At 32.8% G+C, this 72,089-nt stretch overlaps 5 protein-coding genes across 5 annotated transcripts in view; all 5 read right to left on the bottom strand.

Annotated features, from left to right (window-relative positions):
• LOC133300967 (uncharacterized) overlaps positions 1-2,245 on the bottom strand; it is a 3,693-nt gene extending 1,448 nt beyond the window's left edge. Inside the window, exons 1-6 of the mRNA XM_061500555.1 lie at positions 2,165-2,245; positions 2,003-2,075; positions 1,743-1,795; positions 1,488-1,630; positions 498-705; positions 91-263 (exon numbers count right to left, since the gene is read on the bottom strand). Coding sequence (XP_061356539.1) covers positions 96-263; positions 498-705; positions 1,488-1,630; positions 1,743-1,795; positions 2,003-2,075; positions 2,165-2,179 — 660 coding nt within the window. The 5' untranslated portion in view covers positions 2,180-2,245 and the 3' untranslated portion in view covers positions 91-95. The remainder of the gene's footprint in view (positions 1-90; positions 264-497; positions 706-1,487; positions 1,631-1,742; positions 1,796-2,002; positions 2,076-2,164) is intronic.
• Positions 2,246-10,385: 8,140 nt separating this feature from the next.
• Positions 10,386-15,502, bottom strand: LOC133300962 (amino-acid permease BAT1 homolog). Its single transcript, XM_061500547.1, has 8 exons — positions 15,316-15,502; positions 14,955-15,215; positions 13,409-13,427; positions 13,056-13,275; positions 12,782-12,963; positions 11,598-11,887; positions 11,384-11,513; positions 10,386-10,809 (listed from the first exon to the last, which is right to left on the bottom strand). The coding sequence occupies exons 1-8, from the start codon at positions 15,423-15,425 to the stop codon at positions 10,462-10,464; spliced, it is 1,560 nt and encodes a 519-aa protein (XP_061356531.1). The 5' UTR covers positions 15,426-15,502; the 3' UTR covers positions 10,386-10,461.
• A 21,986-nt stretch (positions 15,503-37,488) lies between these two features.
• LOC133300963 (amino-acid permease BAT1 homolog) lies at positions 37,489-41,755 on the bottom strand. The gene is made up of 8 exons (XM_061500548.1): positions 41,647-41,755; positions 41,290-41,550; positions 40,012-40,030; positions 39,660-39,879; positions 39,377-39,558; positions 38,811-39,100; positions 38,595-38,724; positions 37,489-37,851 (listed from the first exon to the last, which is right to left on the bottom strand). Exons 1-8 carry the CDS (start codon positions 41,751-41,753, stop codon positions 37,504-37,506), a joined length of 1,557 nt encoding a protein of 518 aa, XP_061356532.1. The 5' UTR covers positions 41,754-41,755; the 3' UTR covers positions 37,489-37,503.
• Positions 41,756-47,671: 5,916 nt separating this feature from the next.
• On the bottom strand, positions 47,672-53,490 carry LOC133300964 (lipid phosphate phosphatase 2-like). The gene is made up of 8 exons (XM_061500550.1): positions 53,427-53,490; positions 51,091-51,313; positions 50,877-50,964; positions 50,681-50,790; positions 50,468-50,561; positions 49,784-49,972; positions 49,644-49,703; positions 47,672-48,106 (listed from the first exon to the last, which is right to left on the bottom strand). Exons 2-8 carry the CDS (start codon positions 51,304-51,306, stop codon positions 47,895-47,897), a joined length of 969 nt encoding a protein of 322 aa, XP_061356534.1. The 5' UTR covers positions 51,307-51,313; positions 53,427-53,490; the 3' UTR covers positions 47,672-47,894.
• Positions 53,491-60,056: 6,566 nt separating this feature from the next.
• LOC133300953 (lipid phosphate phosphatase 2-like) lies at positions 60,057-71,616 on the bottom strand. Its single transcript, XM_061500537.1, has 9 exons — positions 71,480-71,616; positions 71,184-71,263; positions 65,584-65,805; positions 65,177-65,264; positions 64,384-64,493; positions 62,674-62,764; positions 62,067-62,255; positions 61,874-61,933; positions 60,057-60,691 (listed from the first exon to the last, which is right to left on the bottom strand). The coding sequence occupies exons 2-9, from the start codon at positions 71,226-71,228 to the stop codon at positions 60,498-60,500; spliced, it is 999 nt and encodes a 332-aa protein (XP_061356521.1). The 5' UTR covers positions 71,229-71,263; positions 71,480-71,616; the 3' UTR covers positions 60,057-60,497.
• Positions 71,617-72,089: the final 473 nt, after the last annotated feature.

Below are 72,089 nucleotides of genomic sequence, written 5' to 3'. Positions count from 1 at the left end.
GTTATAAGAACATAGCCAACTACAAAATATCATAATGATATAACCAGAAACATAGAATTCTTAGAAGCAGGAAGCTAGAACATTCCTCACCTAGATCAACTTGATTTCACGTGAACTTCAATAATATCGTTGTCTTCCATTCCAAGGCTAGCAGGGGTTTCAGACAAACTTACTTTATCACCATCAAAAGACAACACTATCTGTTTCAGGTCACAACTTATTTTCTCGGCATATATTTTGACAATCCTTTCAAACTTGTCATCCTACAGAGAATTAAAAAAGGAGAGCAAGACATTAGGCTAAAAAAAGTAATAGAACTTGTCGCCTGTTTTGGAAATATATTCCATCCAACCTAAAGAGAAATGCACCGAAGAAAGAAAAAATACGCCATATAAGAAACACAACTCTTGTAACATTTCCTACAAATTACACTAGATTTTGAATATTAATATTAAAAACACCACAAAATATAACCGTCAGCTGAAGGAATTATAAACCTTGAACATACGAATCTGCTTTGTTTCATCCTTGCCTTGAAAAGAGATGAGAATCTTTGCTCTTTCAGAAGGTTCTGATGTTTTTTCACTAACATCATCCATGGAAGACGGCAATGAATTACACATTTCCTTTTTTGTAGACTCCTCAACAGTTTTGAACAAATTTTTTGCTGATTCAGTGAATGAGACAAGCTCCTGCTTCTTTAATCTACACACATGAATAACACCTTATTAGAAACTGTAGAGAAAAGGGAGTTGGGGAGGCCGGCAGGGGGAAATTATATGGTAAGTAAAGAATATAAGTAATCGCAGCTGCATAATGCTAATAACAGAAAGCTAATATAACTTCAGATTGGCAAACCAAGAATAGCCTTAATTAGTTCTAATAGACCAAAATCATTTTCTTCCCCCACTGCATAATTTTTTTAATCGGAGCACTGAGCACATATATAAATGCATTAAAATCCTATGTGATGATGACACATTGGAGAATGCAGAAAATTTTTCTAGCTCCAGATGAAATCAAAGTTAATAATTAACTTATATAATTTCATGATCCATTACATATTTTCTTTTGTTTTTTTCATTCTTGGCCTTTTCCACTTTCACCCACAAGACAGAGGTATAGTGGAAGGAAAAAGGAACTAGTGTAAACAGTTACATTTTATCATTGCATTTTCCAGTAGGGCTAAATCAACCATTTATTTTTATTTTTTCAAGAACGAATAAAAGGCTAGCATTAAAACTTAAGTTCGATCATGTTAATGCTCAAGAGAATAATTCCCCATACATCGCCCTCAATACCAAGAAGAAATGGCGCATTTATATGCAATATGCTTATCCTGCTGTATGAGGGTTGGTGCAATCATTTCAAGCTGAGGATAATACAAATTTAAGGGTGGTAAAAAAATTACAATAAAATTTAAGCAACAGAAAACAGCTAGAATTTGGCACTTAAAATTTTCTATGATGAGTAAAAATGCGCGCAACCTCAATTTCTTCAAAGTTGAATCCTCATCAAGCATACTATGTGCATTACTGGAGGTTTTTGGTGGAGGAGGTAACCAATCATCATCCTGGTCCTCAATGTCCACCACTGTTACCGCTTTCACATTAGTCTTCGCATTCTCAACCTAAAACCCACATCGGTTTCAAAAGTTACAAAATCAAAAGCATAAATGTGGGTGCAAATACCAAATAATTTAAAAAAAAAAAAAAAAAAAATGGTGGCAAAACACTCATTACAGGCTGAGAAGTCTTCCTCTTCTTAGCAATGCAAACCACATCCTCATCATCATCTGCTACGATTCATCAACACCAATTAGACATTCAAATACTGCTTAAAACCCTCATCCCCCATAAAATGACAATCTCGATGGGTTAATAAAAGGAAAAAAAACCATTTTTGTAACAATTTGGCTTTCAAATCCTCGGATCTTCGATAAATTGTGGAGAAGATAAATAAAAATAAAAATAAAATAAAAATATAAATAAAAGAAACGAACCATCGAGGCACACGACGCTGGGAGGCTGAACGCGACTGTAATCGAACAAGGGTTCGAATTCTTCGGATTCATCCTGCAAAGAAATCACAGAGGTTTAGATGGCGATTTCGAAAGAAACCCTAATTAAGGTTTCTGATTTCAATTTGGGTCTGAGAGCCTCACCATAACCTTCTTCATCAACTGCCTTTCTCCTTTGAATTTCGATTTCACTGTACCGCTCGAAACTCGAAATTTTGAAGCAAAACTTATCTATTGCGAAACAAGTAATAAGTTTCTTTTTAATAATTCTTTCATCCTTAATATATAATGGGATAGGATACTGGGACACTCAAGTTATGTTACACCCAGTCAATTTCTCACCGTTAGATCGCTTATGTTGATCCAACGGTTATATTTATTTCCATCTTTGTATGGTCATGATTTCCTAAATTTAAAGTGAAAGCATCAAATATGAGAAATCATAACCATACAAAGGTAGAAATAAATATAAAATATTAAATTTGAGAAATCATGACCATACAAATATGGAAATAAATATAACCGTTGATCAACATAAGCGATCTAATGGTGAGATTGACTAGGTGTCACATGGGTGTAACATAACTTGGGTGTCACAATATCCTATCCCATATATAATAGGGGTTTGTATTTATCATGTCAATACACAAAATTTTTTTACACACATAACACCTGTGGCCCGCACTTTTTAAAGCAAAAAAAATAAAATTAAGGCACGTAAAACGAATCTCTATAATATTACACAATCATTTTTCCTACCACATAACTCTTATAAAACCCTATATAATAACTATTTTGCAACGGTAATTTTTTATATCAAATTGAAGAGAACTTTCTGCTCAAGCTAATGAAGGTGCATTTATAATTTGTTATATTTTATAGGGGATTGTTATATTTAACACCAGCTAAAGTTTATCGAAACAAGATCCGTTTACAAATTTTTTTTGCAATTACACTAATGTAGGATCGGTCGTACACTGTGTGATTAATGTAGGACCGATCCTAAATAGTATAATTTGTAAACAAAAAAGTTTGTAAATATAACTTTCTCCAAATTTATCACGGTTTATTAACTATTTGATATCGGTTAGATAATACGACATGACATGATAAAAAGGTAAAGATAGGGGACCCAAGTGTGGTGGCTGAGTTAGTAGCATGGGGACTGAGTGGTAGGAGAGGACCTCGGTTCGAATTCCACCAACACCATTTGGGGAGGGGCATAAGTACCGTAATCCTTGAACTCGCACCCGAACTCTGGATTAGTTCCATAGGCGGCTCAAAGAGTCGAACCCGTGAAGATACCGAGAGAGTTCTGATTCGCCTCAAAGAGGTAATTAGGATCAGTTACCAAAAAAAAGTAAAGATAGGGAGCTGAGGAAGTACTTGAAGTGAGAAATAAAATTTGTATTAAATGATAACGGTTGATTTGATTTTATCTAAAGGTTTTAAGAAAAATAATAAGAAATGTAAACTTAGTTGATACGTAAATATGACCTCTCCCTATTTCATATAGGAAAGAAAAAAAATTATTTGTCGGATCTTTATCATTTTAAATAAAATAATCGTGTTTTAGTACATATTGATTTGATTTTTATATTTTCTCTTTTATAATTTTTTTTTCTCTCTTCTTAATTTTATGGATGAGAAAAAAAAATAAAAAGTAAATAAATATGGGCTTATCTAATCTCATGTTGCATAAGAGAAGAAATCTTATGTTATAGACACATAGTGGTGGGACTGACCATAGTAGTTAAAATTCCGATTTAAATCTTAGATTTTACGATTTTTTTCAATCAAAACGATTGTACCAAAATTTCAAACACTTTTACGATTTTTCTTACGTTAGGATTTTACGTTTTACGATTTTTTATCCTCTTTTTGATTTTAGGTAAAATTTCGATTTTAACTACCATGGGACTGACCACCTAAAAAATAAAAAATATATTGCACGATTACCGAACGATGTGTAGAAAGAAAACTTACCTTATGTGACATGAGAATAAATTTTTCCAATAAATATATACCAAAATATGATTATTTTATTTCAAAATACAAATTGTATACTTTAAAATTATAAATACTTTTTTATTATTGTCTTTTTTTTTCATGCAGTAACTATATAAGTACAATTCTAAATTTATAATTGATATGTCTACCCAAAAAACAATTATAATTGATATGAATATTAGTACACATTGAAAATTAATTTTAAAAGAAGCTTATAATCAAAGAAATTATTTAATTGAAAAGTTCTTTAAATGTAAAATAAATTTTTAGATATATTTAGTAATTTAAAAAAATATAATAGATATATTTATATTCAAGTAATTTAAAAAAATCAAATTAATGGATGTGATTTGATATAAATTCTTTAATTTCTTTTTCCAATTACTTCCTCTGCTTCTTTTGTCCATCATGATGTGCTGGCTACTATCTAAGTATATCTAACTATAATAAAAGTGATAGTAAAAAATAATAAACTTAATTGGTAGTAGGTGAATTATTTTTTTATACTCAAATATCTTTATATGTTTTAAATATATAGTCTTCTCAAACTTAAAATAATATATTTAGATTTTTCTGACAAGGAATATACCTTCAACTAGAATGTTTTTCCTTTTCTGAGAGAAGAGTTCATTTATCACTTTGTTCACCTCCCTTATAGGCAGCATCCGTTAATTTTTTTTGGTGAACTTAAATTTTTTAACTACACACGAGGCATTCATCACTTCATATCATAAAACAGATTTCCTTTTATATCAATATATTTTAGTTTTTAAAGTACTGTACGTGCCTATATAATTTCTTTAAGATTCAGATCCACATCAAAATCACTGATAGGTCTTTTCAAATAAAATTATCACATGAATTTATTATCCTTAATTGCATATTCTGAGAGTCTTTAATGCATTTCGGTCATTTGTGTTCTCTTCAGAGACTTTTAATTACTTTAATACAGAGAATCCATGCAATAACTCTCAAGTCAAAGAGTCAAACTTGTACTTTTGACTCGTCATATAAAAACATATTTCCTCATAAATTAAGTTCAAATGCTTGGGCTCGTTATTATTGCAAAGACTTTAAAATATCCACAAAATAAACCAGGCAAAAGTTAAAAAAAAAAAAAAAAAAAAAAAAACAGTGGAGAATAGCATAACAATCACCATTTTTTTCTCTTTGTAATGTGAAAGTGTGGTTCTCTTTTAGTTTATTAGGTAAAATATAAATATTAAAGAAAAAACCATATATTATTTAAATTATTGAGTGTCATAGTATTTGTACATGTGTAGTGACAAAATTTGATTCGTGTAAAGTTATCCTAAGTACACTGTAAATAAATCAAAATTTGGCATTCTCTCTTGACAAATGGGAATCATGCATGCATTTTGTGAGTAACTTCTTTAAAAGTCTTAGGCTTTCACAATGGTCAACATGTTCAAAAGACTGAATAATTAATTTATTGTAGCATTCAAAAGTGAATAAATACCCTCAAAGTGCTTTTAAATTAATTTTATTTTATTTTATTTGGGGTGGGGGTCTTGGAACTTTAGGTGGTCACCTCAATTGTAACCATAGTTGATGACGCAGCTATTGCAAAATGTTAATACCATAGCCCCTCTTTTCAGAATCCTTAGGCACATTCCAAAAACTTCTTCCTCTGTCTCTTTTCTCTGCGGTCTAATCCTTTGATTGTGTTAATTTCTTTGAACATTTTCTTAGCTCATTCTCTTCAGTTCCTCAGGCTTCTTACCATATCCTGAAAATGGAAGATGAGTCAATGTCACTGATCAATTATGTTCCTAGCTTTGCACGAGGCTATGACCTTCTGCTAGTACATGATAACACAGTGTCTCTCACGTACATCTCATCACTGCTTGAGCAATTCTCATTCAAAGGTGTACTTTGAATTTTTTTTTATTTTTTATTTTTGTATTCTCTTTATGACTTTCCTTCCCCGTCCCCTCTCCTCTCATGTTTTCTGTCATGAACTCATACAAATAAAAAAAAAAAAAAAATTGAGATATAAATTAAAGGTCTAAACTTTAGGATCCAATGATTAAATCTTACTGCAGAAAGAAAAATAGATTCATTTGTAGTGAATTTAGAAATGGCTTTCAAATGATCAAAGTGTGAGACATGTGATGAGGGGGGTGGGTAGCAGGTAATAGGTGCGGTATTCGATTCCTAAGTGTGAGACATGTGATTCTTTAGCATTAGTTTTTCAGGTTTACTTATTAGTAAAAGTCCTTTAATTTTACATTTGTGCCCCTCACCTGTGAAATTCTTTTGGTCATGGCACTATAGCACTGTCAAATAATTAATGATTTACTAATTCTTGTACTGAATCTGATATGTCTTTGTTACTTTGTAGCTTATATGTATAACAGTATTAATTTCTGAAATCTTTGTTATTGACTCAGTAACAGTTTTTTTTCTTTTATTATGTATATTTTTTCATAGCATCTCTTCAATCTGAATGTTTCACTGTATTTGCATTTTCCTTATCTATTATTTATTCATTTAAAGCTCAGCAAAAATTAAAAAAACACCTTCCTCTAACAGTTTCTCTATGACTTTGTACCTATCTTGAGAGAAATTTGTCAATATTCAACGAAGAATCAGGACAAATTTATATTGATCTTAGGAAGCTTAGCCTGCAAGAGTTCATCTTTATAAAAATTTAAATTTAAAAAAGAAAAGAAAAAGAAGATCTGGTGCTATTCCCGTTATTTAATTAATGTAAATAATCGATAGCTGATAAAAAAAATTTGGTTATTCAGTTACTGCTACTTGTAAAGCATCGGAGGCTACATCTATGATTAGTGATTCTGAAGAAGACAGATTCAAACTAATCATAACAAAAGCAAATATGGATGGGAAAGATGCCCTTGCTTTTCTAAATTTAGTTCTTGAAAGGAACATTCCCGTAATCTGTAAGCTCTAGTTCAGATCTTTCAATGAACTTATAATTTTCTCCTAGATTTTTACTCTCACTTAATATATATATATACTTGATTCTATCATGTGCAGTCATCCACTCTGGAGAATTTAATTATGGAAATGAGAGAGCATTAGCACCAGGATCACTTTTTTTCCTTGAGGAACCAATCCGTTTAGAAGATCTCAAATATATATGGCAAAATGTGTATCCCTCAACAGACACAGAAACTCAAAATGCAAACATGCGCAGGAGAAAGAGATCAAGGCATACCAAGAACAAACAGGTGTATATATATATATATATATATATATATATATATATATATATATATATGACTTATCTATGACCATAAAACTCTAAATAAATTACTAAGCATTTGCATTCTAAACTAGTGCTTGCACTTAACAGTTGATAATTAACCACACAATGCCATGCCAGGTTGTTGCACCAAAAGAAAAGAGAAAAGAGAAGAGAAAAGAGAGAAGAAAAGTTGAAAACCACAAAATGCAAGGCACATCGAGTAGCACACAAAAGGTTAAAAGAGAAGAGAAGAAAACAGTTACGAATGAAGATTCATGTAGCTCAGCCCAGATGAACATTCACAACAGTGAGATTGCTGAGGAAAGACGTTCAAATATTTGGAGTCCTGAGCTGCGTCTGAAGTTTATAGAAGCCCTAAGTGAATTAGGAGAGAACGGTACCCTTACTTTTTTCTCTCTCTCTCTCTTCCCTTTTCTTTTATTTTCTTGAACAGCTAGCTATATCAATTATATATGGTATTAAGCTTCATTTTTCATAAGGTAGTTGCTAATTCAATGTAAGTGTACTTTGGTTTCTTTTTTTTTGCATTCAGATGCTCGTCCAAAAGCTATATTAAGGTGGATGAATGAACCTAACCTGACAACTCGCCAGGTTGCAAGTTATATGCAGGTTCTTTTTCTGTACCTTCAACTTAGACAAGCAATAGTTTCTCATAATTATGCTGTACAAATTAGTTTGTTGATTCCTGATGCTAATATATATATAAGGTGTTTGTTAACGTATGCATCGAATTTATCTCACTTAATGAATCTGAATTCTTCCCTTTATATTTGACGTTATTAGGACTGCATGTTCCATAAACACTTTGTTCAAAACCTCACAGGTTTGGTTAAGAATCTAGCTATTGGTGTTTGTGTGCAAATATTTTCATGGTAATACTTAAATGACGAGATCTATGAAAAATTCTTTCCACCTTTAATAACTCATACATTATTAAGAACATAGAAACTACTTATTATATGTATATTAAGCTAGTGGTGTGAAAAATAGACCTGATAGCAAAATCTTATGTTATAGCCTGCCTGTTACCTTTCATTGTCATGTATAATTTTTAGGGGTGTACGCACTAAGTAATAGTTTAAAGAGAACACCGCTATATAAAATTAGGTTGGATATGTGTTCGATTCCCGCTGAATGCATTCTTGGGGAGGGGGCTGAACCTTTAGCCATCACTGTTCCCCCGCACTCCGGATTAGTCCCATAGCCGGCTCAAAAGAGTCGAAGCTCGTGGGGATACCGGAGGGAGCCAACTCGTCTCAAAGAGATAATTAGGGTTGGGTAACTCAAAAAAAAAAAAAAAAGGCAAAAAAACCCAAAAGAAATTATCATCACGTCTCTTTTTCCCATTACTTTAGTTGCATTCTTGATTAATCTTATTTGAATTACATGCATTATTTCCCTTTTGCTTCTTTGTTTACCTTTTTGCTCCACCAATGTTTTTCCTACATATATAGAAATTCAAAGCTCGGCAGAATCGTATCATGAATGGCATCAATTCTGATTTGCCTCCAGAAACAGAAGGTAGTATAGTAGAAGATAAGCTTCCTTTGATTGCAAACTTGCATTTTTGTTAGTCATTACATTTAGAACATAAGAGATTGTTCCATGCAGATGCAGGTCTCCCAGCAACAACTGATTCCTTGAATGAGAGCCAGAATAAGGACCAGTTTCTAGTGAACTACCCTGAAACTGAAGAATCAGAGATTATGAAAATGCTGGAAACACCATGCAACCCAGACTTTATAACTGAATTCACCAACTGTGGAATCCAAGGTGATGGTTTTAAAGACCCTGCTGCTTCAATGAATCAAAACCAACCTGCAACTGAAGACGATGATCTCATAAACATGCTTAAGGAAGATTGCTGGGACAGTATTGATTGGTTTGGAAATGGAACTGATTCAGCTGATGTTTGATATATATGGACAACCCCAACAGATCATAAGGTTTGTCTCTTTATCATATTCCAAATAATATGAGACCTATGAAAGCAAAAATTGTGTACTTTCTCATCATCATAATTATTTCAATTGTTATTGAGACCCTGACATTAAAATTTCTCAATTTTTTTTTCAGGTTCTAAGTGTTTGAAGGATTGACTGGACCTTCACAACGGAAGCATATTTCTGTTATGTAATATTTCTGTTTAAAGTCCCTTAACAGTTGCTGTGCATCGACATTTGTTAAAGGGAATAAGTTCTAGGTTTCCTTTTCTTTTCAAGTAATAGACATTTATAAGTGCCCTATGTGCTTCTTATATTTACTAAATATATAAATAAGGTTTCCTTATATGCCGTTTTCTTTCTTGCTTGTAAACATAAAGACATAATCTTGCGTGAATATTTTATTAAAAGTGCTATGTAATTTCCTCCTATTAGATAAGAATCTGCTAGGTTTGACGTGGAATGATTTCTACGAGTAAAGAACTAAGCTTTGAAAATATATCTTCAAGAAAATTATTAGACCTAGTCACGAATGTGGACCCTGACCTTAAGCACGCCTAGTCCATGCTCTTCTAAGCTCAACAAATGATGCCAAGAAGTATTTATACATCAAACATAATCCCATATATATCGCTAATCATTTACTCTTACATGTAAGCTTTCTTAAAAGTAACTCAATCTTTTAGTCCTTTATTCCTTGAGGAAAAACATATATCATTCTTAACTCCTTTTTTTTTTAATTCTAAATTCAATTTTTTTAATTAATTATACATATCTTCTTAATAATTTTGTACATTTTTTCTTGCATATATTTTTCTTTTCATTTATACTTTTTAAATTTGTTATATGTGAAAATACACATGCAATCAAGAAATACTTTATGTAATCTAAGAGGATTTAAAGCTTCATATCAAATTTGACTCGGAGTTAATTGCAGATTCACGGAATCAAAACTACGCTTAAGCCCATATGATGCAAATTTCAACACGTCCAGCTTGAGTCTTTAGGAGCTCAAGCTGATCCCAAACTCAATTTAGGTAAAAAGAAAGACGAAATAGTGAAATCTTTAACACGTAGACAAGTAGTCTTTTACCAGCATATATAGACACACAATATGAGATGGATATTAAACATTGATAGAAAAAAGAAGAAGAAAAAATACCAAACAATATATGGTTCAAAAAAATAATCATATTTAGCACGAGTTCAATTCACTAAAGATGTACACAACTTCAATTTTTAATATTGGTTATAGGGCCTTTAAACCAATGCCGACCAGTGATTATCCAGTAAGAAACTATAAGAATGAGCAAACATCCAACAGCAACAGGGGTGTAGTTAAGTGTCTGAATGGTTATTGGGTATGAAACAGGCAATGAGAAGAGTATGGCGATGGTCACCACCCAAAGAACTGCAACCCATCCAACAATGACTCCGTAACGACCCAAGTTGAAAGGCCCTGGGACAAAACGCTTTCGTGCCAATGTCACCCTAAAGAAGATTGGTATGGCATAAGCAATGTAGAGGCCAATTGTTGCTATTGACACCATGGCCTCAAATGCCACTATGCTTCCAAGTGACTGCAATATAGAGTTAGAATTGAGTTAGGAACATGGCAAGAATAGAATGATAAGAACTATTGCTAGTGTTGATAACATTGAGCTATGAGCTTGTCTACATTTAAATCACAAATGACAACATAACTAGGGCCTTACTACGTATGTACTAAAAATGATAAAATTGTATTTTATCGGTTGCAAAAGTTTAGAGACCACAAAAAGTTTGCTAAGATCTAAAAAATTCCATTCTTGCAATTTTGGAAAATAATCTATACTTACAGCTTATGATGTAGAATTTGAACCTTGCCACCATATATACATAGTAAGTTCAGTGTAAAACGGTATTCCATTCCATTTCAAGCTTATAGTTATAAAAAAAAAAAAAATGGGCCCCTTACTTCACCACCTCAGACAGAGTTAGAAGATTCTCAAACAAGACATGGGCAGAGCTAAAATTAATAGAACACAAAGATATCTTAGTTACTTTTTGCTGTTGCCAAAGAACATATGAAACATGGTTTTCCACTTTTCAACAAAACAGAAAACACTTAATCTGAAGCTAAATAAAAATTAAATCTTATAATAAAATACATACCGTTAGGGCCATGCAAAATGATATAAAAACGGAAAGCCAAACTGCATATATGGGGACCTCCTGCTTGTTAACTTTATGCCACAATGATGATAATGGCATGGCCCCATCTCTTGAGAAAGCATAAGCCATCCTGTATCAATTTTAAGCCTCATAAGTAACTACAGAAATTAAACCCCTCTCATACGGAAAGCGCACTAAGAGCAGGTATAGTTACCTTGAATTGCTGGTAACTGAACTCATACCACAGAAAAATATGGTAATAGCAACAATTACCAAACAAATAATACCCCCAGTTCCATCGCCATATCTTCTCTTGAATGCAAGATAAAATATTTCAGCAATGGCATACCCACCAGCATCATTATTTTCACTCAAAAGGTAAGGGATGTCAGTGACTGCAAAGGTAATGCCTAGTATGTAACCCCATCCAACAATAATGGATATCCCAACAGCGCTGATAATTCCTTTTGGTCCATTTTTATCAGCATCCTTGGTTTCCTCTGTCTGAAAATAGAAGTATACAGTAAGCAAGCAGGAAGTCTTAGTCTAAACCATTTAGTAACTGTAATACATCAATGCAAAATAAATAGCACAAAATTTTCAAAGTACAAAAGCAAGAGCAACTGAGTAACTCCTAATACTTAAACTGAGCTTATTAACAGAGATTATATGAATTAATCACGAGCAAAATCAGTTCTATCACACCAATTTTGATGTTACTATCTCTAGATCAAGTCATAAGATGGGTCCTACAAGCTTGGGCAATGCTAGTGTTTGTAATTTCACAGAATGAGTTTAAACTGGGCCTAGACCGAGGGGCACAGATCCTGAATTCAAGATCCCCTGCTAGTAAAAGATTCAAAAAAAAAAAAAAAAAGTCAACCTCAACCCCTTGTGCAGTAAATGCAGTTTATTTTTCCTTTTCCTTGTATCTTAAAACAAAGTTCATCATACTTGTATAATTTTTCATTTTACTCCCCAAATTGCGAGGGTAAGGTCGATTGTATATAACCTTATCTTTGCATTTTTGCAAAGAGTTTGTTTCCCGAACTCTAACCTGTGACTTTTCGATTACAAGGAAAAACCTTATCGCTGCTCCAAGCCTCGCCCTCTATTTTACTTCAACAATTTGCTAAAAATTTACAAAAAACGTAACTCATCTGGAATTATCTAAACCTGGACTGGCAGATGAATCAGCAGGCTTTTGGAGCTATGCAAATTGCACCCAGTCCCAAGGTTTAAGCTGATAACAATAATTCACAGGATCAACAATGCATGATTCTTCTTGAGAATCATTCTAAAGGGATCGTGTAAAAGAAGTATATAGTTTATCAGACAAGGAAATTTCTAAAAGCTTTTGAAGGCAACAAATTCTGAGAAAAGGAAGAAAAGATTTACCATATGAGCTGATGCATCATACCCAGTTAGGGTATACTGACTCATTAGAAGTCCCAAGATAAATATATAGGGTTTGCTGCTGATTCCATCCGCATTGTCAGCATTGAAATGAGTGAAAACAAACTTGGCACTGGCCCTTTCCGTGGCAACAGATGGAATGACAATCATAAGCACAAAAACACCTAAAAATTTGTGCATTCTGATTAGAGATCCATAAAGGATTTACCCTGAGACTGAATTTAGAAATAAAATAAAATAGGAAACTTCTACATACCTAAAACATTCCAGATTGCAGCCAACTGTCCTAAGAATGATAACAATGAGATAGGAAGGCTGTTTATTATACCGTGTAGGAGCAAAAGTCCCCCATGAAAAGCAATAACTACATATTTAGATGCCTCATATCCACCACCATTTTTCCCACCAGTACTAAGGAGAATGATAACCTGAATCAGTTGTGCAAGTGAAAAATCTACACTTGTTGTCACTGCCCACTGCAAATATATAAGAAATCAAAAGTTAGAGCTCCAAATGGATTATTAGAAATCTACATCCCACACAAGTTTGACCTTGCAGTGAAAAGTGAAGGATGTTGAAATTCTAAAATATGAGTCTTCTTAAGAATACCTGGCCAACAATATTGAACCTGCAAAAAAAAGAGAAATCATCCAACGCGCATCAGAGAAATAAATGTAGGAAATCGAATATAACAGTGTATCTTATGATTAGATTTGACACGCTAATTAAGCAATAAACTTCATTTTCAAGCGATGTGGCATTAAGGAGAGCTACAAAATTAGATCTTTGTAGCCACTTTGTCCATATGAAATATTGCATCCTGGTTTAAGAGCATTAAATTTTCAAAAAGCTGTTTGAACATTTTACATTGTAAAATTTAGCAGTAAAGAAGGAGGGGAAGATATACTTTAGATTTATGTGCCATATCTTAAATTACAACTTACGTTCAATCTTGTCGTCAATTTTATGATCATAGTACTGAATATTAAATCTCTTAAACATAGTCCAAAATTTTTGTTCAAAATGTTATGTGCATGTTCGTGATTGATGTGGCTTTTTGACAGACACCAGTCTTGCTAAGTATAAATACAACTTGAAAAATGCTAATGGATAAAGTCTTGAGACTATGGGAGATCGAGTGAACAAGGAATTTATCATTAACTTTCTATGACGGATTCAGCTATCAAATATCAATTCTTAGTTAGCACAAGGACATATCTGCTGCACACAAAAATAGTGCGTATTACAATCTTCAAATGTCTCTCCTCTTGTCTGAAAGATCAGATGATGATCCTTCTTTGGCCTATCTTAAGCTTCAAAATAAAATCCTTAAAATACTGTAGTAAATCTGCTATCAATATATTTCCACTCCCTCTAACTTTCAAATCGCCCAAATCTCAACCATTAAAAAATGAAATATTCTGTTGCTCAGTTCACAAGATATGAATTTGTTTACCAGAATGCATGGCACACTCATCTCTAAGATTAATAATAACAAAGGGGAGAATGGCACTTCAAAAAATTTGAATCCAATATCGGGCCCACATATGATCTTTATATAAACTTCAATATTGCATGCTCATAAATAAACAATAGTTGCCAATCATGCAAATAAATACATGGCCTACAGACCTACACGTTATCAAAGATTTCACATGAAAAGTCTAAAGATATCCCTTCCCCTCTATGTGCAAAGTCCCCCCCGCATTTATAGCCACTTCTTAGCATATCTTGAATAATGCATACAAAAATCTTTTAGATGAAAATGTTAACCAGGGACCATAGCGTGATATGATAAGGTATAAAATAAAAAGGAAATAAGTAATAGAATTTTGTTTATCTCAATAAAATATTACAAATCTTATTTAAAGGACAGTGCATAGAATATTATTTATTTATATATTTAACCCCCCTTACAATCTTCCTAATTACTAAATTAATAAAGTATTACATGTTATTTTTTTTATGTTCCGAATATATGCATTTAATTTTTTCATTTAAGTATTTGAAAGATTCAGGCACCAATTAATGGTAGGTGAATACTGCCTGCCAAACACCAATTAATACATCAGATTCAGACACAAACACCAATTTTTTTCTTTCTAATATTAATCCTATAGAATCAAATAGGCCAGCAAGGAGTTGAATAGAGTACCAGCCAGTAATCCAGGAGGCAAAGGGTGCCCATCCCGGGCCAGCAAGCTTGGCACTCCAATAGTAAAGACCACCAGAAGTTGGGTAAGATGAACAAATTTCAGCCATTGACAGTGCAACAATCATGGTGAAAGCAGAAGCTATAAACCACCCATATACCATTGAAACCGGGCCACCATAGTTCAGCCCAGTGTTGTAAAGGGTGGTGACTCCAGTGACGACTGATATAATAGAAAATGAAAATGCAAAATTTGAGATTACCCTGCAATTGGCAAAAAGAGTAAGGAAACAAAAAGACAACGCCAACTCCAATGGAAAAGAGAAACCAACGACAGAAAAAGGAAAAAAGGAATGAACTTTACGAAAGATCACGCTTGAGCTCTTGTTTGTAACCGAGCTCGTGAAGACGGGCATGGCCAGAATCAAGTGGAGCGCCGTCATTAGTATCGACCACGTGAGATGAGAGTGTCATGTTTTGTTTGCCAGAACAGAACAGAACAGAACCAATGAATAAGAGAAACAGAGAAGCAATTAAATTAAAGGGATTCGACTTTTGTTATTGCAACCAAGAGAACGAATCCCAATGGAGAGAGAGAGAGAGAGATGAAGAAGAAGAATTGGACTTGCAAAATTTGAGTGATAATAATTGGATTCAACATAAATAACTTGTTGTCTTCCTCCTTTTCAGGAGTCCCCTGATTTTTTTTATTTATTATTTATTTATTTTTGTCTAACTCGTTGTTGAATGTTGATTCCAACGCTTTAACTAATTTTTTTAAAATGATGTGAGGTGTAAACACACACAGTAAGTCTGAACATGGGAATTGCTGGTTGAATCTATTCGATTTATATATATATATATATATATATATATGAAAAAACTTTTTTGATGTTATTTTAGATAACTTTATTTAAATTTTATCTAATGTTCATCGAAACGATGTCGTTTTGGGTTGAAAAGTTAAAAATTGAAAATGATAAAGACTATTATAATCCTGAAATAAATTAAAATTACAAAAATACCATGATTTCTGCCCCAAAATGAAGTCATTTTGATGAACATTAGATAAAGTAACTTTAGAAAAAATAAATCATATATATATATATATATATATATATATATATATATATATATAACAAAATGAGATATTGCAGATAGAGAAGGAGGGAGACTTTACTTGAAAACAAATTTTTAATTGATTAGATTTATAATCTGTGACATATTTATTTTTACAACCGTTTTTATTGTTTTAAGAGAAAAAATATAGGATAGATCAATGGATTTAAATGTAATATTACTTAATAAGTAATATAATTTTTTTTTTATTCTAATTGTATAGAATATTAATAAAATAGAACAAAATTGGTATATATATGTGTGTGTGTTACCCATATATTAATTCATAGGGAAATTTGTAAAGGTAAGAAAATTCCTGACTTATATAATGAAATGCAAATACCTGCGGCTTTAGTTTTTATTTTGAGACAGAGTTTAGAAGAATATTTAAAATGACTTTCGAAGCTCAAAACAAGGACATGAAACTTTGATGCTTAGTCAAAGAAGGCGGTGCAACTATCAACTTGACAAATGCTTTCCTCATGGCGAGGAATATTTATAAATTTTGATGCTTAGAATCTTGATAATCAACTAAAGAAATTAAAATAGCATGTAGCCGGAGAAGAAATTTTTTTCCATTTGACCCTTATTATATCTTTTTCTCTCTCTGTGGCGTAAGATAATATTTTTTTTTGTAATAGGAGAAGTATAGATCCTTTCATTTAAAGAGTGTGATTCTTTACTACTATCAACTAAAAGTTTACTATTGAATTCAAACGAAAAAATAGATAAATAAAAACCAGAAGAGTAGTGTTATGGACCCATTTAATGAGCCCATTAAGTGGTAAGTCCAACCAAAGACAATCTAAGATACGTATTGATATTAACAAATGATAGATATTCATCAAGGATACTAATCCTAATACGACAGCATAGCAAACAGGCCTAGACCCTCATCAGAGGTACCAAAGGCCCATTCACACTACCCATAGGTAACCTCTATAAATACAAGGTAAATCTTAAAGGTACGTTACGCTCTCTCTCTTACTATGCTGTCACTGTGCGCACACACACCTCATTGGCTAACGCCGTTATAATATTTTGTGCACAGTGATCTGCTTGACTCAAGGATATCTCATTCATAGATACCTTAGAGAAGACACTATCCAAAATCGACACACCAGCTTACTGGGCTGGACATCTCTGTAGTCTTTTCATCTCAGGACTCATTTACTTTTATTCAGTTTCCTTTTTACCTTTTCTAACTTCTTATCTTTAATTGACTATTATAGTTAGTGAACTGTTTGTGTACGAGATTAGATCTGTTTTTTCATAAAGGTAATAGTATATTAATATAATAACTAGTGAGGCAAAGGTATAAAATAACCTCAACTGGAAGTCACCTTAAGTGGCTCTTAGGCAAAGACTGAAAATTAGGTGAAATCTGAGGAATGTTAGATCGGTGGCAAAATTTTGTCATAGTTTTTCAGCAAGGAGAAGCAGTATGCAAAATAGGCACCTTCAATAGAGAAGATGAGTATTTATTTATAAGCGAGAGAATATTCCCTTAATAGGAGATAGAGAGCTTGACCGCTTCTGTCCCACTCCCAGTGGTTTCACTAGATGTGAGGTAAATATTCTCACCTAATAATAATATATATGAAGAACCGAAATCAATGGGTTAGGCGCGTTGCTGCACGCGCGCGAAATTTTCTGTTCTGATAGGGTTTCTTTTCTTGCTAATTTCCGTTTTGCTGGTGCGATGGGGGATCCGATGGAGAGTAGCTCGGAGTTGTTGACTATGCTTAGAAAGAGTACAAAGCGAACCAAAAGCGGTGTTGAAGTTTCGACGGAGGCTCGTATGAGAAATGTGATCAGAGAGTTTCAAGCTAGCGATGTTGTTCATGAGAAACAGCGAACGTTTGCTGATGTTATAGGGATGGAGAATGGTGTCTCGGGCGAGACCATTCCATGGCTGACCGAAGAAGAGGAACTTGATCCGGAGCTTCTTGACCCGAGTCTTGGTGAGATCTCAGAATGGGGCTTTCAAACTATCTTCAGGGAAGATGGAACTGTGGAGATCAGGAGTAACAAGGAGGCTCGAACCAGAATGAGGCAACGTTGGAAAAATGCCTTGATTGTAAAGCTTTTGGGGAAGAAAATTGGTGTGGGATTCATGAAGAAGAAGCTGGAGACGCTTTGGGCGAGAACTGGGAATGAGGCAACGTTGAATTAATAAAGTATTACATGTTATTTTTTTATGTTCCGAATATATGCATTTAATTTTTTTCATTTAAGTATTTGAAAGATTCAGGCACCAATTAATGGTAGGTGAATACTGCCTGCCAAACACCAATTAATACATCAGATTCAGACACAAACACCAATTTTTTTCTTTCTAATATTAATCCTAAAGAATCAAATAGGCCAGCAAGGAGTTGAATAGAGTACCAGCCAGTAATCCAGGAGGCAAAGGGTGCCCATCCCGGGCCAGCAAGCTTGGCGCTCCAATAGTAAAGACCACCAGAAGTTGGGTAAGATGAACAAATTTCAGCCATTGACAGTGCAACAATCATGGTGAAAGCAGAAGCTATAAACCACCCATATACCATTGAAACCGGGCCACCATAGTTCAGCCCAGTGTTGTAAAGGGTGGTGACTCCAGTGACGACTGATATAATAGAAAATGAAAATGCAAAATTTGAGATGACCCTGCAATTGACAAAGAGAGTAAGGAAACAAAAAGACAACACCAACTCCAATGGAAAAGAGAAACCAACAACAGAAAAAGGAAAAAAGGAATGAACTTTACGAAAGATCACGCTTGAGCTCTTGTTTGTAACCGAGCTCGTGAAGGCGGGCATGGCCAGAATCAAGTGGAGCGCCGTCATTAGTATCGACCAAGTGAGATGCGAGTGTCATGTTTTGTTTGACAGAACAGAACAGAACCAATGAATAAGAGAAACAGAGAAGCAATTAAATTAAAGGGATTCGACTTTGGTTATTGCAACCAAGAGAACGAATCCCTATGGAGAGACAGAGATGAAGAAGAAGAATTGGACTTGCGATATTTGAGTGATAATAATTGCCAACATAAATAACTTGTTGTCTTCCTCCTTTTCAGGAGTCCCCTGATTTTTTTATTTATTATTTATTTATTTTTGTCTAAGTCGTTGTTGAACGTTGATTCCAACGATTTAATTAATTTTAAAAATTATGTGAGGGATAAACAGTCTGAATGAACATGGGAATTGGGTTGACGAAGGTGTATTGTTGGCGAGTAGAAATTTAACGGGCATGTTTGAAGTTTTTTCGAAAATAACTTATTTTATAAAAATTTAATTTTTATTTTATTTTTAGAATCACATTTAGAAAATGTATCTAAATTATTTTTATTTTATGTTTTCACTTTTAACTTACAAAAATAAATATAGAAAACACATATTTAATTAATTATTCTACAAAATAGTTTTAAGAACAAAAAAACTAGAATACAATCAAACACAACCTACATTTTTAAGTCTTTGTGTGCTAATTTTTTTTTTTTAAAAGTCTTTTCTTTCTTAATTGTTTCCATCTTTTGCTATTTGAATCGACTCGATTTACGTCTGTGTGTGTATATATTAAGGAACGAAAAGAGAAATTGCAAATAGAGAAGGAGGGAGACTTGAATTGAAAAGAAAATTTTAATTGTTTATAATTAATTAATTTTGTAATCGGTGGAGGGATATGTATTTTATAACCCTTTATATCTTTTAAAAGATAAATGAAATTATTCAATAATAAAATTTAAAACAAGACAACTAATATAACTAATAAAATAACTCTACCTTAATTAATCCGAGTTATAACAACCGATAAGATAATAGATAATGCTTGATATATATGTAAAGGATTTCTCCGGTCAATAGAGATAAGTTATCTTCAGTGAGTGCAAAATGACTTCATTTTGGGATGAAAATCAATGTGTTTTTGTAATTCTAATATATTACAGGGTTATATTAGTCTTTATTATTATAATTTTTTTAATCTTATAACTCCAAAACGATATCGTTTTCAGCTAAGATAACTTTGACAATTTTATCTCCGGAGAAATACTTTTCTCATTGACTTCTTTTAAATTGAGATTTTGAAACAAATTGTTTTCATCTTTGTTGAATAAATCATCCCACAGAATGAAAATTTCATATATGTAAAAAATTAATTCAATATAAAAAGTAAATTATTAAATTAAAATAAATTAATAATTGTGTATTTTATATTTAAAAAAATTTGAGATTTTGAAACAAATTGTTTTCATCTTTGTTGATTGAATCGTACCACAGAATGAAAATTTCATATATGTAAAATATTAATTCAATATAAAAAGTAAATTATTAAATTAAAATAAATTAATAATTGTATATTTTATATTTAAAAAATTTGAGTTTTTGAAACAAATTGTTTTCATCTTTGTAGATTGAATCGTACCACAGAATGAAAATTTCATATATGTGAAAAATTAATTCAATCTAAAAGCTATATTATTAAATTAAAATAAATTAATAATTTTATATTTTATATTGTATTTTTCAAACACGTTGTTTCATATATATATATATATATATATATTGATTTATTAATGGTAAAAATAAATAGAAGTTTTATAAATTTTTGGTAATCAATAAATAACCATGACATCTTAATAAGATTCGAAAAAGCAGGAGTAACGTAATTTACCATTTTAAATAGAAGAAATTAAAAATAGATTGATGGATTTAATTGTAATACTGCGTAATAGGTCATATAAATTTTTTATTCTAATTATATATATTATAATCTTAGTATAATTTTATAGATATATTATATATACAACTTTTGTTTTCTTTTTAGAATATACAATTTATAATAGAAAATTATTTAAAAAATATGATATTAATAAAATAGAACAAAATTGTTATGTTTGTGTCTGCTACCAATATATTAATTCACAGGGAAATTTGTAAAGGTAAAAAAATTAAGGATTTATATAATGAAATGCAAATACCTGCTGCTTTTGTTTTCCGTTTGAGACAGAGTTTAGACTTTAGAAGACTATTTAAAAATGACTTTTGAAGCTCAGAACAACGACATGAAACATTGATCCCTTGGGCAAAGTCAAAGTCAAAGAAGGCGGTGCAACTAGCAACTAGCAACTTGACAAATGCTTTCCTCATGGCGAGGAATATTTATCAATTTTGATGCTTAAAATCTTGATAATCAACTAAAGAATGTAAAGTGGGAGATTCAAACACCGTGATTCTTCACTAATATCAACTAAAATTTTACGATTGAATTCAAACAAAAAAAGAAGAAGAAAAGATACAGAAGAGTAGTTTATTCACCCATTCAATATTCTTAGCGCGAGAAAAAAATGTCATCAAAAATTAAATATTTATTTTTATTCGATTTTCTTTTTACCCATTTTAACTCCTTATCTTTAATTGATTATTATAATTAGTGAACTTTTTATGTACGGGGTTAGATATATCTTTCACCTTAAGAAATATTTTCAGTGCTTCACGAACACAGAATACTCGATACTTCCTTTATCAAATATATAGTAAAAAGTAACATTTTCATACACTGTCTTTTGTCTTTATATTTATTTTCACTGAGAAAATTCCCTTAGTCAGAGATAGAGAGAGCCTAATCACTTTTGCCCCCGTAATCCTACATTGTGTGAGACAACCATCTTCATCTAATGCATGTACAGGGGAGTGAGATCAATTGAGCTCATGAGACATTTCTCCTCCGTCTAAGAATGTTGGGGTGTAATTTCAATGATGAGCCTTTCTATCGTGCCCAATGTACAAGATTTGTGTAATCGATTCAAAATAAAATATAATTTCGACGGGACACAATCAACCTACATTAATGTAAAAATAATAAATTTTACATTCAATTTGATTTCTATGCATCATACGAATATAATTTATTGAGTTACACTCATTAACTAATTATTAATTTCTAATAAATTATCATCGTAGATGTACAAAAATCAATAATTAAAATTCAGTATAAGATTTATTATTTTTACATCGGTGTAATCATATCCTAATTTCGATTTTGCAATATAATGATAGCTTACTCAACTTATAAATATATTTTTTTAGTTTTTTTAATGTATTTAAATATAACATTCATCATATAACATTCTCAATTATCGTAGAAAAAATCGAAATACTGAAATAAGAAATATTAAATTACACAAATGGACTAAATTTCAATTCTTATGGTTGAACATGATACCAAAATAATATTAGTTGCCAATGGACAAGGATATGAAATATCCGTCACAAGTTTCGGTATGTATTTAATATATAATATATATCCTTACATTATTTCCTTCCAGATTTTCTTATATGTATGGTATTATTTGCTTTATTTTTTAATAATATATTATGTAAATAAAAAAAACATAATATTATTCATTTAATTTAATTTTTTTTATAAATTTATAATTTTTAAAGCTAGGCTAGGTCAACTCTATCATTGGTTTCATTATCCCTATCACGATCACTATCAAAAAATATGTGCTACTACTATCCCGATGCAGCGAAGCTAGGTGGTGCTATTATGGCGGGGGAAGGGTCTACTTCTGCTCCATCGGAATGCTTTTGGTGGCAGGTCTTTCTATTACCGATATGGACCTCAGGGTCTCATTATGTACCTAGATAAACGATCTATATAACTAAGGTCAGTATAGTGAAAAGAAAAGTCAAAGAAAAAAAAACCATAATATTATTCATTTTATTTTAATTTTTTTTATAAATTTATAATTTTTAAATAATTAAATCAATGAATATATTAATTTTTTATTTTTATGTTTATAAAAGGGGATTTATTATAATTACATATAATATTTTGATATTTAGATAATTATTAATATATCGACATAAAATTTGAGCAATATTATAATTTTATATAAAAAATATATAATATATATTTCTATATATTTTAAATATCAAGTATTTTTTCATATATATAATTTAGAATATATTAATTTATCTTCATTACATAATATGATATTATTGTTGCGATAATATATAAAATATCATTCGTTCAATTATTGTTAAGTATGATTAATTTAATTTTTTACAATTTGAGTTTTTATTTGAATTTTTTTTTGTAAACTCGTTATTAGGAAAACTCTTAAAACTTTTTAATTCCAATTTTTTTATGTATTGAAAAGAAATAAAGAATACTTAAAATGATAAAATTTATTCTTACAAAAAAATCATACAGAAGAGGTGAAATTTAAACATGTTATTTGAGATTTATACATAATACATATCATTTCATTATTTTATAAATTTATTATTTTAAAATTGAATTTACGTACTATTTTAAAATTTATTATCAATGATATTTTGAAAATTTATATGATAAGGAAACTTTTTAGTATTTTGAAGTTGAATAATATATGTCGTAATCACAATCTAATAAGTTTAAAACTATGACTTTTATTAAAAAAAAAATTAAGATCATAAGCAATTAAGTGACACAATGAAAAAAGTGACTTTTTTAAAAAATAATAGTTAAATAATGTCGTAAATTTTATATCCCATACACATGTTTATGCTGTAGATGTTTAAAGTATACTTAAAAAATAGAAAAAACTTCAAAAATCTTCCTGAAAGTTTCATCAGAATCACTTACCCCTTCCCCGAAATTTTTAATCATTTACACTCCTACTTAAATTTTTTTTATCACTTACTTCCTAACTTGATTTTCCATCCAAAATTAAAGTTAAAGAGTTAACTTTTTTAAAAAATACCAACACTATTCTTAAAAAAAAAAAAAATTAACCCCTGCATTAACTGAACCTTACTGCTGGCAAGAGATAGTCATTAAGGAGTAGAGCCCCCGCTGCGAGCATGACCACCTTGACCGCATGGGTGACATGCCGATCACAAGAAGCTCTGGAGCCCTTTGCAAGTTGTGTTTCTGGTCTTCAGATAGAGAAAATATTCACTTTCATTGCAGAAAAGTAAACAGAATGCAAGATTTTAATTTACATGCCCCCGTTATTTGGTATTTACTGCATATAGGAGGAATCTTAAGATTAAATATTTCAATTCCCTTTTTTGTTTGCTATTCCAAAAGGATGATCCATATATTCATTTGCTTATTTATAGAGCCGTGCAAGAATGTGCTTTTTTTTCTTGACAATGAAATATAGGTGGTTTTACATTGCACTGGAACTTAATGGAATCGATTTGTATTTGTTAAAGAAAAAATGTCCCAAATATTAACCTTATTCAATTATACCAATGTATAATTCAATTGTACCTACGTTACGAGAGTGCACGAATGTCTCACTATATCTAACACTGCAAAGAGGCAGCTTGCCCTCGTTGGAAATTAAATTTTACAAACTTACTTAGATTTATTTATGGGCTTTGTTTTTCTCCTTTAACATGAGAGGAGAAATTTTCCTACAGACACATGTTTCAGGTGGGTCCCATCATCAAGAAATAAAAATTAAAAATAAAATCAAAGCACGTAAATCGATGTATGTGTGGTAGGAGAAATACTTTCTCCAACAACATGAGAAAGTGTTTAACAACATGAGAAAGTGTTTTTCCTTTATTTATTGGTGTAAATAGAATCAAATAGTACAAATTATAAAAAGTAAAACAATATTGGGTCCACACCCAAAAAAAAACAATAACAGGTAGTTACATTTGTCATCATTTTAAGCTTATCATTCTTATTACCTAATTAGTTATCGTTGAATCAGTTTAAAATTAATAATACCTATTTTTTTTCTTTTTCAACCGTTAATTTTAAATTGATTCAATGATACTAATTAAATAATAAAAACGTTAAAGTTAAAACGATAGGAAATATAACTTTTTTTTTCTTTTTGCTAGACAAGTATAACTTTTTTTTTTTTGGTAAGGAAAAGGCCTAAGCCCAAAAGAAACAAACCAGGAAACTAAAACCTACACACTACTGTCCTAGACTTACTGACAGCAGTTAAATCACCAAAAAACAGATACTGTATACCAGGCGGGGGATCTCGCCAGATTTGAAACAGAATATGGTCCTCCAAATTCAAGAGATAATTTGACATCCAATCAGCACAAACATTTCCTTCCCTGTACGTATGCATGAGAGTAACTGACCAGCTTCTGTTCAACCAGGTCCGTATGCGAGATATCAGATGACACTCACGGACTGCTTCACCACTCTTGGTAAGCACAATGATCACGCTAGATGAATCACTTTCGATAATAATGTTGTGATACCCTTCATTCCAGGCCAGCTCCAGACCCCGAAGAACACCCCAAAGCTCAGCCTTAAAGGAAGAGCAGGAACCCAATTTATAAGAGAAACCCCCCAACCACCTCCCTTGGGAATTACGCATCAAACCACCACAAGCAGCTAAATTGAAATTCCTTCTCACAGCTCCATCAGTGTTAACTTTCACTATATCAGCACTCGGAAACTGCCAAACAACCTCAATAGGCATCAAAGTTTTAACAGGCATTTTTCCAAGAACATGACACCAAGCATCATGGATATTGCGCAGTAGATCACTAATGGTTCCTTTCCGAACGCGCAGTGTTGGCAAGGCTGTACCATGCACCAATTCGTTCCTCAAAATCCATGCCTTCCAACAGATAACGAAGAACACGCTCAGCCAACCATTCCCAGCTCCATTCGCTGCCATGGCAATATTATATGAAATCCATTGATCCAGATCACCCATAAAAAAATTACGCAGACTATCTTGAGGCACAAAGTGACACCAAATAGATTTAACCTCGTGACAGTCCCTAAGAGCATGCATCAGAGACTCAATTTCCCTTAAACAAACGGGACAGATATCATTACCATTCCCTCACTGAGCAATATACTTTCTAGTGAGGATCCTACCATGAAAGACCTTCCACAAATTTTTTTTATTCTTTTGCGGTCCTCTCCACTTCCACAACCAACCCCATCTGTCCACCGTTGCATCATGGATGATATCCTGCTCAACAAGCACCTTATAAATAGTCTTAACCGAAACAGAACTAGCACCATCGAGGTCCCAAATCATAAAATCGGAACCATCCTCAGAAGCAGGCGGCAAAGTCCCACGAAATAAGTTAGTAACGTTCGTAGGAAACCAAACGTTTAACAAATCATAGTCCCACTCACCATCCTGCTTAACCAGATCAGCCACACAAAGCTCATTATCAAGGCTGGGCACCGTGCTACGATAGAAAAGAAGAGAGAGTGGACAACAAAAAGATAAAGGTGTGAGTTTCACTTCTTTGTGAAAGTGAAAATATGTAAGTTATGTCATTTAAAAAGACAAACATTTTTTTTTTTTTGATAACAAAAGACAAACATTTTTCTCTTACATCTAATGAGAGTTTTTTTTATTTGTTGTTGACTACACGCAGCAATATTATTCGGCAGACATGTTACTTTCACACTTTAGTCAACAACGTGGATTCAATTCCGCAAAATTATTATGTACGGTGTACCAATCTGTTTGCTTTGTCGGGTGCCAACAGATGGCTAGAGAAAACGAAAAATAAAAATAAAAGCCTAAAGAGAAAAAGTATTACATCTTTACCCGCTTTTTTTTATTTTGTTTAGTTGGATAAAAAATTAGAAAAAATACAATTTTTTAAAAAACACATATAAATATAATTCTTATGAGAAAATCACAAAATGGACTGTAAGTTCGTTGAATTTTGTTCTTTGGAGGTTAGACTGTACAATACATTTCAGCTCTTCAATTTTGGAAAAATATCTTGAGTATTCATATGATACGAAATGTTTATTACATCACTTAGTAAAAAAGTTAGAAAAAAGTAATTCACTAATTTATATTTATAACATTCATTTTTCATTATTATTTTATTTTATTTTATTTTTTTCAATAAAGGAGCACCTATTCCTTATGCTCCAATTTTGGAGAGAAAACATTTTGGTGGATGTGGACCGCACGCCGGTTTTTTTGGTCCCTATCTTCATTTTTTTGATTCTTTTACTCTTAATTAATTAATAATTATTTTGTCTCTTATTTAAAATTATCTATCAAACTGCCCCTCTTTAATCGATTAACTTGAAGATTTAATCAATTAAATGGTCAAAATTGACAAAAATGGTTGACTTGAAGATTTAATCGATTAAATCTTGAAGTTAATCGATTAAATCTCTCAACAGGCAATAAATATCAAATCTCCTCCACAAACAAAAGCATATTTCATGCAACAAGCATAGATAACCAAACAAACAAAGAAACCAACAAAAGAAAAACGATTATTGAAAACTGGATTGATTTACATGAACTGATTTTGTTACTTTCTTTTTGATATAGTATGCCAACCTATTAGGTTTTAAAATATGATAAGCAAATGCAAACACTGTTAATGGTTTGATTTAGCAATAGCACGAAAAGAAAAACGATTCTTGAAAACTGGATTGATTTACATGAACAAACCTGACTCCATTTCTACCTCTCACATGAAAACTTTGCTTATTACATGAAAAACGGCGCGAAGTGATCCTATTGTCAACCTCGGAACGATGACAACAATCAAGGCGAACAACGAATCATTACCGTCTTGCATATTCATCATAAAAATACTTAGCAAAATCTTCAATCAGTTTTCCGTGTATTGGAGGTTATTTGAATTTTGAATTTAATGTAATAGGAGTTGATTGCGATTTGTATTTAATAGGAGCTGATTGCGTTTTGTATTTAATATGACGTAATCAACTCCTATTACATTAAATTCAAAATTCAAAATTCAAATAACCTCCAATACCATGTTTGTCTCATTCAATCAATGCTTTCACGCTCATTTGGGATATTTAATTGATTAAATATAAATTTTAAACGATTAAATCAATTAAGAGGGATATTTAATCGATTAAGGAAAATATTTAATCGATTAAATCTTCAAGTCAACCATTTTTGTCAATTTTGACAATTTAATCGATTAATCTTCAAGTTAATAGATTAAAGAGGGGTAGATTGGTAGATAGTTTTGGGGGACAGTGACCATTTTGCCACTGTTCATCATAAAATTTACCAGAATGCCACGTGCACAGTAAAAATTCCCAAACTGCCACGCAGGCTAATTCGCTACACAGTGTAGCGAATTAGGCCTGCTGATGTGTCACCTCCCCACTGGTCCACATATTTCGCTACACAGTGTAGCGAAATACGTGGTCAAAAGGTCAGCCTGGTCAGTCCCTTTTGGACACGTGTCAAGCCACCCATATTTCGCTACACTGTGTAGCGAAATACGTGGCAACGGTCACCTGCTGCACTGCGCATGTCAGACACGTGGCAGCTTTGCACAAATTCGCTGCCCTGGGTACCGTGGGGGAGGGGTGGGGACCGTGGGGTTTATATAGGAAAAAACTTGCACATAATTCGCTACCCAGGGCAGCGAATTTGTGCAAAGCTGCCACGTGTCTGACATGCGCAGTGCAGCAGGTGGCCGTTGTCAAGTATTTCGCTACACAGTGTAGCGAAATATGGGTGTCTTGACACGTGTCCAAAAGGGACTGACCAGGATGACCTTTTGACCACGTATTTCGCTACACTGTGTAGCGAAATACGTGGACCAGTGGGGAGGTGACACATCAGCAGGCCTAATTCGCTACATTGTGTAGCGAATTAGCCTGCGTGGCAGTTTGGGAATTTTTACTGTGCGCGTGGTATTCTGGTAAATTTTATGATGAACAGTGGCAAAATAGTCATTGTTCCTAGTTTTGGATAAAAGACAAAATAATTATTAACTAATTAATGAAGGGCAAAAAGGTCAAAAAAAACCCCTAGGATTTTAATTTTGTAACATATGCAAACTCCAATCTTACCTCTATTTTATTTTATTTGATTTTCCATTCCTCCATTTTCTCAGATTACAAACAATGCACAAGTGCGCTGATTTAAGTTAGATTGCAAAATAATTTTCATATAAAAAATAATTGAATTAATCGAACTGATAGCAAAAATGGTCACACTAAAAAGAATAATATAAAAGGTCAAGTACATAAATCATTTTTTTAGCAAACCATATTTTTATAGTTGATAGAGTTTTATAAGAGTTATGTTGTAGTAAAAGTGAATGTGTAATGTTATAGAGATTCATTTTGCGTGCTGTAGTTTTTTTTTTGCTTCAAAAAGTATAGACCTCTAATGCATGGATATGTCAAATTTTTGAAAAAATACGTGTCGGACTCGGACACGTTTAGACACGCAGTCAATTTTAACTATTCCGACACGCGACTTTGACCGAGTCCGACCGCAGTTAATATTTTTGAACACATTTTTAGACACGTTTTGGAATTTTTATAAAAAAATAATAAACAAGTACAGGGAAGAGCCCTCGAGGAGGCTCACGTTGACTGAAGTGCAAAAATCGCTGGTGTTTCTGTTCCTGCACAAGGTGTTTCTGTTCTTGGAGAGTTGGGGTTCCTGAACTACGTCGCGTCTTCAGGTGAGAGGAGGAGGAGAGGTGCAAGGTTAGGGTTGAGGAAGGAGCCCCCAATGGGTTTTCTTTGTTTTCTCTTTGTCCTTTTCATTATTATTATTTTGATAGCTACAGCGTTATAGTACGTACGTGTATTAGGTAGAGATAGGCAGATGGCATTTTAGCCATTAAGTGGCTTTGAATTTGGAACTTGGTTTAACTTTGATGAATATCTGGTTATGTGTGTTCCTTTCTTTTTCATTGAAGTCTCCCATGTCATGAATAAATCTTTAGTATTACTGTTGTACTATAAATTTAGTGTATCCTACCAATAAAAATATTATGTCAGTTAAATTTTTTTTTTTTGTCAAATTTTTTCTTTCTCATATGATGTGTAATGCTGTCATTGATGAGATACACTGAATCTAGATACAACAATAGTACCAAAGATTTATTCTCATGTAACCTAGCTATCTAGCTTAACACTGTCTATTTGCAAAAATGATGATGCCTACTAACTAGATCAGCTATCTAAAGAGGGGGAAATATTTTTTATGCTCCAAGATCATACAATGATTTGGTGCTCTCTCTCATAACACTAATTTTTTCTTTCGTTTTTTACTCCTTCTATTTTTCTTCTTTTCTAATTTTATCCTCCTATTTACACTAAGGAACCACATAAAAAATGGGGGTCCCGGATCACAATAAATCCTCTCCTAAAGAGGTCAGTTTCAGATTTTAAATTTAAATATTAAAATAAATTGTGTTATATTATAAATAGTTAATAAGATCATATCATACACTTTGAAAAAATACTCTTGAAGATTTTTTTTAAAGAAACGAAAAAATACTGATTGGTATTATTATTTTTTATTTTTGTTGTAATTTCTTTATTATTTGTTTTATCTTATTGATGTTCCTTCTTACATATACTAACTCCTCGTGGTACATGTTGCGGTATTAACAAATCTGAAATATATGATTAGAGGTGCATTTTTTTTTTTTTTTGAATACAAGAGGTGCATTTTCCAACATTGAATGCAGGAGCTATTTTATATTTTTATTGTTTTTTTTTATATTTATATTATAGAAAATGAATATTTGATTGATTATGGAACTTTTTATAGACTGCTATATGTATTAAATATGAACTATATTATATATATTAAAAATATTATTTAATATCAAAATGTGTCCTAACGTGTCAGAATATGATATTTTTTGAAATTTATGTGTCGAAGTGTCGTGTCGTGTCCCGTGTCCCGATCCGTGCATCATAGTATAGACCCCACAAAATATTCTGTGTGTAGAAATTTTTTTGTGTCATGTGAAATGATAAATGCAAATCTCTAATTAATAATACAAAAAATATTGATTTATTTGATTAATACCCTAACAGGTGACATTTAAAGCAGATTATGCATGTGCATTATAGTTTCTGACTAAAGTTTGCTTGAATCTCATTCCTCTAATGAAGGATATCGTGTCGCTTTTATGTGCATGATTGCACCATCCAAAGGCGGCCTTGTAATTTTAACCGTTGATATAAAGGAATTCTGAATTAATGGCTTAAAACATTACGTGTAAGTAATCCTGTATAAAAATTCTTCTTCTTATTTCCAAAAAAAAAAAAAAAAAAAAAAATTCTTCTTCTTGCAGCTACTTTTAACTGTATATTTTTAGAAGTATATAATTAAAAACAACAATTTTAATATTACAACTAGAATGCATAGGCAGAATGTAAGTTAAAAACGGTAAGTTTAATATTAGAATTACGTACTCTCAGTACATAATTAAAAATGAGTTGCACGATGTCCTATAATAGTATCTTTGATGCACCCATAAAAGTTTTATTTGCAAATTAGTATGTTTTTAAAAAAAATTGTGTGAATGTTTCGTTTGGTAGAAGAGAAAAAAAATTCCTCAGAAAATTACAATTAGGGGGCGTTTGGTTGAGGAGAAATTTTTTGAATACTAGAGAAATGTAATTGATAGGGAAATGGTTGGAAAATGAGTTTAGTAGGAAAATGTAAAAAAAGTTGTTTGGTTGAGTAAAATTTTACCAGGAAAATTATGTGAAATTCCTGAATGTGTGTTTGGTTGAAGATAAAATATTGATGGGTAAATTTAGTAAAATTACAAAATAACCCTTTTAGAAATAACTTTTTTTTTATGACTGTGAATAGAGAAACAGTTGTCATTCATGCTTTTCTGCAACCCAAGACCCGTAGATGAGACGCAGGTTCAATTCTAAAACAACTTTACTTTGCGTAGTTCATCTTCCATATTAAAAGCACGCTGGATTGTTGATTGAAAATCAATGAAATGGTATGGTCTAGGGTCTGTGTCCTCATTCTGCTGGTTTTCCTTTTATTTAGTTAAGAGCAGTATTCGTTTTTGTTTTTCTTGCAAACTAAATGCATATTTGATTTTAATTTTACATTAAAATAAGCCTTTTTGGGCCAAAATATCTCAACAGATTTCATCTATAAGGTTTTCTTAAAAAAAATAAAAAATAATCATAAGGTACTGGTCATCTCTTATGGATCCACAAGCTATGTTTCCACCCCAAATCATGAAGCAAAATATTTAGAATTGCAGATGCGCTACTATAAAACAACTATGACTTAATAATTAAGAATTATGCAGTAATACTCATTCAGTCTTTGTAGTTATCAAATGCTCTAGTTATCACATTTAGGAATTAAAAGCAACAATATTATTTTTAACATATTTATAAAGGCAGGAGACAAAAACATCTGATAAAAAAAAGAATGAACACAAAAAGAAAGAGTACACATTTGAACTGAAATTTTTCATTCATTATATACATCTGGTTACAATCAAGATTTCTCTCTGTGAACACAATTGTCTCTGCACGAGCAACACAGTATGGGCTTGGCTTCAGCATCAGTCATCCAACAAAGTGCAAGAACACCCTATAACAAAAATAAAAAAATTTGATTGTGTGAATCACCTCACTCCATGACCATTATAAAAAATATCAGCTTTATTTCTCCAACAAATTGCTACAGTTATGTAATTTGTGCTATATATACTCTTTGGAATTGGTGATGAATTAATGTCAGTCCTAAATTGGCATCATGCTTTTCGTGCTCTATGATCACAACGTCTATGTCTTGAAGTTATTGCAATGCCACCTGACTGCGGAGAAGGCTTGGCACTGGCAAGTAGAGACTCCAGCAGAGAATCAAAACTACTGTTTGCAGAATAGACTAAAGCAGCAAAAAAGTTCATAAAACATAAAAATTAAAATAAATGACCCACTAAGAATTAAAATAAAAAAACATAAAAACAGAGGACTATAAACAATACGCCAATAAACATTTACAACTTGAGACAATATTATTTACATTTAATGCTTTTTCAATTCCTGGAATGAGTGACCCAATGTGATCTGCAACCTTTGCTTTAACACCTCACAGTTGTTCCTAAAAACGTGCTACAGAATGATGCTATCAATTGTACCTACATGAATGCTAATAAGTTAAGCTTATAGATTTTAGAGAAGTACCAACAAATCAGACCCCATTATTAACCACAATCAACCACAATGTAAGAATACACTTTTAAGGTCAATCAAAGTGCACAAATCCGTCAGTGTTAAAAAATTTAAATTGGTATTTCAAAATTATTAATCTATTAGGAATGAGGACCTTAATTTAAAACATTTGCATCATTTCATTAAGGGTTTTCTTAGGCTGTGCCCTTACATACAAATGAAAGAGCAATCATGTCAATATTGTTCCATCAGAGCACAGTATAGCACAAACCTTAAACCCAACTCTGCTGGGACAAGCATGAAGCTTCGTATGACAATATAAGCCAAACCCAGTTGCATAATTCCCAGTTAACTCTATGCGCATTGCAGGCCTGCAGTTATGTTGTAACATGTCAGCAAATATTTAGAGCTATAGAAGCAAGTTTAACAATATTAAAAATGGCCATGCCCATGTGGTGGTCAAGGATGCCTACCACATAACTGCCATCCTCATCCTCTTGAATGATACATTGCAAATATTCCTGCATTCAGTCACACTTTAACAGACATTTGAAAGTGAAGAAACACTAAATAGACAAAAATTGATAAGTGCTATTTATATAGAAACTGAACACATTGAGATTGTATTTTACTTCATAAGAATCTTATGAAGCCGTTCAGGAACAATTACATACTAATGAGAAAAAAAAGAAGCCGTTCAGAAACAATTACTTCATAACAGAGTAATCTTAGAAAAAAAAAAAGAAAAAAATTGAAAGTGGCAACTCCTAGGGAGGAAAAAAAGTCTCAAATCTAAAATTGAATTAGTTGAGCAAGTTAAGATTTCAATTAGTTGTTGATATTTACCAAATAAAAAAAAATAAACAAGCAAAATGGGGAGGAAAGTAAGTGAATTGAAAAGTTAGTGAATCCAATCTCAACATTTGTTTCTTCGTTAATTTTATGTAGAAAATATAACATTTAATGATGAAGTTTATTATTGCACTAATTAAAATACTTCTAATTACATACCTAGTAATTAGCTTATTAACAAATATAAATAGATATTGTTATAGGTTTAACTTCAATTTTTGAGTTGTATTGAAATAACTCTCAGGATTATGCACAACCATGGCAACCTTTTGGAGAACAATGCCCCAATTAGGAATTTCTAGAAAACATAGAGATTTTGAAAGATAACAGTATCAGCATCAAAAGCATCGTGCAGTGGAGTAGAAAAGAAAGGATCTATAAGTTTACTTTGAATAAAAAAAAAACAAGCACAATTTCAAATACCATTCCCAGAAGAGCACCAAGGAGTGGAATCAAAGGACATAGGGTGAGACTAGAGTTGTCACTGTACCTTAAAAAAATCCTATAGAAAGGAAAAAAATTAGCTCAACCTTATAGAAAGCTTAAGCGCAATGGCTCATGAAGTTAACCATTTTAGTCTTGTCTCATTTCTAACATATATTCCCACAGGCATACGATACTCATATTCCATATAACAGTGTATGGTTAATCAAGAAAAAGGTGCCATTGCCATAAAAAAATTATGGCAACTCCTAAGCAACAATCAATAAATTGAAAGAAAAAAATTATTAGTGAATCCAACCCTAAACCCCAAAAAAAACCCTCAAAAAATTTAAAGTTCTTTTTTGTGTGCAGAAGATAGAGGAATAGGGTAAGATGAAGAAGAATCGAACCTTTGTGGAGCTTGATTTGGAGCTTCTCAGCAGCGAAAGTGAAACAAATGATTTAGACTTCAGATGCTTTCTTCGCTCGGTCTTCTTCGCTCGGTTTCCAGTTTTGGATTTCTTCAGCTTTCACAACATATGCAAGCTGGATGAGTGATGTATAGTTTTGGGCAAACGTTGGTCACGTATGAGGGGTAAATTCGTCACCGAATTATATCACTTTTTGACTTCTCCGGATTTCAGACAAAATTCGACCTTCGAAGAAGCAATCCTCAACAGTGTTTTTACGAAAAATCACATGCAATTGTCGAAGCATGGGGAAGAACGAAAGATGGGGAAATTTCATGAATCTAGTGAACCAAACGTGGAGATGTAACAATCCACCAATCACTTCCCCAGCAAAGTTTACGAAACTCCCGAAACAAATGCCCCCTTGTTGGGAATATGGTGGATGGGAAAGTGAGTTTTCTAAGAAAATTAAAAAAAAAGTCATTTGATAGGCCGAAATATTATCGGAGAAAGAATTTTTTGATTTCTGTTCCCGGGAACAAAAATGGATAGCAAACTCGTTTGGTAAAACCGGTTTATTTTTTTGTTCCCAGGATGAATCGATTTAATTTTTGTGTTGGGGAACAGAAAAAAAAAATAATTTTTTTTTGCTTTTTTGTTCCTTGGCACAAAATGAGAAACAATTCTCTCTCTCAATTACTCTCCACCACTACCATCACCACCACCACCACCATCATCCCGACACGATCTCCACTACCATTGTCGTCGTTGTTGTCGTACCACCAGTGTCGTTGTCACCACCACCACCATTCCACCGCACCACCACCAACACCTCTACCCACCACCATATCACCACCACCACCACCACCATGCCACCACTACCACGCCACCATTGTTGCAGCTACTGCCTTCACCACCAATAACCACCACCATCGTCGCAGCCACTACTGTCTCCACTACCATGTCATTACCACCACCACTACCACCGCCGCCACCACCACCATCACCACAACCATTGTCGTCACCACCACCACCATGCCATTATCGCCGCCGCCACCACCACCAATACCACCACCATCGTCGCAGCCACTGTCGTCATCACCACCACCATTACCACCACCACCGCCACCAACTACCACCATCATCATTGCAGCCACTGCTGTCGCCACCACTACAATGCCACCGCCGCCACCAACTACCACTACCATGTCATTACCACCACCGCCACCATCACCATCATGCCATTATCGCCGCCGCCGCCGCCACCACCATCGTCGCAACCACTGCTGTCTCCAGTACTACCATGTCATTATCACCATCGACGTCGTCGACACCACTATCACTGCAGTCACTGCCGTCACCACTACCACATGCCATCGTCACCATCGTCACAATCACTGCCGTCACCACCACCAACATCGCCACAATTACCACCGCCATCATCTACCACCATCGTCGTCGCAGCCACTGCTGTCTCCATCACCACCATGTCATTACCACCACCACCGCCGCCACAATCACTGTTGTCACCACCACCACTACCACCGCCGCTCCCATCGCCACTATTACCACCACTACGCCGCCACCACCACACCATATGGAAAAAAAAGTGTAATCTGAAAAAAAATTATGCTTAATTGGAATTATATTTTATTATATTATTTGTTATCTTATCAAACACAATTTTCATTCTCGGAATAAAAATAGAACATATTATCAAACACATTTTTTTCCCAGAAATTGTTCCAGGGCACAGAAATAGAAAAGAATTGTTTCTTTTCAGAAATAGTGTCAGGGAACAGAATGGTTGTCATGCACACTCTAAGTCTAAAGATGCAATAATTTCTCCTTGTTCCTGGTCAGGTGGACTTCATGCCTTTTTCCGATTCACGCTTCCATTCTGTTGCATTGGCCGTTGATATGTCAGAGTAAGACACACTATTTAATTACTGACGTTAGGGCATATGTTGGGAAGTATTTGACAAGAATACGAAGAAAGTAAAATAAATTTAATTTTACATTAAAGTATAATTTTAAAAATTGAAAACTTATTAATTTCTTAAAAAAATTTGTTTTGAAATTTACAAATTAGGACACTAATCATGTCAAATTTTTATAAGATATTTATATATTGAAAAGTGAAGTTCAAAGTAACACAAGTAAAATACAATATGATTATTTCATCATTCTCAGTATCATCTTTGAGAAAGATTTAAAACCTTAATTTTGAACCCGCCCCGAATAAGATTGCATCCGTCAGAGCATACTTGTAGTTTATTCAAAAAAAAAAAAAATACAATATAATTATAATTTTATAGATTCACGTGAGGCCCAAATATTTCTTCAAGCATAGGCCTAACCAAAAGCCCAATGTGAATACATGCACCAAATTATAGACCCATATATGATAGGGCTAGGTTGACTTAGGCTTGGACAGGACTCAAACATAATCCAATATATCACCAATCATTGATTGATTCTGTATGTAATAATTTCAAGTTTCTCATCCAATTTGACTCTGACTTAGATGTAGAGATACACACAATCAAATCTAAGCTCAGAACAGATTATCCAAAGTTTTAACAAGTCCACCTTGAACTTTCAATTTGGGAACTCAAGCTGAGCGCAATCTTAAATATGAGTAAAGGGCAAAGCTGAAATGGCGAAATCTTTTAGAGATGGACACTTAAGCTTTAATCAGCATGGATCTCAAAAAGCCTGGGCTTCATCATATATTTATACGTAATATGAAGTATGGACATATTCACTAAATAAATTGCAAACAATGGTTTAAGAAATTAACATGTTGAACATGTGATTAATTCACAACTTCACTTTTCTACATTAGTTATAGGGCCTTTAAACCAATGCCGACCAGTGATTATCCAGTAAGAAACTACAAGAATAAACACACATCCAACAGCAACAGGGGTGTAGTTAAGTGTCTCAATGGTTATTGGATAGGAAACAGGCAATGAGAAGAGAATGGAGATGGTCACCACCCAAAGAACTGCAATCCATCCAACAATGATACCGTAACGGCCCAAGCTGAATGGCCCTGGGACAAAATGCTTTCGTGCCAAGGTCACCCTAAAGAAGATAGGAAGGGCATAAGCAATGTAGAGGTCTATCACTGCTATGGACACCATCGCTTCAAATGCCACTATGCTTCCAAGAGACTGCATTAGAGTTATAATTGAGTTAGAGATGTGACAGGAATATAATTAAAAGATCTAACACAAGATATAATATCCGTAAAGAATTATTTTAACCCAAAAGCTTAAGCTGTTGGGAGATATTATAATAATGATTTTATATCTATTTAACATGCCGTTGGATTTTATATTTATTTTTTTAATAGAATGGGGAGTAAGGATCGAACTCATAACCACTTAGTCAAGTCGGCTCTGATATGATATAAAGAATTATTTCAATCCAAAAGCTTAAGCTATTAGCATTTGATGAGATATATAAAATCATTAATGTAACTTCACCCATTAGCTTAAGCTTTTGGGTTGAATTGATTCTTTACATGGTATCAGAGCCTCGTGTCCCGAGTTCGATCTTCACCACCCCATTTTCTTTCTAGCGAAATTTCTTTCTTCGCACAGGTAGCTGAGGACTGATGCATCATCCACCTTTCAAGCCAAATGAGCTCTCTTGAGAGGAGATGTGTTGCGATATATAAAACCATTAATGTAGCCTCACCCAACAGCTTAAGCTTTTGAGTTGAATTGGTTCTTTACTGCATTAATTGATTATATATTTTTGCAACAATATCCTCAGCAGAGAATGAAATCTTAGTTCCTTTTCACAGTTGCCAAAGGACATAAGAAACATATCATTTTCCACTGTTACAACAAATCAGAGAAAACTTAATTTGCAGCATTTTATAAATGAAATCATATTATAATATACATACCGTTAGGGCCATGCAAAATGATATAAAAACGGAAAGCCAAACAGCATTAATGGGGACCTCCTGCTTGTTAACTTTATGCCACAATGATGATAATGGCATGGCTCCATCTCTTGAGAAAGCATAAGCCATCCTGCATCAATTTCAAACATCATAACTGACTACAGAAATTAAATCTCTCATATGGAAAGCGCAACAATTAAGAGCTGGTATAGTTACCTTGAATTGCTGGTAACTGAACTCATACCACAGAAAAATATGGCAACAGCAACAATTACCAAACAAGCAATACCCCCAAATCCATTGCCATATCTTTTCTTGAATGCAAGATAAAATATTTCAGCAATGGCATACCCACCAGCATCATTATTTTCATTCAAAAGGTAAGGGATATCAGTAACAGCAAAGGTAATGCCTAGTATGTAACCCCATCCAACAATAATAGATATCCCAACAGCGCTGATAATTCCTTTTGGTCCATTTCTATCAGCGCCTTTGGTTTCCTCTGTCTGAAAATGAAAGTTTGCAGTCTGAATCATTTAATGACTCCTCCATCAATGGAAATGAATAGCACAAAATTTACAAAGTGGAAAAGCAAGAGCTACTTAGAAACTCTTAAAAAGGTCAATTTAATTACTTGATTTAAGTAGAATCACTCTAAAGGGACTTCTTTTCCATGATCCCTTTAAGGGATCATGGAAAAGAAGTTTATAGTTTATATTAAAAGGAAATTTCTAGAAGCTTTTCAAGGCAACAAATTCTGAGAAAAGAAAGAAAAAATTTACCATATGAGCTGATGCATCATACCCAGTTAGGGTATACTGACTCATTAGAAGTCCCAAGAGAAAAATGTAGGGTCTGCTGTTGATTCCATCCCCATTATCAGTATTGAAATGAGTGAAAACAAACTTGGCACTGGCCCTTTCCGTTGCAACAGATGGAATGACAATCATAAGCACAAAAACGCCTAAAAATTTCCCCATTCCAATTAGATATTCACAAAGCCTTTTGCCGGAGAATGGAATTTAGAAAAATAAAATAAAAATAAAATAGGTAATTTCTTCATACCTATGACATTCCAGATAGCACCCAACTGTCCTAAGAATGATATCACAGAGATAGGAAGGCTGTTTATTATACCGTGTAGGAGCAAAATTCCACCATGGAAAGCAATAACCATATACTTAGATGCCTCATATCCACCACCATTTTTCCCACCAGTGCTAAGGAGAATGATAACCTGAATCATTTGTGCAAGTGAAAAATCTACGCTTGTAGTCCCTGCCCACTGCAAATGAAAAGGAATAAATAATTAGAGCTTCAAATGGATTATTAGAAATTTACATTCCGCAGAAGTTTGTCCTCGCAGTGAAAAGTTAAGGATGTTGAAATTCTAGAATATGTGGCTTCTCAAGAATACCTGGCCAACAATATTGAACCTACAATAAAAGAAAAACCATTCAAAACGCGTCAGAGAAATGAATGTAGGAAAGCAAGTAGGCAGTGTATCTTGTTATTGGTATTGACATGCTCATTAAGCAATAAACTTGAGTTTGATCTAGCCATACTGCATTAAGGGAGAGCTACAGAATTAGATATTTGTGACAACATTGTTCAAAGAAATATTGCATCCAGTCAAGAGCATTTTAAAAAACCAGCTTGAACATTTTTCATAATATAATTTAGTAAAGAAAAAAGGAAGAAATCCTTTGAAGTTATGTTGTATGTCAAAATGTTACATGCATGTCCATGATTAATGTGGCTATTTGACTCACAATTTCACTGAAGTACCAACGCAACTTGAAAATTGCTAATGGAAGATTTTAGGGAATAGGGAATTCATCTTTGACTTCATATGACAGATTCTAACTATCAATTAGTATTGATTATTAGCAGAGTGACATGTCAGCTGTTTACAATAATGGTGCATATTACAATTATCAAATGTCTCTTCTCTTGTCTGAAAGATCAGATGATGAATCTTCTTTTATCTATCCTAAAGTCCAAAGCGTAATTCTTCTATTACTACAGATAAATCTTCTATTAACGTATTTCCACTTCCCCTACCTTCCTCATCACCCAAATCTCAACCATTAAAGTATAAAATATTATGTTGTTCAAAGTTCCCAAAATTTGAGTTTGTTTACCCGAATGCGTGGCATGCTCATCTCAACTAAGATTACCAACAGAGAGTAGAATACCACTTTCAAAATTTTGAATCAAATCAGGTCCGCGTAAGATCTTATATAAATTTCAAAATTGCATGCTCATGTAGGTGGTCATGCAGATCAAGACATGGGCTACACAATATTAAAAAAATTATTCATCGAAAGCCTAATGATAACTCCTCCCCCATAAATGCGAAGTCCCCAAGCATTTATTGCCACTTTATATCATGTCTTAAATTATGCATACAAAAACTTTTAGATGAAAATGTGAACAAGAAACCAAAATGATCAGATATAAAAGATGAATAAAATTGCTGGTTATGTCGCCACTTTGTCATTTCATATCAGGCACATAGTAATGGCCTAATATATCTGTTGTTCATTGTGTTGAGAGGAAAAAGCTATACATATTGCATTGGGGCATCTTAGAAGAGAAACATTTTTCTTTTTCTTTTTCTGATATTGTTAGTATCATCAAATAGGCCTAATTCAAAAATATAAGGGGAAAAAAAAGGTGTTGGATACAATACCAGCCAGTAATCCAGGAAGCAAAGGGTGACCATCCCGGGCCAGCAAGCTTGGCACTCCAATAGTAAAGACCACCAGAAGTTGGATAAGATGAACAAATCTCAGCCATTGATAGTGCAACAAGCATGGTGAAAGCAGAAGCTACAAACCACCCATATTGCAATGAAATAGGTCCACCATAGTTCAACCCAGTGTTGTAAAGGGTAGTGATACCAGTGAGCACTGATATAACAGAAAACGAAAGGGCGAAATTTGAGATGAACCTGCAGTTTACAACAAAACAAAGGAAGGAACCCAGATTTGGAAATGAAAAAACAACAACACAAAATATATAAACGAAAGAAAGGACAGAACTTAACGAAAGATCACGCTTGAGCTCTTGTTTATAACCAAGTTCAAGAAGACGGGCATGCCCAGAATCTAGTGAAGCAACACCATTCGTATCCCCATGAGTTGGGAGTGTCATGTTTTCTGTAGCAGCAGTACCCATGATCTAACTTGCAGTAAAGAAACGGAGAATTATATGCAATTTTTGTTAAGTCAACATACATAACTTAGTATGATGTAGCGGTCTTTCCCTCATTTTTTATTTTTCTGTTCTTTTGTCCAATGAATTGTCTTTAGCCAAAATGACACACATATTCAACTAATCAACCATGAAATTCAGACCGTTTGCTTTTCATAATAGTCATTCAACTTGCTGTGGATCCATATGCAGAAAGTGGGTAAAAAAATAACATAACATGTCATTTTCGTCATTATTGATTATAATCTTTTTAATATTATTTTTTGGGATTTATTACTTTTATGTTGCATAAAATATAATTTATCTCCTACACACAAACTCAAAATATGTCTCACTTTACTTTTTCTCTCTCTTCCCCTAAAAATGGACCCCACCTGCATCAATGAGTGTGTAGGAGATAATACATATCTTCTACAACATAAGAAAACTATTACTCTTATTTTTTATTATTAGACTCTCGAAGTTCACGTTGAATTCAATTAATAATAAAATTTATCTTAAAAAATTTGTATTGAGAACATTTACTTTGAATATGAATTGAAGAGTATATTCCACGTGAATCTTTTTAGATTGTTTTACTTTGGGCCATGATCACTCTACTTTTTTATTCTAAGAATGCATCACACCAATAATTATTGGCTTAAATAATTAAACATTTATTTTTATGCTTAGATTTAATATATTATATTTTGTAATTATATATTTTTGCATTTGAAATCTATCGAGGGATCCGCTAAGGCCGGAATCATAGAGTATTTAATAAACAATATATATGGTCAAATCGAACTATACGATTAAGTTTGATACTTAATTGTAGACATTTTTAATTACTTTTTAAATTTTACCAAAAAAAAAAACACTACTTTAAACAATCAATTTTATATAATAGTAATTAGTTAATTACACTATAAAATTGATCATGGTATTATGCATTATCAATGTACTTATAAAACCCCATGTTTTTTTAATGAAATAATTACGATTTATAATAAAGCAATTTAATTTAATATTTAAGTTTTCGACGTTGTGAAGAATGGAAATAATTTTCATATATATAAGGAAAAAAAGTGCCGCTCCTATGCTTCCTCAACACTCTTTTGCATACTGCTGTTTCTATTTGTGGTGTTTTTTCATCTATTTGTGGACATGTGAGACTGTCCTGGTAAATTATAAAAATCATACTCTTTATTAAATTTAATTATAAGAGTTATACTTTTAAAATAGGGACAGGTTATATTTATAAACTTTTTTGTTTATAAACTCTTACAAATTACACTAAGTACGACCGGTCATACTTTAATCATGCAGTATACGACCGGTCGTACTTAGTATAATTTGCAAAAAAAAAAAGTTTGTAAACGGATCCTATCCCTTTAAAATATAAAGTATAGAGTTATAACAGTTAGTTAAAAAATTAATGACTGATATATGATAAATACATGTTCATACATAATGAATTATAAAGTTTTTAATATCTACTCTTAATTTTTTAATCAACCATTGTAATTCTACACTTTAGATAATAATATAAACTATTAACAATGTTATTATCCAATAGCTTAAATTTTTGAGTTGAATTGATTTTTTACATGAGTTCAATCTACATCTTTTCCACTTTTTAATAGAATTAAATAAGTATAAAGTAAATAAAAAATGAGTTTGTACAATATTCACGTTTCAACTGCAAAGGGCTCTCAAGTGTAAAGGGCTTTTACACCAGAGAGTATTAGAGAATAATATAAATCATTAAAAAGACCATCACTCAACAACTTAAGCTTTCGGGTTAAATTATTTCTTTACACTTTAAAATATGCCTCAGTTTAAAAGATACTCCATTTGAAATAGAATTTTTATTTTTCATAAAGATTAACTTCAAACTCATTAATAAAATAATCAACAACTTTTATAGCCTAATGTGAGTCTTTTTAATATTATTATTATAAACACGTCATGTATGCTTCGTTAAGTGCATCATGCTTGTTAGCCTTGCGTTACTCTTTTAATATTCTTCAAATTATAAACACCATTACGTACGTGTATGCAAAATTTCTCGGCCACTTCGTTTCTTTCCTTTTTTTTAATATGAGGAATTTAGTGAATTTTCTTGTGGGTTCATTTTTAATAATATCACATGAAAAAAAAAATTACCTTGCACACACAAATCAATCAAATGTAGATCCAAATCTGGATCTTCTCACGAAAAAATTCACATGACCATGTCATGTGGAGAATCATAACCATACAAAGGTGAATCAATGGTAATAAAAGAGGAGAGAAAAAATATATTAAAATAAGTAGTTACGAAATCATAAATTTACCTTCGTATGGTTGTGATCTTTTCACATTACCCTGTCATATTTTTTTCATATGAGAAGATCCATTTACATGTAGATCCCATACTTTAAAAAAAAAAATCAAGAACCGAGATAGGTTCATGTTAAAAAAGTAATCCTATTGCGTAATAAAACAATCGACATCACAAACTGATTTCTCTTCTTTTATAGGCCTTTTGATCTTGGTAGTGTTGTTTTTGTAATGTATGACCGGAATAATTTGTGGGTCAAAAGTTTTGCCAATATAATGCATAATAACGCGGTTGAAGAACTGACGTTTAAGGACGTGATAGAAAGAATACCGCGTCCTGTACAATTTTTTTGGCACGGTCATCAGAGCTCCTAAGACGTGATACCTTACCTACCACGTCCAGTACAGGCCTGTCAATGCTTTTAAGACATGGTACCTTACATGCCGCGTCCTGTGCAAAACATGATACATTGAATCGTTCCTTCTTCGCTTTTAAGATATATACAACGAGAATTGTTTATCTCATTTAACATGAGATAAACTTATTTACCTACACTTACATATATGGGAAAGAGGAGAGAGAATAGAAGAGAAAAAAATATAAATAGGTCCCACCACTCAATATGTGAGTGTAGAAAAATGAGTTTATCTTACGTTAAATGAGAAAACAAATCCCATATAGAATAATAAGAAGAAAAAGTCTTGCATCTTGTATATCGGGCCTTTTGACCTTGGTAGTGTTGTTTTTGTAATGTATGATCGGAATAATTTGTGGGTCAAAAGTTTTGCCAATATAATGCATAACAACGCGGTTGGAGAACTGACGTTTAAGGACGTGATACAAAGCATACAGCGTCCTGTACAATTTTTTTGGCATGGTCATCAGAGCTCCTAAGACGTGATACCTTACCTACCATGTCCAGTACAGGCCTGTCAGTGCTTTTAAGACATGATACCTTACCTGCCGCGTCCTGTGCAAAATCATATGTATAAGTTTAGGGTTTACCGTATTTCTGAAGAATCAAGATTTATAAGTTTTTATCTGATTCACGACAAAAAGAGAGGTTAACATTTATTACTTTTTCTTTTGTTTATTATTCTCTTTCAAAAAATATTTGTCTTTCTAAAGTATAAAAAATGTGTTATTTTAAGTAAAATAGTAGTATTTTATTTAATATTTAAATTTAAAAAATCTATCAATAACCTTTCACTCTCACACACCATGGTTTTTTATTGTGTAATTATTTCTCTCACTATATATAAAATATAATAATTTTAGTTAAAATAACCCAATATTATATTTTTTAAAAAAAATAAATATTTTTCCCATTCTGTTCAGCCTTCAAGATATTTATAGGTAAGTATTGGATAGTTAACAATTTTATATTTATTTTGACGTATTAAAAAGAAATTTAATTTGTAAAAAGTAATTAAATTTTTCAAAGGATAATATATATTTCTTAATTTATTTTTTGAATTTATTGTTAATTAATTATGCATATATTGTTTACAATTTTAATTTTTTTAATTTATATTTTTTAAAAATCTTCTTAAATTAATTATGCATATTCCATTATAATTTTAAAATTTTCAAATAATATTTTAATTTATATTTTACCTAAATTATATAAGCGTCTATTTTTATTTAATTATAAAATAGGCAAATAACACCCCTTTAATCATATTCTGTTTTTGGTACAATTAGACTACAAGAAATATAAATATTCAATAGTAATATTAATTCGATATACAGGGCGTTTGACCTTAGTAGTTTTATTTTTATAAATTTTAACCGGTATAGTTTCGAGGTGATTTGTATTACCTATCTAATGCATTAAAACACGGTATGGTCAGAATCACATTGAGAGGTGATTGCATATCAGCCGCGTTCTTTGCATTGGTGGAGGAGAATATTTGAAATGGAAAATGGTAGCACAAGACGTGACACACAGGAAGCCGCGTCTCAGGCCGGACAGCACCTGACACGGTTCTGGTTGTGCCGCGTCCAGGTAGATTTATCAACACAATTTTAAGGCCACGAATCCAAATAATGGTTACGTTCCAACTACGAATGCCAATAATTAAGAATAAAACTTAACGGGTCGTTACAATTATAAAAGAGAATAAAATGCAGATTTCTATATTAATTTATATGGGAAAATGATATATGGTTTTAATAAGCCATATGAACATAACAATATATGTGTTAATCGTAAAGGTACATAAAAAATAAATTTTTTCCAATTAAATATAAAACAGAAATAAAGTTTAATAATATTAATACCAATTAAATATACAACACTAATAACTTTTAATAATATTATTATAGCATATTTAACAAATTTAATAGATTGATTAATACTAATAATATAATAAGTTGTTTTTGAAATTAAATACAAAATAGTAATAATATTAATATCAAATTATAAAATCTAAATACACTAACTTAACATTTAACGCTAACAAATATCGGACCTTTAAACAACATAAATAAGACCACTAACCTCATATATTTAATAATACAGATATAGCATATTTAACTGCCTTTGCCAATAATAATAATAACATCTTATGCATTTACATTCAATCATAATAACATCTTATGTAATTAACTACAATCATAATGGTATAAAAAAAACTAATTATCAATTTTAAATTCACTAACCTAATATTTTTATACACAAACAAAACCTGGGCAGAAAACCTAATATCATTTACATTCCGATATTTGTTAGCGTTAAATGTTAAGTTAGTGTACTTAGATTTTATAATTTGATATTAATATTATTACTATTTCGTATTTAATTTCAAAATCAACTTATTATATTATTAGTATTAATTAATCTATTAAATTTGTTAAATATGCTATATTAATAATATTAAAATTTATTAGTGTTGTATATTTAATTGGTATTAATATTATTAAACTTTATTTCTGTTTTATATTTAATTGGAAAAAATTTATTTTTTATGTACCTTTACGATTAACACATATATTGTTATGTTCATATGGCATATTAAAACCATATATCATTGTCCCATGTAAATTAATATAGAAATCTGCATTTTATTCTCTTTTATAATTGTAACGACTGTTTTATTCTTTCTTAAGTTTTATTCTTATGCACTTAATTATTGGCATTCGTAGTTGGAACGTAATCATTATTTGGATTCGTGGCCTTAGAATTGTGTTGATAAATCTACCTGGACGCGGCACAGCCAGAACCGTGTCAGGTGCTGTCTGGCCTGACTGAGACGCGGTTTCCTATGTGTCACGTCTTGTGCTGCCATTTTCCATTTCAAATATTCTCCTCCACCAATGCAAAGAACGCGGCTGATATGCAATCACCTCTCAATATGATTCTGACCATACCGCGTTTTAATGCATTAGGTAGGTAATACAAATCACCACCAAACTTTACCGGTTAAAATTTATAAAAATAAAACTACTAAGGTCAAACGCCCTCTTTTATATGAATTTATCTTTTTTATTACTTTTCTCGGGATACAAAATCATGCATGCTTTGATCCTGTGGAGCCCATTAAATCCTCTCATTTTATAATGGCAAATGGACGTAAAAAAAGTGCCGAAACATAAAGACAAGTAAAAAGATATTCCAATCCAACAATAATCTCAGAACCAAAGCAGTAGACGTCCGCATTTTTAACAGCCAACGATGTTGAAGTGTCGATTATCTGCTACTGAAACTCACAAATGCCTATCATTTTTACAGACTATGGACATCTCGAGATATCATTCCTGTGTCTTTACTGCAGTCAGTGTGTCCTTACATTTTGTGATCCACCTAACATGGGACTTGAATCCCAGCTATTGCCTCGTGTATCTCCATCATGTTGAGGTGGGATGTACAAAGATACAGCCTGAAGCTCAGCAGATAGAGCACGATGAGTCTCGTTGTTGACGGATGGGGGCAGAGCACCATTTCGAGATTCAGCCAACATCTGGAAATATGCATGAGGTCCCCAACCTACATATATCATGAGTTATAAATATATACACATGAAAATTATGAATGGATATTTTTCTTCAAAAACTGAACTAGAAACCATATTAAGACTTAACTTCAATTTTAAAAAGCCCAAAAGCAAATTAGCAAGCTCAGAGATGGCAGGTAAGCATTGCAGCATAAACAAAGAATTCAATCTACAGCATACTCTGTTATCCAGTGACAAATTTTCACCCTGTTCCTTCAGTTTTACCGAAAGAAAGTTCTGTAATTACAATCTTTTTTTTTTTTTTTTTTTTTGAATACTTGTAATTACAAGCTTTGAAAACCATGTTATAATATGGAAAGAAAAGTAGAATGCCACTCTAAAAGAAAAATCCATAAGAACTTATTACAGGCTAGGCCTTTTGTTGAAAATTTACAGTGTCTACAAGAATGGGCCTAGCCCCTTTCTTTCAATTTGGGCCCAAGCTTGGCATTAAGGCCAAATCAAAAAATTACTTTAAAATAAATTTTTTAAAATTAAAAATTTGAAAATTTTTAGAATAAAAATGTATTTTTGAATTACAAATTAGGACACTAAACGTGGAAATCTTGTATGAATGATATAAGAGCTTTGTTTTATATTGAAAAGTTCAGTAAATTCACAGTAGTACAAGTAAAATATTATAATAGAGAGTATGTGCGATAGGATACCAGAAATAAGGGCGTACTATAGGAAAAGGCATAGACGATCATTCTCTAATGTTGAGTCAGCAAGGTTGTTAGAAAAGAATATTATGCAAGGTCTAAAGAAGGATTCTGTTAGCAACGTCAAGCATGAAGTGGGAATAAATAGAAAAAAAGGAGAGCAAGGAGATTAGAGAACTAGGACTAGACTTGGGTTTGGGAGAACTCAGATTGCTCTGAACTTTTTTCCTTGTGTAACTTTCTACCTCTGTTTGGAGGGCTTTGTAATGAACCTTGTTATATTCAGTTGAATCTGCCACAACCAATACAGAGATTTCCTTCTTTTGCTTCTAATTCCCTCATTCATGTCTGATGCTCATCAATGTGTTCTCTAGATTAAGATTGGGCCCAAATACTTTCGTCAAGCCTGAGCCTGGACAAAAGCCCAAAATGAATCCAGATCTCAAATTTCAGATCCACATAGGATAGGTCCTATCCGATAGGACTAGGCTAGGACAGGACTCAAAACAAATTGTCACAAACAACAACATCAAACACATTCTATAAAGGAATGTGTTGAAATTATAGGGATTTAGATATAGAAAGAAGAAAATAAATACTCAGAATAACAAAATTATATTGATATTGCTGTGAAGGATGTCTTATGACCTAATACCAATTACAAAGCACTAATCTCTATTTATATTAATATTAGACTCAAAAAATTTAATTAAATCAAGAAATAAATTATGAAGTATAAACAAATAAGAAAACCATTCCTATGAGATCATTTTAAATGCTTTAAACTATTCTAAGATACCATGAAGATATTATTAGATATTTTTTATATATTCGAACAAAATGAAAAGATGAAAGGAGCAACTCATACCATCTATGTCGTATGGAGGTGGAAAGAATTGTAAGTAACAAAAGGAAGCAACTGTCGTCCCTGATAAAAGTGGTTCATATAAGAAACTTTGCAGAAAGGTTTACTCAAATATTTAATCAATCTGGCTTCAATAAACAAACCTATAAGACCTCCTGCAAACACATCTTGCCAATGATGCCAATAATCATCAACACGAGAGACAGCAACCATAGCTGCCATGAGAATTGGTAAGAAAACAAGACAGAGCTTTGCAACGTGGCCCCTACGGTCAAATACCCTAACTTTTCCAGATAGATACCAAGCAAGGTAAACAAGACCTGCAAAGGACCCTGTATAACAAAAATTTAACCATTCTGAGCTGATATTGTGGTAGATCATATAGCTAGTGGTCAATTACAAAATGAAAACAAACGATAGGCCATTCCCAAGATACCAATGACACAAAAATGCAAATGCTACCCCAAGCATATTTTTTGGCAATGAAACAAGACCAATTGAAAAGGTTGAGAAACTAAATATTTCCAAAAATACCGAATACCTCAACCTTTTGAAAGTAGTATGATTAAATAAGGAGGTACAAAGATTCTTATACAATTTTTTTTTAATGTGAACCTATCTCGTCAACAACAATTTTTGACCTTGTAATTCTATTATAATCCAGAACAACATCCTCGAGATACTGTAAGATTGCCATGTGCATAGACATCAAGAGGCAGCAAGACCACTCAAAGGAAATGCAGATCCCTAAGGACATAAAGCATACATAAAAAAAATAAAAACTACGTGAGTTGCACACTGACCCTAAGATTGTGAAGTGTACTTACAAGAGGTATGTCCACTCGGGAAACTTTTGTGCCCTTCCTTTATAACACTCTTATCTCCAGTACACCTAACATCACTTGTTATTGGATCAAACACCTGAACATGTCATGCATCAAAGCCATGTTTATTGATCACATAACTACATTAAAGCAATATGTATCACATGGTAATGGTATTAATAAAACTATTAGTTGTTGATAAAATTGAAAACCCACCCCTTTTCCATCAGGGAAACAACGCCAGAAGAAATCTGGCCGTGGCCGTCCAACACCATCTTTGATAGCATCCGTTATCACCGCAGTAATGAGTACAGAAAATAGAAGACCTAATAACATTTGGCAATAGGTTATGATATGTCAAAGTGATGTGTAAATAAGGATAGGAGAAACTTTATAATGTTTAGAAATGTACCCAATATAGCATGGTGGAAGTCATAAACATCCTTTCGAATGAAATAGTAAACGAGAATGACAACCAGTGGCAACAATATTGCTATTATCTGTGCAGAAATTGAAACTCAAGAGTTTATATCTTGAATGTTGACCAAGTCAAGAGTAAACATAACATATAATGTCAGTAAGGGTATAAATTATTTTAATGCACAATTCTTGGAAGCAAAACATACTGGAACAGCCCAAAAAGGAATAGTGTTATCTTTCAATGGGTATCTAAGGTCTGCCATCATCCCCTCTCCAACAAAACGGTGAAATGGATCTATTATATTCAAGACAGCGTCAATGACCACAAGAAGCAAAAGAATCAACCAGTCATGCATATGTATCCTGGCCACTCTAGCTCCATGTGATCTGATAGTGTGTACACCCAACTGAATTTCTGGCATTTTTTTGCTTCAGATAGCAAAAAAAAAATGTTAGCAGGAATTATTTTAAATATCAAAGCACCAGAAATTCAAGGAAATACAGCAAGAACAAAAACAAAATGAAGTAAAAAAAAAAAAAAATGTCAGTGACAATTACATATGCTGTTATAAAATGACCCCAACAGAACTGAAAATTGGTGGGATTAGATCCAATTAATCCAATAAATGTGTACTTCTGAAGATGTTTTTCAAGGTGTTTTCCCCTGCTTTTGGGTGGGCGTACATACAGCCTTGGCCCAAGAATAAACAAAACTCCAAACCCAAATATTATGTAGAACCATGTAATTTGGAGGATGAGGAATTTTTCTCCATCGTTTCCCCCCACTAAGCTCCATTTTGAACCCTAAGTCATGTTTGCTGAAGGTTGCAGGATGAGAAAACCTGAATTTCACAAAGTGACAACTTCATTTTGTAGGGACCAGTGATGATTATACTTGAATGTATTACTCCGTTCTTCCATTTTACTAGCGTTTGCAATCTTGTGCCTTATACTGATGTATGAAAAATATGTAATTGTATATCATTGGCATTGTCATTAACATTATTCCCCAGGATCTCATTATGTACATAATTTCAGTAATGTACTATTTATCTGAGATTTCAGTTTTATATTTTTTATTATATTTTGCTAATATGTGATTTGTTTTTCTACAAGCATGAAGTATATGTGTATATAATGTTTTAACAGGTATTACCTTAAGGTCACTTTAATGGTGTTATATATAATTTCTTTACATACCCTCTCAAGCAAAAAGGTTTTGGGCTTGACGCGTGGGGATTTCACGAGCCTATTATTTTTATTCTACCTTATGCTAACTTAATTCCACTAGAAAGTGGTTCGAATTCATGATCTCATGGTCACTAAGACTCTGATAAGCAACCATCTCGTCTAATAGCTCAAGCTTTAAGCAATGCCTTCAATGATTTTATATCTATATCTCAATCATATCTTAATCCTGGATTCAATACTAAGAGCATCTTGATTAGTTATAGGTAAGATCTCTATTTTGATATAAGCAAACATAATCCATCCTTGACATATCCGAAAAGTATGTCACAAGTTCAAACTTCTCTTAAACCTCCTCAACGGCATAACAACACCTTTCCAAATCTAATTTATTAGCCAACCACAAGTCAGTGCACGATTTCTTAGCTCCTCAAATATGTATTCTCCCATACAAAATCCTACAATTATTTGACGAAGACAAATTCACTTCGGCCACAAAATTCGTAATGGTCATTTAAGTATGCTCTGCCCTACCTACTGAACAGGCAGCATGGACTATTAAAACTTTAGGCATGACGCATTTTCTTATCAAAATCATTAGATAAAAAAGACCACACTCTTATGTACCAAAAAAAGAAGAAAAAAAGAAAGAAAAAAGACCACACTCCTCTTCATCACTGAAAGAACTTAGAAGTATTAGTTATGGTTCCAGCAATAAAACATCACTACTGAAGCAAAAAAGTTAAAATAAAAAATTAAATCTGAAGCACTTTGCAGTCTCAATAACAAACATATAGTCATAGATGCATCTCTGGCAAGGGTTCTTCTTTTTTCTTTTCCTTCCAAATATACATAGAAAGAAAATCTGAACGGACCGCTTCTAATGTTGTGGCCACAACAACAATCATTGGAAAACAGTACAAATTGAATGTAACAGAAACTCAAAATCTCGGATCGGTAACTTGGAACGGAACTAATCTACTCGAACGAACACAAAGGAGGAGAAAAAGAAAGAAAAATGATAATGATCTCAAACAAAAGCAAAGCAACGAGTATTACAGTTCAACAACTAATAAAACCAAATAATCTCAAATCTAACTTCGACAAGTAAATCGTTGATTGGGGACGCTGTTTCTGCACACAAATCCGGCGCTGATTAGCGGATTTTTGAACTCAACTTATTCAACTATTGGCTTTAACTTATAGTAACAGAATATAAAGAAAAAAGAAAGAAAGAAAGGATGAGCAGTAGAGTACACACAGACGCACACACAGTGAATCTTGCAAAGAACAAAGAGGAACCATAATGCGATGAGAGAGAGAGAGAGAGAGAGAGAGAGAGAGAGAAACGCACCTGGAGCTGCACGTGCACAAGATTCGAGGTGACGAAGAGAGGGAGAAGACTGGTGATTGTGAGAGTGGTGAAGGAGGAATTCAAAATGACGAAGGAGAAGGCGCGTGAGGTTATTAAAGGGGACGTGGTTTGTTACTACGAAAGAAAAAGACTTACGAATGCTGAATACGGTTAAAATCAGAACAGCTTTAATGCTTTATTATCTTTTATTTATTATTTTGATCTTTGATAATAAATGCTTTTATATATAAAAAAACATTATAATGATTTCTTTCCAAAAAATGAAAATATTTACTTAAGAAAGAACATACATAGCTTACATAATTATTATTGGACCAAAAATTATCTTTGATAATGAGATTAAAAGAATTTCTTAACCCTTTATTAAAAACTGTCTTTGCTTTTTCTCCTTTTGACTGCTCATTCAGACTTTTTGCTTTAATTGGGGTAGACTGAGGAGCAGTGGCCCTAGCCAACACTGGTTTTGTTTTATTTTAAAATTTTCAGCACCTAGGCTAAAAGGCACCTTGTATTATTGGGGGCGGTAATAGTTCAGCCACCTTTTAATTGCTGAGAAATCGGTTACCAAAATTTTTATTACTTTTAAATTATTAAAAAATGTACATACTCGTTAGAAAAAGACCCTTTTTAATATAATTCCTGATTTTTAAAATATTTCGCTAAATAGCATCATGAAAAGTATATGTTATATTAGGCTTATAAAATAACCAAAAGGTCAAAAAGTTTAAGCTTATTTTTATGTTCACAACGGGCATAAGATTGTCTCATGCACAGCGTTCAGGGGTACAAAATGAGACAATCGAATTGCCACTTCGTTAAGAGTGAAGATGGATGGATGGATAAAATACTTTTAGGCAGCTTAAACGCCAGGCGTATATTGGGCTTTTTTAATGCAAGCAAGGAGACAAGGTACCCGTTTGGAGATTCACGATTTCAGAATCTGAAAGGGTGCATCACACCATCTAAAAACTTCAAATTTATTTTATTTGATTCTTGCTAAAGTTCCCTCCCAAATGTATTACGGGTAACTTGATATTGCCAATTACGTCTAGTGCACCATGAAATGACCCTCTCATTCCAATACCTTGCGTGTTTGGATAGATCTATCAAATGGAATAAAGAGGCAGTTGTAAAAACTAAAAAGGAAACAAAAAGTTTCTGGATTAGAAAGGAAGGGGATAAACTGAATAAAAAGAAACATAACATCCGCCACATGGCCTCGCGCCCGTACCATGTGATGTCAAGAGTAATTATGCTTCTTAAGCAATATATATATATATTATTGGATAAACATTTCTATATGTTATTTATAGCTACTCAAAAAATTACATTGTTTTGATTAATTAAGGGTGTTTTTGTAATTTTAGATGAATTAATGAAGGGTATTTCTTTAATTTTTTTTTTTTTTTTATCATATGAAAACACCCTTCATTAATTCACATAAAATCATAGAAATATCTTTCATTAATCAAAATGACATAGTTTTTGGGATAAATAATCTTATCTAAAGTGGTTGTAAAAATATTTTTTCATATCTTATAATGATAAGAGTTTAATTGATATATTAGTATAAAGTATGTTCTAAATCGATCATACTCACACAATCCAATAGGCGAGCCATTAAGATTCATTTAAGGGGGTTATTTTCTTACATTTCTTAAACCCTACCGTCGTGCATCAACACACCTCATGCCACTTATGATGGTGCACTTGCCTCATGCACATAATGGGGCCATCAGACAAAACAATTACTACTGAAAAGACACTTTGAAAGCACTCTTATGAGCCAAAGTATAAAGTCATTGTGCCTTTAATACCATCCCCTTCTATCATCCTTCGCCTCGGATAGTCACGTAGCCAGCCAAGCAACTAAGTCAGTGCCAAAGAAATTTAGACGGTGACAAACAACAAATTTTTGAATCATGGTATCCTACGGTTATTTAACTACTTGTAAATTGTGGCTAATTTTTAAAAATTAGACAATACTAACTGGAGCCCAGTGGCGGACCCAGGAAAATTTCTATGTGTCCGCACATTTAGTGGCGGGGGTTTGGGGGCGCGCCCCCGAATTTTTTGTTGTAAAAAAAGTTTAAATTAACGTTTGAACCCGCTCATAATCTAGTTGCTTCCATAACAAAAGATTTAGAAATCATGGGAATGAGAAATCATGGAAATGGGTACGTGACAAGGGAGGAAGAATAAGTTTTCTCTCTAATCAATTTGTGTTGCTACGTTGTTTTAATCATCTCTGTACGTTGCTAACTAATATAAGAATAAATATCATTTTTGGTCCCTAACAAAAAATTTGGTCTCCACTTTAGTCCATTATAAAAAAAAAAGTCACCTGGTCCCTATGAGATTTAAAGTGGATCTATTTTAGTCTTTTTGAGACTAATGTAGGTCTTTTTTGAATTTATGAAGGACCACAATTTTAATTAAATTGATCCACTTTGAATTTTATAGAGATCTCTTCGAGACTAATTTTTGATAAGGGACTAAAATGGAGACCATATTTTTTGTTAGGGACTTAAAATGATATGTATTCCTACTATAAATATTGAATCAAGAGACAAATAATAACCTATATAACTAAAAAAAAAAAAATTAAAATCCAAAATCACATGTCCGCACTTGCGGACATGTGACCCACCGTGGGTCCGCCAGTGCCGGAGCCTATGTGGCTCAACCACTAGTCATGATCACTTTTAGCATAGTAAAGATGACAATTCAGGTCGACACGACGTGACACAAATTTTAAATTAGATTAAAACCTTCAACACGAATATGACTCACTTATTTGTGGGTTGGCACGACACAATACAAATAGCCTGAAAAATCATAATGTGTCGCGACACGCATGACAAGACGCAAATAATCTGTTTATGACACAATACGATACAAATAACCTATAAAAAAATTAATGTAGATCAATTATAGGTTCGTGGGTTGACACGTGACATAAAATAAATTTTTTCGGATCAATATTTATCAACTCGAATACGACATGAATTTGAAAATGAATTGACCCGAATACGAATTTTTCGTGTTGTGTTAACGGATCGTGTTCAAAATTACCACCCCTACCATAGAGTTTTGTCTATACCACTACCTCTTTGAGTACAGTTACATCAAGATATTTTACTTTATCAAGGAAAACAAATCTAATCCCAGCACCAAACAATTCAAAGTAATCTTACACAAACATCTAGTATTTTAACACAAAATTATCTAATGGATGCTAGTATAAAACTGCTTATATAAACTTTATATACTAATTAAATTTATACGATGATACTAATTAAATGGTAAATGTAATACATTCTAAACTGTCGTTCTCAATACCTCAGCAAGGATTTGCACAACAAGTATCTCCAATGCGTTGACCCTGAATCATCTTGTTTTGCCAATAATAATAACAACGGAAAATAGTTTCTACTTTAACAGGGAAGTTGTTTTTTCATGTCAGTGAGAGTTCATTTTACGTGTAATATTTTTTTTATTTTTTATTTTTTATTTATGATGGAACCCATTAAAATTATGTGTGTAGGAGATTTTCTAACCTCATATTAAATGAGAGATGTAAAGCTCTAATAATAAATGTGACTCTATATGTAGATATTTAAATATACTCACGGGTAAAAGAGTTGTCACCAAATGTAAGCTTACTTACGCGAAAGAGATGCGAAAAGGTGTTGTTAAGTTGGTATATACGCTCACACTATATAACGCCTTCCCCAGACCAAAACATGGGTCAGCGTGTCTTAAGGAGGTTTGAATGTTCTTTTAAGGGCATAAAATTTTGGGAGATGATTTTCTTCTTTTATTGGAAAAAAATCATCTCTTGCTCTCTCATAATAATTTTTTTTTTTTTAGGTTTTTCGTTTTTGTTTTTTAAAAAAAAATGATGGAACCCAATATAGGATTATGTGTATGACATAAGAGAAGAAAATTCCAGTAGCTTAAGAAAAGATTTCTCCTATAATTTTTGGAAGGAAAGAAAACGAAAGTGAAGGGGGAATAATTGAAGGCTTTTTTTTCGATGCATTAATTGAAGGTTTTTATCAGCGTTATTAAAACCGGACCGACCCGGCCAGGTCGACCCGGGAATCGATAAACCGGTCATAGAACAGGTCCGGTTGAAGCAACGGACCGGTTATGCATCAGAACCAGTGCGATCTGGTCCGACCCGGCCGATTTTCATAAAAATCGGTGACCCGGTCGGTTAACCAGTGACCTGGTCCGGTCTCAAAAAAAATAATAATGGACATATTTGAATATTTTTTTACTTATTAACTTACATAAGTTATGTACCTACAATACTAATATTATCTCAATTATGTAATATGCATAAAATTTTGAATTAATTTATAGTTAGAGATGTCATTTTCTGAACCTAAAGTCCTGTATCACGATTATTATATTTTTATTTGATCTTTTATTGGATAATAATATGTGATTTATTATTTTTTATATTAAAATATTTGAAATTTTTATATTTTTTTAGATATTTAAGTATATTTATAATTTTTTAATATAAATTATAAAATTACATATAATTATCGAATTATGCGGTTGAACCAGTGACCCAGTACCTCGACCGGGTCAATGATCGGGCCGGTTTTAATAACATTAACTTTTATACTTCTATTTTGGTTGCAGAATTATTTTTTTTTTGCAGCATCACATAGAAAATTAAAATACATTGACTGAATCTTATTTAAAAAAAAAAAAAATCAGTGGGACATACTTTTTTATGTGTGTCTGTTGCATCGAAAAAAGTGGTGCAGCAACAGCAACAGTAGAAGTCGGGGACCCATAATTAAATCCTTTTATTGGTGTGAGTTTAATTAAATAACTAAAATTAGTTTTTAAAAATTTATCAGTCATATTAGTTATTAAAAAAAATTATAATATAGATATTTTAAATATGCATTCTGTCGGTTAAAGTACTTCATGAATTACTGATGCTATAAATTAATTTTACTGGCGAAATACATATTTTTAGAATATATATTGTAAAATTTTCTTTTCAGGAACCAAATTAAAAATTTACTGAATTTAACAAATGGGCAGAATGGAGTAAAAATAATCTTGCATCCAATGGCGTAGCCGGGGATGCGGAGGTGGCGGACCCCCAAATTTTGAAGAAATTTTTTTAGTATAGTTGAGTGTTTCTATTTCAATAAAAATAGAGTTCACGTTGAAGAATCGAAGAAAGAGGATACCAACAATCGATAAGAAAAGGAGAAAACTCAATGAAAAATCATCTACAAGATAGTTTCTTGCAGCTAAGTAAAAGGAGCAGTTTTACAAAAAATTTCGCCCCCTAAAATTTTCACCCCTGATATACATTCCTGGCTCCGCCCCTGATCCATGTGTGTCCAACATATATTGGATTCCTTGTTGGTAGGAGGAAAAACAATGAGAGAGAATTTTTTATTTTTTATTATAGCTCTTCGTTAAAATTCTCGTGCATATTTTATTGTTGATAAAATCAGACAAAATAAGAAAATTCAGATGATACCAAATAAGATGATAAATAGCTTCTGTACTCCTCTCCTTCTTTATTTTCCTTTTTTTTCTATTACATTTTTTTCTTTTTTCTTTTTTCTTTTCTTCGTTCTCTTTTATATCAAATAAAACATTAAGAATGGATAATTAAAACGCAAACTTTGATAGACAAAGCTTTCCGATTTGTAAGAATAAAGATAAAGCTTTCTTCTTACATTTTTTTGCAAAGAAGCTATTTTTTTTTTTTGGTACATTGCAAAGAAGTTATTTTATATACTCAAATATGTGATCTTTTGGTCACAAAAAACAATCTCGCTGTTGCTCTAAGGTTTGTTCTTGTAAGAATGGATATTTAGAAAGGAAATAAAATTAAGAATGGATCAATTCTCATTTTGGTACAAGCATAAGCGGTATTTTTACCGAGATTGATCTCATACAATCTACATAAAGTCCCCATTCATTGTTTACCAAAAAAAAAAAAGGTCAGACAAGAATTTCAATTTTAGACTTTTAAATTAAAATATCTAATACTTAACCATTTTTATTTTTTTTTATAATCTGAAAGTATCCCTATTTAATTTTTTTCAATCATCTTATCCTCAGAATACAGCTCCAAAGACTACCCCTCATTGGAACATTCTCATTGAGTATCTAATACTCAATCATTTAACCCTATCGCTTCAAAAACTTCAGTATTCGAATATGTAGTTTATTTGAATTATTAAAAGATACATTTTTTATTTTATCGGTGTAAAAAAGCATTCCCCTGTCTCTATGCCTCCCATTCTTATAAAGACGCGAGATTGATTATTTAATTTAAACTTTCCAATTTGTAAAGGAGATTAATGATAATAAATTTGAATTCCATCACTTCAATTATCCAAGAAAGGTTAACACTTCTGACACATTGTTGTCATCAACAAATCCAAAGGAAAATTCAATTGAGATAGCAAGGTCATCCATACGGTACAAGCACAACCATTAGTCTACTTGAAAGTACAGTTTTTGTGGTACAATTAGAAGTAAAGTTCTTTCCTTTTTGCATCGGTGACAATGAGTTTTTCTTTTTTCTTCTTCCAAAGTCCTAAATCAAAACCACGAGTTCTATATACGTAATTTACCTGTATAGGAGATGTAGCAGAACTTCTCGGAATTTCGTTGCAGCTTATTTTACCTGCTATACTGGTTTTGCATAACATGATCTCACAGAATGTAGGACATTACAAAAGCGACTCGAAATGGCTTTGCTATTTGAATGATTTATAGGAGGGGGAAAATGGGGAGGGAAAAAAAAATCTCCGACTAACCTACCATCTATTACTATTATCTGAATCAGCGGAAAGCATACAGCATACAGCATTTTCCTTTTTACAGTTGCAGTGCCAGTGATGCATGGAGCTACCCACAACAGATGCTGCACAATATTGCTAGTTTGCTAAATCTAGTGTTGCCGTGCAGAGAACCTCATATTTAATTACAAGTATGCACAAGCAAATTCACAAGGAACAAGGGAGATTAGTGCGAAAGACGGCTATAAGATCACTTCTGTCCCAGCTCCATGGCTTCCAAGGTTGGGCTATGATAAGAGAAAGGGGTGAATGCATCACCATTTCTTCTTGGTACTTGATTCATAACGCGATTATCCATGACCTGCACAGCGGGTGAATCCCGATTCATGTTTGAAGTGGCCCGTGATTCCTCCATTGCCTGAAAATATGCATATGGACCCCATCCTGAAAAGAAACGAATTTAAAAACAGCTCAAGCCTCAAAGGAATACTTCATATATGCTACCTAGTTCAGACAACATGAAAGGACAACAAACATAAATGGGAAACAATTTCACTGATTGGTAAAGGTGGCCCAACCAATGGAAGACTCTCCTAGAAAAAAAAAATATATAGATAGATACTTGAACTTAATATTAAGTATAAAACTTGTGTTATAGTGAGAAAAAAAAAATTGAGAAAAATTGAAGTTGCCTGCCCTTCACAACTTGTTCCATGCATTAAGTTTTATCATCTTTAAGATTAATTTATTTACCTTCTCCTTATAATTAATATTTTTTTTTTAATTATCTTTCCTTCATGTATTTTATATGTTGATAAATTAAGAATCTTTTTATATTGTTATATGTATTTTATTTTATTAAAAAAAAAAGTTGACCCAACCAACCAGCAGCCCCCGGCATTATCTCAAGTGGTGGACCAAATCCACCTTAAAAAATTTCAGTGTGTCAAGAAAAAGGTGGCCAAACCCAAAATTATGCTGAATTTAATCAAACAAGCATACTTATTCTTATACAACCAATTTCCACCTGACCAGGCTTCTAGCCCAGAAAAATCTGCTGTTGTTCTCAGATGAAATAATAATTTAGTGCAAATAGTGGCACAGTTACAAAGAATTTGAGTTGGTTACAAACTAGGTTATTGCTGTAATAGTCAAGTACCCTTGACCATAAGCAAGTTTTAGACTTATAGGTAACTGGAGAATGAAGATTAAAAATTTCTTCCAACGTATGACAAACAGAAAAGCTTCAGAGAATATTGACTTTGGAGTTAGGACAGAAGTCTAATTAAGTGCCTTAAGTCCTTGTCTTGTTTGGAATCTAATACGTATAGGAAGTGAGGGCATACTTTATATGTAAACAGTCATATCCTATATATCGATAGACCCTTGGAAAAAATCAACAACCACATAATGAGACGAAGACAAAAATATAATATTAAATGATTGTTTATGTACAATCCCAACATAATAAAGCTTCTGAATTCTGATATCATATTTAGTCTTAACTGGGGCAATATATTTGCAAAATCAAAACCTTAGATGAATCAAGATATAAACAGCATTTGGCATGCAGCATGCTACACTACTACTGGCAATACCAATCAAACAGAGAGATAGAGCTGTTACCATTATCACTATAGGGCGGAGGGAAGAACTGCATATAGCAAAAGGTTGCCACAACAAGCCCTGAAAGAAACATACAGAGTAGCACTATGAGTTTCGCTTTAAATTTTTTGCAAAATGAGTTCTTGTATTTAATACTTGTGTCTGGGCCGTATCCTTTTATTTTCTTTCATTTTTGAAGTCAATAAAAACAAACCTAGAAGGCCTCCAGCAAACACATCTTGCCAATGGTGCCAATAGTCATCTACTCGGGAGATTCCAACTAGACAAGCAACAAGTAGAGGAAGAAACACAATGCATAATTTTGCCACGTGCCCTCTGCGATCAAAAGCTTTAATCTTCCCGGATAGATACAAAGACAGAAAACCTAAACCGGCAAAGGACCCTGAAGAACTGATTTATCAGATTGAAGGTCCATCCAAAAAAATTTCTGAACAAATTAGCTAGTTATCTGATGAATAAATTAATATATTGCCTCGCATGTTAACTCCACACTAGATATATCACAATAATAAAATTTAGCACTAAACTAAAACAAGAATTTATTGCAGTATAAGTTTAATTGATATAATGTTCACCGATTTCATACTCTTCAAATATTCTTTCGATCTTTACATGGGTAAAAACAACGCCGCTTTTAGCTAATACTGCGTTTCTAATATGTTCACCAAATTTGTTAGTGATAAGAAAAATATAATTCAGTATTCAGTTCGACTTGTCTATATAAAAATGCATTGTTAAATCCAATTGCTCACACTAAAGCAAGCAGCAAAAAGAGGAACTAGGGCAATATTGTTGCTCACATGATGTATGGCCGCTAGGGAAACTCTTGTGTCCTTCTTTTATATCACTATCCTTCCCATGACATACCACACCTCCCCATTTATCATAAACCTGTAAGGTTAATCAAAGAGAAGACGATTAATAATGACAGTTATAGTTTTATAGAAATATCTGACAACATTTATCCACATCATACATAAAAACCTAAGTATGGCAATAAGAAAAAGGAAAACCAACGATTAAGAATTGAGAAAATACAAAAGTGGATTTAGAAAAATTTAATCTGGCAGCTCTTTACAAGAGATGGACGCATCCCCCAAATGGTCTTATTGCTTGTTTGGATGAAACCCAAACAAGCAAACAGAAATTAAGAGGTTTGGATGAAACTAAAAACATCTCACATGAGAAAACCCAAATATCAAAGTAATTAATAAGAAGGAAGGATATTTTAACTACTAAAATTTTTCACTACCAACTTACTACCTATCTAATCATCATTAGATTGAAATTTTTTCTTTTTTCAAAACTTTTTAACATTCTCACTCTTTGATCCAATGGTGATGTGATGGGTAGTAAGTTAGTAGTGAGAGTTTTTGGCAGTTAAAATATCCTTACTCATTAATAAGTAGTTTATAAACAAATGAAAGGGGCAGGTTATATTTACAAATTTTTTTGCTTACAAACTACACTAGTACGACCGATCATACTTTAATCATGCAGTGTATAACCAATCGTACTTAGTATAATTTGTAAAAAAAAGTTTGTAAATGGATCTATCCCTAAATGAAAAGGTAACAACTAACAACTAATAAACACGCCGCAACAAAGGACAGGGTGGAACGGAAAGAAATTAAGATCATGTGGTTATATATTACTCTCGGGTCCTATTGCTTTGGTGCAAGGCACAAGAATAACAAGATACAAAAACAAGCCTTAAAATGAGAATTATTTACTAAACCATTTTTATTCCATTTCTAACAATTAATTACTCCCATCTACTATTACTATTCAATTTCTAATAATTTGTTACCAAGAGCTTGACAACGTACAAGAGATATATAGACCGAACTAATTTGATGGTGTGCCTTAAATCCCTTTTTTTTTCATATGTTCCAATAATTCTTTTTTACTCCTTTATTTCCCTTTCTTTCTTTCTTTATTCTCTTTTTTTTTCTTTAATTTTTTTTTCCTCTCAATCTTTTCTCTTGTTTATTTTTTATGTAATTTCTTTTTTTTATCTCTATTTCTTTTTCTTTTTTTCACTTCCTTTTTTTTCTTTTTGTATCTTTATTTTCACTTTATTTTGATTTTTTCTTTTTAATTGTTTATTATTTTTTAATAGATAATGTTTTATATATATATGGGAGAGAAAAAGTGGGTAGTTTTTTTAATTTAAAATTTAAATTTCATGTGTCTGTATCTCTCTTAAAATGACATAACTTTATGTCATTTAAAATGACAAACACTTTTTCCTATATATATATATATATTAAATTTTATTTTTATCCTTTTTTTCTCAATCTTTTCATAATTTTCATTTGAGTTCATCTTTTACATACCCAACTAATTTCGAATAAAGATCTTGTTCATATTGAATCACTCCATACTATTTGTAGTTGAGAATTGAAAATTTTCAAAGTATGAGGCGAGTTGTAAAAACAATACTTTTTTCATCAAAAGGACCTGAGGAGCAGTACGTGTATTCAATGAAACAAATTACACTTGCTTACCTCTACACCATCAGGAAAGCAACGCCAAAAGAAGTCTGGCCGAGGCCGGCCAACTCCATTTTTTATTGCATCGGTCAAGACCCCAGTGATCAGAACAGCAAATAGGAGGCCTAGCAAATGAAGTATATTAACAAAAATATTTTTCACCCGCATACCAAAAAAAAATAATAATAATAATTTTAAACCCATTCTTCAACAGATTAGTTTTACATTCATGTATAGAGGCTAATAACCTTGTTCTTTTGTTTTGGTCAAAAATATCAAAATCTGTCTTTATAAAATAACTTTATCTGAAGGTCATTTAATAATTTAAATTATCGGATTCAATAAAAAAAATGGGAATATTAACACAGACTTTAATGATGAAAGAGAATTGGACTCTTTTCATTAAATAGAAAAAAGGATGAAAGATTAAAAAAGAACAGATTTCATTATTTTATAAAAAAAGTTATATTTAAAAAAGAACATAATTTGGAAAAATGAAGATTATAATGAGTCGAGTTAATAACAAAATTCAGTTCTCTCTCTTTATTAAAAGTAAATTCTCTCTCTCTCTCACTTAATTTAAAAGTTCAAATGATAAAAATATTCACACAAAAAAATTACTAAAATAACCTCAAGACAAAATTATTTTGTGAAAAAAAGATAATTTTGATTTTGATTTTGATTTTTGGTCTAAAACAAGATGTATATTATCCAAGATATATAAATAAATAAATAAAAACAAGATGTAAAATTTGTTAACCTCCATGTGAAATTGTGAATGTGAGTATGCCAGAAATGCAAAGGTTACCTAGAACACTGTGGTGCAAATCATAAACATCTCTCCTACGCATATAGAAGAGAAGGAAAACAGCCATTGGCAACAGAACCGCATATAGCTGATCATTAACAGAAGAAAAAAAATTAATTACAATTCCTTGCATCAAATAAAAAAAAAAAAAGCGATTAGCTCATAAGGAAAAAAGTGTGGGAAGCAAACAAGTTAGACGCCTCGCATTTTTCCCATCATCTCTTTGCGCAAGACTTAATTCTCACATAAATAAGATTAAAAAAAAGAGAGAGTACAATTAGCTGTTAGCATTTTATATTGATACAATAAACAATTGAATGTTATACAGGGACAACGAACACAAAAACACCGTGATATGCAAGCAACCCAGAGAACTTTAATTCTAGTTATACAGTAAAGGAACTTACAGGAACAGCCCATACGGGCACAGTGTTGCCTCTCATAGGATATCTAAGGTCTTCCATCATGTCCCTTCCTACAAAGCGGTAAAATGGATGAATGACGAAGAGGACAACCTCTATTACTATGAGAAGCACCAATATAAGCCAATCACGAATGTGATTTCTTGCAAGTGTGGCTCCATGGGACTTGATAGTATGAGCAGAAGGATCACTCTGCCTCATCCCTCCCTGCAGTAATAAACAACCAAGAAAACGAGTGTTGTAAATAATATTGATTTAGTTATTATTTAGTTTTCATTTAGTCATTTATTGTTGTATTGGGCCAAGCCCTTTGTTGTATTGGGCCAAGCCCATTAGGTTAAAAGTAGGTCAAATATTCTCTATAAATAGAGAACCCTTTGTACAGATTATTTACAATTCTATAATATATTAGAATACCCTTTTTCAAGTTGGTATCAGAGCTCTCGATATGAGGGCTTTGCTTCCGCACATATTATCTTCTTTTTTAACAAAACCCTAATTTCTTTGCATCTTGCCGCCATTAGCCGCCACCGGAAAATTTTTCCGGGGACCTTTTGGACCAAGGGGACCATTGTTGACCTTATTTTTCCTCCGATCTATCATTCTACGCAGTGTTCCTCCGCCACAAACGACCGAAACACCTCCGATCGCCTCCAATCAGATCTGTCTTCACCGTTTGGACCACTTTCCGGCGACTTTTCAACCGCGACCACCCACAGACAGGTGTGCGCTCACCGGACGACCACACCAGAAAAATCTCAGCCGGCGAAGCCCATCCACGCGCTCTCACGCGCCGCCCCTTTCCCGGCGAGTGAATCCCACGCGCAGCTCCTTTCTCCGGCGCGTGCGGCCGTGTTTTTGGACCGGACCACCACCATTCTTCTCGTCTTCTTGTCTTCTGTCTGGATCTATAATTATTTTTCTGATCAGAGGTCATTTGATATTCTGTTTGGTTGATTTTATCGCTGGTTGTTAACTTTTTTTGTTAAAGAATGGCTGAGCATGATAGTTCTTCGATCTTATCTGGTAAGAGCACACGTTCTATATCTCTTCTTGCTTCTTGCACTGATTTTAAAACCTCATGGATTTTGGATTCTGGTGCAACTGATCATATGGCTTGTCGTACTGAGTTATTTTGTTCTTATCATCCTACTGTTGGTAGTCATACTATATCCGTAGCTGATGGATCCCATAAATCAGTTATTGGTTCTGGTAACATTCAAATTCAACCTTCCTTGTTTCTTAAAAATGTTCTTTATGTTCCTCAGCTTTCTACTAAGCTTATCTCCACTCAAAAAATTACAACTGATTTGAATTGTTCTATCACATTTTTTCCTTCTCATTGTCTTATTCAGGATCTTACCACGAAGAAGACAATTGGAGTTGCTAATGAACAGGATGGGTTGTATCATCTCCTTCCAGACCTTGCTAGCAAAAATCAGTTATTAATGACACGTCATCCTTCTACTGCAGAGTCTATGATTTGGCTCCATCACAAGCGTCTCGGGCATCCACCATTTAGTCTTTTGAAGTCTATGTTCCCCTCTCTGTTTCTCAATAAGTCGGTTGAGACCTTTCATTGTGATGTTTGTGAATTTGCAAAACACCATCGAGTGTCATTTCCTTCTAGCACTATTAAAAGCAGAGAACCTTTTTCTCTTATCCATTCTGATGTTTGGGGCCCTTCTAAAGTGCACAGTGTTTCGGGTGCTAGGTGGTTTGTTTCTTTTATTGACGATTGTACTCGGATAACATGGATATACTTGATGAAAGACAAGTCTGAAGTACCAGAGATATTTATTCGGTTTCATCACATGGTTGAGACTCAGTTTGGTAAGGGTATTAAAAGACTCAGATTTGATAATGGTACTGAGTACGTCAATCAACGCATGTCACAATTCATTTCAGACAGAGGTATGATTCATGAGCTCACATGTGTTGATACCCCTCAACAAAACGGGGTTGCTGAAAGGAAAAATCGTCACCTTCTTGAAGTTGCTAGAGCACTACTTTTTCAGACATCTGTTCCTAGTTCTTATTGGGGAGAAGCAGTATTAGCTGCAACTTTTTTGATCAACCGTTTACCTTCACGGGTCCTTAACAATATCAGTCCTATTCATTCCATGACTTACTTCTTTCCTTCTGTTCCCATATTGCAGAGCCTTCCACCAAGAGTGTTTGGATGTGTTGCCTTTGTCCATGTTCATAAACAACATCGGAGTAAGTTGGATCCTAGGGCTCTTAAGTGTGTCTTCCTTGGTTATAACCCTTATAAAAAAGGGTACAAGTGTTATCATCCACCAAGTCGGAAATTTTTTGTTTCTATGGATGTCACCTTTCAAGAATCTGAATCTTATTTCCTGGGTCCTCATCGTCAGGGGGAGAATAGTTCTTCAGAAGACTCGTCCCCTTCCTTCTTTGAGTCTGGATCAATCTTCTCTCTTCCTAGTGTGTCTGCTCCTGGTGTGTCAGAACCTTCAAATACACCCGAGATACAACCCATACTGTCTCACCAGCAACCTCAATCGTCTGAACCACTGGTAAGTCCTGAATCTCCTATTTCTTCTGAATCTCCTGTTTCTGATTCTAATATTATTTCCTCTCATGATTTGTCTATTTCTTCTGATATCTCTAATGACTTACCCATTGCTTCTACTTCTGATGACTTACCTATTGCACTTAGAAAAGGAAAAAGATCTTGTCACAAGAAAACTTGTTCCTCCTGTCCCTCTTGTACTCAATACCCTATCTCCCACTTTGTTTCCTCTGCTAATCTTTCTGTGCAGCACAAAAGCTTTGTTTCAGCACTAGATTCTATTGCAATCCCAAAATCAGTACATGAAGCCTTGAAAGATAGGAATTGGGCTCAAGCCATGCAAGAGGAGATGAATGCTTTGGAGAAAAATAAAACATGGGAGGTTATTGATAGACCCAACGGAAAGAAAGCAGTAGGGTGCAGATGGGTTTATACCCTGAAATATAATTCTGATGGCACTCTTGAGAGATATAAGGCTCGATTAGTGGCCAAAGGTTACACTCAAACCTATGGCATTGATTATGAAGAAACCTTTGCTCCAGTTGCAAAGATGAATACAGTGAGAATCTTGTTATCCCTTGCTGCCCATTACAATTGGGATATAAATCAATTTGATGTGAAAAATGCTTTCCTCAATGGTGAGTTATAAGAAGAAGTCTACATGGAAATCCCGCCTGGTTTTGATTCTGTGAAGGGGGAAAATAAAGTTTGTAGATTAAAAAAGGCCTTGTATGGATTGAAGCAGTCACCTCGTGCTTGGTTTGGAAGATTTACTAAGGTTATGATGACCTTAGGATACAGACAGAGCCAAGGAGATCACACTCTTTTCTTCAAGCACTCCCAAAATGGGAAGCTTACTGTGCTCCTTGTATATGTTGATGATATTATTATCACAGGTGATGATTTTATGGAGAGACAGATTCTGCAAACACGGCTTGCCTCTGAGTTTGAAATCAAAGACCTTGGGAAACTGAGATATTTTCTAGGGATAGAAGTAGCTCATTCAAGCAAAGGAATTTTTATCAGCCAGAGGAAATATGTTCTTGATCTTCTCAAAGAAGCAGGAAAGCTCGGGTGTAAACCCTCTAATACTCCTATTGAGCAGAATCACAAGATGGGCTATGAAGAAGAGAGTCCTCCAGTTGATAAAGGACAATATCAACGGCTAGTTGGGAAATTGATATATCTGGCCCATACTAGACCAGACCTAGCTTATGCTGTTAGTGTTGTCAGTCAGTTTATGCACGATCCAAAAGAAAAACACATGCAGGCAGTAGAGAGAATTCTTCAGTATCTTAAAGGTACTCCTGGTAAAGGATTGTTATTCCGACGTGATGGCAATCTATCTTTAGAAGTCTACACAGATGCTGATTATGCTGGATCCGTGACTGACCGTCGTTCTACCACTGGTTATTGCATGTTTCTTTGCGGTAACTTGGTGACATGGAGAAGTAAGAAACAAGATGTGGTTGCCAGATCAAGTGCAGAAGCTGAATTTCGAGCTATGGCTCAAGGCATTTGTGAGTTACTGTGGCTGAAAATTGTTCTTGATGATCTCAAAATAAAATGTGAGGGACCTATGAAGCTGCTATGTGATAATAAGTCCGCTATTTGTATAGCTCATAATCCAGTTCAACATGATCGGACTAAACATATTGAGGTTGACCGCCATTTCATCAAAGAGAAACTTGATAGCGGGTTGATTACCACTCCATACATTCCCACTGGGCGTCAATTGGCTGATCTATTAACAAAGGGGCTTTCTTCAGACAGATTTCAAGAACTTACTAGCAAGCTGGGAATGATAAATATTTATTCCTCAGCTTGAGGGGGAGTGTTGTAAATAATATTGATTTAGTTATTATTTAGTTTTTATTTAGTCATTTATTGTTGTATTAGGCCAAGCCCTTTATTGTATTGGGCCAAGCCCATTAGGTTAAAAGTAGGTCAAATATTCTCTATAAATAGAGAACCCTTTGTACAGATTATTTACAATTCTATAATATATTAGAATACCATTTTTCAAGTACTTATAATATATTAGAATACCATTTTTCAAGTACGAGCAACTAAACAAATTTAAACTAGGAAGCTAAAGTTAAGTACGAAATTGACACACACACTAGTTAACAAGGCGGTACATAATCACCACCACTTAGAAGGCTAGAAGCATTTCCTGCCATACTACGTGATTGGTTTTCAAACTTATCGTATACCCGACAGAGAGAGCACATACCTTGGGTTGAGAAAAAACTACTTTTCAGTTGGCTTTAAGCCTTTGATCTATGATTAAATATATAAAATCTCTTCGCTTTTGAAAGAAACTAAAAATAATAATTTGGTAAATGTGCTAATCATCAAATTGGAAATGAGTAATGCAATTCCTCAGAAAGCTCTTGCATTCGAATCGTGAAAGCACCAATGTTAGGTATGAACCCTAATTGGCAGAGAGAACAGAGCAAACTAAAGAGAAAGTGAAAGAAACTTCTGAGATTTTTATTCAATGCCTAGTTCTGGGTTTACATCTTTATTTATATCCCAAACAACTGACGGCTAAGCAACAGACTCCTCTAACTACTTCCCTACATTTACGCAAGGGGGAAACTAACAATTCCACAGAATTGATAGTATGTAACTGACAGCTAATATGCTCTTGTAACAGCTGCACAGGTAAAATTGTTTAACCAGAACTTTGACAGAAGAAAATGTTACATAGCGAGAATTTTTTTTGATAAAATAGAAACATTCTGTAGATTATTCTCTTTGTAGACTCTATTCATGAATAATAATAAATAATTAACCTATAGCCATATAAAGAGACAGAATTGATAGTATGTATTGGATTACCGCAAAATGAATGCTGAAGGACCAATACCACTCAAAGTGGTCTGAAATGTAAAATCACTATGAGTGATTATATGATTTTTTCAGAAAAAATATAAGTATAATCAGGTCTCCACCATCAATTATCCTTAAAAAAATTGAACATAGTGCAACCACTACCAACCAGAAAAAGAAACGATAGAAAATCGGAGAAAATTTCAACAACCTGGAACGATGCCCAAAATCTTCCAAAAGATCCCCGCCACGCCATGTAGAAAACCAGATTACGAGCGCAGTCACCAATCTCTGATCATTATGCACAGAACAGAGAGAGAGAGTATGAAATTAAACCAACAGTGAGTGGGAACAGTCGAAAGGATTCATTGTTTTAAGAGTTAGGTAGAGTGAGAAACTTTATCCCAAACAGGAACGGGGAAAGAAAATACAAATTATGTAGAAAGGAATGGCAAAATGGGAGTGTAAAAAAAAATTAAAAAAAAAAAAATCGATATGCTCTGTTACCTTTTAAAAATTCTCCAATTCTTCGAGAGTGAAAGAAAAAGATATTGAAGGTTTTTCTAGGAAAATTTGAAATATATTCCTAGAAAACTGTTCACTACGTTTGTGGAGAAGAAAAGAATGAACTTCCTCTTTGAAATGAAACTGACTGGCGCGGAGCGGGGGCCGTTCATTTATCCAATTATTCCAATCCTAGATCCGAGGTAACGAACTCATAATTCCTTTTTTTTTTTCTAATAAAGAATAATGATTCTTTTAAATAATAAGATTAAATTGCAATTATTTTTTTTTTGGAATTGCAAATTCTGAAATTATACACATTTTCATATGTCGCATATTTCTCTATTGTAACTTAATGATTATCAATTATTGCCTAAGATCAATTGCAAAATATATATATATATATATATATATATATATATATATATATTTCGATAAGTTCTTTAAAAATATATATTTTATGAATTAATGTTTGTCCTTTTAAAAGACATAGAATTATATCATTTTAATTAAAATTAGGATTTTTTATGAGAGAAATAAATACACAATAAAAATTATGGTGAAAGAAAGTGAGAGATTTTTAATTTAAATATTAAATAAAAAATAGTAGTTT

This window comes from Gastrolobium bilobum, unplaced genomic scaffold (genome assembly GCF_033153095.1).
Source record: "Gastrolobium bilobum isolate Gb01-03AN ecotype WA unplaced genomic scaffold, APGP_CSIRO_Gbil_v1 utg52110, whole genome shotgun sequence".
In the NCBI taxonomy this organism is placed as follows: Eukaryota; Viridiplantae; Streptophyta; class Magnoliopsida; order Fabales; family Fabaceae; genus Gastrolobium; species Gastrolobium bilobum.
The sequence above is the reverse complement of the archived record's forward strand: the minus strand, read 5'-3'. Positions and strand labels throughout refer to the sequence as shown.

Bases quoted from the DNA above. Each gene is read 5' to 3' on its own strand.
- LOC133300962 (XM_061500547.1), bottom strand. From the start codon at position 15,425: ATGACACTCTCATCTCACGTGGTCGATACTAATGACGGCGCTCCACTT. The intron at 11,888-12,781 runs GTAAATCTTTTC...TTCTATTTTCAG, and splicing joins ATGATGCATCAGCTCATATG to ACAGAGGAAACCAAGGATGC. The intron at 10,810-11,383 runs GTATGTATTTTA...TCTATATTGCAG, and splicing joins CATTTTGCATGGCCCTAACG to TCACTTGGAAGCATAGTGGC.
- LOC133300964 (XM_061500550.1), bottom strand. From the start codon at position 51,306: ATGCCAGAAATTCAGTTGGGTGTACACACTATCAGATCACATGGAGCT. The intron at 50,965-51,090 runs GTATGTTTTGCT...ATTTCTGCACAG, and splicing joins TTCCTTTTTGGGCTGTTCCA to ATAATAGCAATATTGTTGCC. The intron at 50,791-50,876 runs GTACATTTCTAA...AAATGTTATTAG, and splicing joins CTTCCACCATGCTATATTGG to GTCTTCTATTTTCTGTACTC.
- LOC133300963 (XM_061500548.1), bottom strand. From the start codon at position 41,753: ATGACACTCCCAACTCATGGGGATACGAATGGTGTTGCTTCACTAGAT. The intron at 38,725-38,810 runs GTAACTATACCA...AAATTGATGCAG, and splicing joins TCAGTTACCAGCAATTCAAG to GATGGCTTATGCTTTCTCAA. The intron at 37,852-38,594 runs GTATGTATATTA...ACTCTAATGCAG, and splicing joins CATTTTGCATGGCCCTAACG to TCTCTTGGAAGCATAGTGGC.
- LOC133300953 (XM_061500537.1), bottom strand. From the start codon at position 71,228: ATGGCGTGGCGGGGATCTTTTGGAAGATTTTGGGCATCGTTCCAG. The intron at 65,806-71,183 runs GTTGTTGAAATT...TTATTACTGCAG, and splicing joins GATTTTGGGCATCGTTCCAG to GGAGGGATGAGGCAGAGTGA. The intron at 62,256-62,673 runs GTGAGCAACAAT...TCAGTTCTTCAG, and splicing joins CCCTAGCGGCCATACATCAT to GGTCCTTTGCCGGTTTAGGT.